Here is a 72,089-nt window from a genome sequence, read left to right as displayed (position 1 = left end):
CAAATTGTTATAAGTTTCAAATGTAATAGACTGAAAAGTAAATATGTATGCATGTGATTATCAATGGGCAAGAAGAAATAAAACACGTGAATTGAAATATATGGATGAATATGTTGTTGGGGTTTATCAATTTCATCCTATCCACTCTCTTGTATTTAGGAATTCATCAATCTTTTCATCAATGTTAATGTCACTTTCTAAATTACTTAAAACCCGATGTCTCGACTAAGAAAGCCTAATCATAATCACTAGTTTACAATGTCTCGTCTCCCTAGCAATTAATCATGCATTATAGTGAACAAAAGCTTAAAGGCAACCAACTATCATACTCCTATGTCTAGGTTTGTTATATACTGATGAGAGAGATTCCCCAGATCTAGATTTCCCCGTATGTGTCCATATCGACAAAACCAATAATCATGACATCGAATGAGTTAAACAATGCATGCTTTGAGCAAAGAGGAAAAACCCTAACTATTAATGAAAGAAAACATGTATCATAAAAATGATCTTGAAGAACAAATTCCATACAAGAGAGTTTCTAAGGATTTACATTGATTCCCCAACAACAAAATAAGTTTAGTTCACCATATTCATGGTGAAACTAGATGAAATACAATGGAAAAGTGAAGGATAGAATCCTAGAAAGTTGAGAAAGGAGCCTTAGCATCCAAAATCTTCCTCCAAGGGGTGAAAGAGTGTGTTTTTGCTTCGTTCCAGCCAAAGATACAAACCCTAGACGTCCTAAAGCTTATATACTATTCTAAAAAATACAGAAAAGTAGGCCCAAGCCTAGAAAAGTGCCGCTCAGCGGTAAATACTGCTCAACGGTAGTAGCGCGTGTCAATTCTTCCCCTCAGCGCCATTTTTCCCCTCAGCGGTGCCAACGAGTATTGAAAAGTGCCGCTCAGCGGTAATTGGCGCTGAGCGGTACTTGCTGATTCTCTTCTTTGCACTTTGTGTGTCCTTTTCTGTCTCTATCTCTTTCCTACTTCACTTCTTTCATCAAATTCATCTTTAAACCTGCAAAAATAAGGAAATCAAGCATAAAACCTGTCCAACTTTGTTATTTCCAACAATTCAACAAAATCATGAGTTCAAGCTAATATCTAAGTCATAAAGGTTGTAATTGAAGTCAATTTCAAGTATAAAAATAACAGTTTTTCAACTGTTATCACAACCCCAAACTTAGAACTTTGCTTGTCCTTAAGCAAATAAGATGTAACTTAATCTTCTACCAATCCATTCAATGGTTCACCACATTCAAAAACCCTTCTTTTAAGACAAGTAAATACTCAATTTAGCTCATCATCAATACTTCAATCAAGATGTGCACATGCTTTTAGTGTTCACTCAATCACATAATATCCAACAAATGTTATTATCATGAATGATCAATCAACTAAGAAAAGATGTTCTAATGTGTTCATGGAATCTATCCTCACTAGATAAAGTGTTTCACTCAAACACACAAGTGTATAAGAGGTCACTCATTCACTCCACTATGACAATGTCACATGAATCAACTTTGCCTTTCATTTAACCATAATCAAAAACACTTACAAGCAAACATCATCACAAGGACTTTTCAATGGCTTATAATGTGGCTGGGCTAACAATAACAATTGGTTTTTCTGGATCACAAAACCCTTGAGTTAAGAGAATCATCTAACCACAACCATTCTTGATTAATCCCAACTTTCTTTTGCATTGAGCTTTTCTTTTTCTTCTTTTCTTTCCTTTTTCTTTTTCTCTTCACATGCTTAACTTTTAGCTCAATGCTTTTTATTTTCCCTTTCTAAACAACCCCAAACTTGAACATTTATCAATACCACAAAATGTTTTCAACTTAACTCAAGGTAAAGCTTTTCAAAAAGGATTTTCAAATCATGTTCAAGGCTAAGGGTTCAAAGAATAGAACACAGTGCTTTCTTTTAGTGGGCTAAATTCATGCATTTGGCTAACAAAAAGGGTTACCAACAAATGAACTTAATCATATGATGCAAACAAGCAAGTAATTCAATCATAGAAAACCTGGGCAAAGTCATTCATGCTTTCAAAGTAATAGCATTCAATCACAACAACTCTGGAGCTCAAAACCTCACATATAAGCTCATTCACATTCCACATATAACATCCTGCTTAGCATCATAATCACAATCACAACATCATGCATTTGTTCACATAGCTTGTGAACCACCTGTATAAGCATATAATGTGCACATTCTCAACATCAATCAAGATCTAAAACATCATCAAGCAATACTCATCATACACTAAGTCATAAGCAAACCATCAAAACAGACAAGTTTCAAATTGAGAACATCAACCCTATTCTAAAAACAGAAGCAAATAAGTTCAATATTACAAAACAAAAGATAGAAAACATCCTGCTCTAGTGCTGATAGCATCCATCGGTAGATGCTATCTTAGCTCCTCATCAGCCTGTGTTGTCATATGTATCTTCCTCCTCTTCATTATCTTCAGCATCCTCAAATGCGTCATCATCATCATCATCATCTTCCTCCATAGCTGAAGCTTCAGCTGCTCCAGCTCTGCTGCCCTGGTTCTGCTCCTCTGGCCAATCTACCACATTATGAAATTCATCCATAGTCCACCTGTGTGTTGGAGGTGTATCATATAGCCCAATAATCATCTCAGCAGTTGCCACCTGTCTTCTGTGGATGTACTGCATCTGTGCACCTATGAGAGACATGTACATGTCTCTCATCTGGAATGGCTCTGCCTCATAAGTCTCTACAGATGCCTGACTCTGTGTTGGTGTTCTTTCTCTATGAGGACGTTGTGGTAGAATTGGCTGAGCTGCCTCCTCTCCTCCACAATACTGCCTATAATAAGCCTCATCAATGGATTTCCTCGGCCTCTCCAATGGTGGAGCAGAAGTATCCACCCCAGCTATCTTGCACAAGTGTGTAATCAAGGAAGGATGCCCTAAAGGTGCCTTGTTGTTCATTGCGTTAGCACACATTTGTATTTCATTGGCAATCACTTGACCAATGTTAATGCTCATATTTCTGAGCACACAGTAGAGGAGAAGTGCCCTGTTAAGAGTGATGTCTGAAACATGCGAACACGGCTGAATGTTGGCATGGGAGAATGCCATCCAATACTTTGCAAGATGAGTCAAATCAGTCCTCCTGATATTCACCACTGCATCATTTCTGTTCCTCTGGAAGTGTCCTCTAGGTACACATAGAACACTCTTCGCATCATTAAAATCAGTGCCTTCCTCCATACAAAGAGCAAACTGACACTGCTCTCCAACCCATTCAGTACCCAAAAAGCTGTTGATAGAGTTAGGATCATACCTAATAGCGTGGCCTCTAACATAGCTTAGGTACTCCTCACCCGGATAATCACCCAACTTTCTTGCGTTGGTGTAAAATTCCTTTACCACTACTATGTTGGCTGGTGCAGGGTATGTAGCTAGCCTTCTCCAATTTCTTCCCATCAGTTGCTCTCCAAATTGAGGAGCAAAGTTAGGTATCATTCCAACTTTCCTCTCCATCAGGAGTCTCCTATCTTGAACAATCTTAAAATGCTTCTCATGTTTGCGAGATAGGAACCTACTAGAATGAGGTTGTTCAGGTTCCTTGTCTTTCCTCTTGGAGGTTGTGGTCTTCAATCTTTTGCCTGAAGAGGATGTCATCCCTACATCAAACACAAATTACAAAACCACAAAACATGTTGTTAATCATTAGTAAACCATAAACAACATCCCAAATCCATGCTAAACCACCGCTGAAGGTCAAAAGAACCCCTCAGCGCAACCAGTGCACCAAGCAGCAAGAAAAAGAAGCCAAAAACCAAGTCTGGCAGAATCATGCCCAGGGGAAATTTCCGCTAAGCGGCGATTCTGCAGATTTTGAAAAATTTCATTTTTACACTTCCTAACACCACCCACTTGCAATTTTCATACTTCCAGACCAAAATCAAGCATTTTAATCGGTTCAATCATCAATTAATTCATCAAATCATACATAGAACTCAAAATCCCTAAAGAATAATGCTTTGAACATCCAAATTCATACCAATTCATGCTTTCAAGAACCCTAGAATGAAAAATGTTTGACTTACTTGGGTGGAGATACTAGATGAGTAGAAAATGCTCTACAAATATGAAGAACTCAGCCCCAACAACAATGCTCTCCAAACCCCAAACTTAGATGAAGAACTAGTAAGAAAGTTAGTGGAAGAAAGATTTTGTAAAGGGGAATGAAGGGAAAGATGTAGAGAACTCTTATAAAAGTGTTTAAAAGTGTGTGAGAAGAAAGAAATCTGAAAATGAACCCAAAATCGCACCTAGGGTGTAAAAATACCCTAATGGGCTCGGGTCCCGCCAAGGGCAACCCGAAAAACCATTCTGCAATAATACCGCTCAGCGGTAATTTCCGCTGAGCGGCACTTGCGTGAAATGCTCTCCTTCTTCCTAGCTTGCCCTAGGTGCCTAACACTCATGCCTCTCACTCACTCCCTGCATTTAAGTTCTCAAAACACTCATGCATTCAGTCCTTAACGTGCAACTAAAGCATAATCAAAACAAACAAACAAAATATAGTAAATCAACTAGGTTGCCTCCCAAGTAGTGCTTGTTTAACGTCACGAGCCTGACCCAAAATCCACCAACACCTATTAGTAGGTGCAATTTTACCTTACCAACACCCACCAGTAGGTGTAACAAACCTGTTAATAAACCTAGTATTCTTCAATAGATAGTTAACCACTTAGCATCTATCAGTAGATGCTAACCCAAAAAGTTTCAATCATAAAAGTAATGTCCAAAGTTTAAAAAATTACATAACCAAAATCAAAATTAATGTTCTGAAATCACTAGGGTGCCTCCGAGTAAGCGCTCTTTTAACGTCATTAGCTTGACCCAGTAAAGGTCACGTTCCATCTTCAATGTTGGTGTCTATCTTTCTATCATCACACCAACTCATCAGCTGCTTCCGGTCCACCTTTTTTATTCTTCTTGAATGTGGAGACTCAATTTCTATCACTCTATCTTCCTTATAGTCTTTTACAACCCATAAACTATTTTTGAATCTCACATGTTTACCAGGTTTGGGTTGTGCTTGCATTGAATCATCATGAACCGTCCTTCCTTTGCTATCTTGATCTTCTTCCCTATCCTGAAACAAGAAACAATTTTTACCTTTGAAGCTTGGCTTTGCATCTTGAGGACTAGTCATGAGTACATCTTGATATGTAGCTTTATAACTAGTCTCTGTCTGTTGTTCCTCTTTGAAGACATCAATAACCACATTTTTTTCTTGGTCTTGAAACACCACTATTCCTTCATCTACATCAATGATGACTTTAGCCGTTTTCATAAATGGTCTTCCAAGAATAATAGGAACCCTTTCATCCTTCATCTCCATCACCACAAAGTCCACCAAGAATTTTAGTGCTCCAACACAAACCATAACATCCTCTGCTATACCATACAGATTCTTTGAAGAGCCATCCGTCATTAACAAATTCATCTTTATAGGCTTGACTTTAAGATCACCCATTTGTTCAAGTAAAGAATAAGGCATTAAATTAACGCTTGACCCTAAATCAAGTAGGGCTTTATTTACCTTTTTCTTTTCTATGACACATGGAATGGTGAAACTTCCTGGATCTTTCTCTTTTGGAGGGAGTAGCTTCTTCTTGACCGCTTTGTAATCATTTGTCTCCTCTTCTCTATGTCTTTTCTTTGTGGAGACTTGTTCCATGGGTTTTGTATAACTTGCAATTTGTTGCAATATCTCCTTCAAAGGTAAATCACCCTCCAATTGTTTGAATATTTCTGTAAAGTGCCCAAACTGTCTCTCTTTCTCTAATCTCTCATAATTTGTTGGAAAAGGAAGAATATCTTCAATTTTTATCTCTTCTCTCTCTTCTTTCTCTTTTCTCTCTACTCTCTTTTCTTTTCCCTCTACTTTCTCTTCTTTTTCTTCTTCTCTCTTTTCTTTCTCTTCTTTTCTCTCTAACTCAACTCTTTCAACATCTACACTCACTAAAACTCTACACTCTTCTTTAGGGTTAACTTCTGTATTAGCCCCAAAACTCTTATCAGGCCTTTCTTCCAACTTCTTAGTTAACTGTCCGATTTACATCTCAAAACTTCTAAGGGTTGCTTGAGTGCTGTTATGATTGGAGATGGTTACCTTCATAAACTGGTTAAGAGTTTCTACCAACTTTGTTTTTCAGTGAGTGTAGATATATGTTGCCATAATGATGGTTGTTGTTGTGGTCTATTAAATTGTCCTGATTGCCCAGCTTGTCCAGACTGTCCTTGACCTTGACCCATGCTTGGGTGAGATTTTCACCCTTGATTGAAATTACCTTGGCGGTATGGAAATTGATTGTTCATGAAATTTACATCTTCTAGGGTCTCCACTGGAAAAGCACATTGACCATTGATATGGTCACCACCACATAGTTCACACATCTGTTGTTGAACTTGGGCAACAGTTTTTAATTCCTTCGGCAATTGAGCAAGTGTCTTTGTTAGATTCTCCAACTATTGAGTTATAATCTTATTCTGAGCAAGCAAGGCATCATTTGACTGCAATTGTAGAACCCCTTTCGGTTGAACAGAGGTTCCTCTTTCACTATGCATTTCATTGTCATTAGCAGCCATGTTCTCTATCAATTCTGTTGCTTCCTCTAGAGTCTTACATTTAATATTACCTCAAGCTGAGGCATCTAACATCAACTTGGTTTGTGAACCAAGACCTCCAAGGAAAATTAGAACTACTGCTGCTTCATCAAAACCGTGCATGAGAGTCTTTCTCAAAAAGCTTTTGTACCTGTCCCATGCCTGACCTAATGTCTCCTCCATGCCTTGTCTGAAAGAAGAGATCTCTTGCTTCCCTTTGTTGACTTTAGATTGTGGGAAGTACTTATTCAAAAACTTTGCAACCACAGCTTCCCATTCTATAAAACTACCTTTTGGAAAAGAATTTAACCATAACTTAGCATTGCCTCCCAATGAGAAAGGAAACAAGCTAAGCTTGATTGCTTCATCTGACACTCCATTTATCTTTAAGGTGTTACAGATTTCATTGAAGGTGGTGAGATGCTCATATGGGCTTTCATGTGATAGCCCATTAAACTGATTAATTTTCACCAACTGTATCAACGCCGGTTTCACCTCCATGTTTGCAGCATTGACCCTCGGCCTTGCTATACTGTTAAAATGTTGAGGGCCAACCACAGTGTGTAATCTGCAAGAGTTTGTCTACCATTATTCTCCTTTGCCATATTTTCAGTGCTATGGTAAGACCTTTGTGGAGAAGGTTGTAAGAGTGTCTCAGGAGAAGGGAATAATTCTCTTGAAGTTCGAACTCTCCTCCTCCTTCTACTTTCGTCTAGGCCTTCAAGAAGAGGTTCAAAAATCTTTTTGCTTCTAGTCCGAATATTACCCTACATACACAAGGAAACAAAACCCTAGAAAAATTTTGTTAGCACAAAAAGATATAAAAGAGAAGAAATAATCAAAAGATATAATTGAAAATATAAAAAGATAGAAAATAAAAACCAAAAAATAAAAACTGAGAATAAAAACAGAAAATAAAAACAGAAAAATAAAAACAGAAAAATAAAAACAAAAAATAAAAACAGAAAATAAAAACAGAAAAAAAAAATTCAAAACAAGTCAAAAGTAATCAAAAATCACACAAATAGACTAGATAAACCACGAGTCCCCAGCAACGACGCCAAAAACTTGATGAACAAATCTTCCATCCCCAAAAGCGGAGTCAAAGACTTGTTAACCCTCGACAAGTGTAACCGAATCGTATCAAGTAATAAACCTGGTAAGACCAAGTATCGTTCTCCCAAAGGACTCACGGCCTAGACAGTTGTGTGATTTTGTTAATTAATTAAGACTTGTGAACAAATTGTTATAAGTTTCAAATGCAATAGACTGAAAAGTAAATATGTATGCATGTGATGATCAATGGGCAAGAAGAAACAAAACACGTGAATTGAAATATATGGATGAATATGTTGTTGGGGTTTATCAATTTCATCCTATCCACTCTCTTGTATTTAGGAATTCATCAATCTTTTCATTAATGTTAATGCCACTTTCTAAATTACTTAAAACCCGATGTCTCGGCGAAGAAAGCCTAATCATAATCACTAGTTTACAATGTCTTGTCTCCCTAGCAATTAATCATGCATTATAGTGAACAGAAGCTTAAAGGCAACCAACTATCATACTCCTATGTCTAAGTTTGTAATATACTGATGGGAGAGATTCCCTAGATCTAGATTTCCCCGTATGTGTCCATATCAACAAAACCAATAATCATGACATCAAATGAGTTAAACAATGCATGCTTTGAGCAAAGAGGAAAAACCCTAACTATTAATGAAAGAAAGCATGTATCATAAAAATGATCTTGAAGAACAAATTCCATACAAGAGAGTTTCTAAGGATTTACATTGATTCCCCAACAACAAAATAAGTTTAGTTCACCATATTCATGGTGAAACTAGATGAAATACAATGGAAAAGTGAAGGATAGAACCCTAGAAACTTGAGAAAGGAGCCTTAGCATCCAAAATCCTCCTTCAAGGGGTGAAAGAGTGTGTTTTTGCTTCGTTCCATCCAAAGATACAAACCCTAAGATGTCCTAAAGCTTATATACTATTCTAAAAAATACAGAAAAGTAGGCCCAAGGCTAGAAAAGTGCCGCTCAGCGGTAAATACCGCTCAACGGTAGTAGTGTGTGTTAATTCTTCCCCTCAGCGCCATTTTTCCCTTCAGCGGTGCCAACGAGTACTGAAAAGTGCCGCTCAGCGGTAATTGGCGCTGAGCGGTACTTGTTGATTCTCTTCTTTTGCACTTTTTGTGTCCTTTTCTATCTCTATCTCTTTCCTGCTTCACTTCTTTCATCAAATTCATCTTTAAACCTGCAAAAACAAGGAAATTAAGCATAAAACCTATCCAACTTTGTTATTTCCAACAATTCAACAAAATCATGAGTTCAAGTTAATTTCTTAGTCATAAAGGTTGTAACTGAAGTCAATTTTAAGTATAAAAAGAACGGTTTTTCAACTGTTATCAGGACCACCTCAATGAGTTTTCTACAAATTGAAAAAAAAAACATTACAACAAAGATATTCTTTTTTTACCTTCCGATTAGTTTATTTTTTTTTCATTTTTCCCAAGAGTTTTCTTTATGCTTCAGCACCAACACACCCTAAATAAACTGGCTTAAGTACTTAAATTCTAAAACACACCACCATCAAATCAAATCCACACACATCCAAATCTAAGCATTAGACAAAACAAGCAAAATAAAAACGAGTGTCAATGACTATTTCCAAATTCAAAGTTTAGCCAAATAATTCATCACGCTGATGTACAATGAAGTACAATGAAGTTAAGCAAAAACTACCCGTTATAACAGTATTGAGGAAGAAGAAAACAATTCACCTTGCTTGGCTGATGTAACAATTTGATTCTTCTAGCCTCTTGAACATCTCCTATTAGTCCATCCACATCCTAGCAATGGGGGACAATAGATATTATATATCACTAACGCATCTTTAGAGATTTTCCATATTTATATACATTGCAAAATGAAGGATTATACAACATGATATGAAGATACTATGTAAATTACAAGCAAAGAACTACAAATAGAGTATTCAAAAAACAAAAACCTTATATTTTCCTTTTTACAGTTCCAGCCTGAGTATTTTTATGCATTGAATTTTTCACACGAATGAAAGTGTGAAAATTTCTATGTCAAGTTTATATAGCTGATGAGGAAATAAAGTTCATAAGAATTCTTCAGCATATACAATTTCTATAGGAAATGTTATCTTCAAGATATGGCCATCGTACCCCTATTTTCTATCCTAAAATTGTAGTATTTGGTAATTTTTTGCCTACACCCAAACATATGATTCTCATGTGTACATTGCATATCATTATAGTGTAAAGTAATGCTTCATTAAGAATTCATTAATGAAAAATTATACACACATATAATTGTGTAATCAAACAACACTTTAATACCTGTGGTTTAGAAGCTTTGGATGTTTTTTCTTGTTCTTCAAGAGCCTCCCCAATTCTGAGCGCCACTAACCTTGCACTTTCTATTTCGGCACAAGCAAAAGACTTCTCTTGATTAACTAACTTCTTAGCATCTTCAAAAGCCTACAAAACCAATTTTCTTCTCAAAACATATTTAAATTAAGGCTTAATTACCTACTTAGTCCCCATATTATGAGGTAATTTTCTGTTTAGTACCCGGTTTTAAAAATGTAGGCATTTGGTACCTATGTTTTGAAATTTGTATCAATTCAATCCTATCCAGTTAACGGCGTTATAATTGATGCGAGAAATTAAGGACGTTAATGAAGATGCATTCAAACATTTGATAGCTATTCCACCCAGGCTATCATTAACGTCCTTAATTTCTCGCATCAATTATAACGCCGTTAACTGGATAGGATTGAATTGATACAAATTTCAAAACATAGGTACCAAATGCCTACATTTTTAAAACTGGGTACTAAACAGAAAATTACCTCCTAACATGGGGACTAAGTAGGTAATTAAGCCTTTAATTAAAGAACTAGAAAATCAAAACTATCAATCTTCGTTTAACACATCCTATCAATCTTTAAGTCAATTGTTCAACAACCTTTTCATTTCAGAGTTTGATTTCTTATTCTTTACCTTCTTATTTTTATCTTTATTTTATCTCTTTAACTTTTACTATTTATTTTTACTTTATTTAAAACAATAATATTTAATTTTTCAAAAATAAAAAACAAATTGATATTATGCGAGTCTCTTGGACTTCAATACTTGGACTTAAAAACCCACTTAACTACTCCTGGACTTAGTACACTTGCCAAAATCCTTACCACAATACAGTTTGAAACAACTTATTTGCAAACAATACACAAACACATGTCAAACAACGAATTCATTATTGGTTTACAATCTGTATAAAAACATACCCAAATGAATTTTGGAATTTGATCAAATCATTAATAGTGAAAATTCATAAATTGTTCAAGTAAATTAAATTATGAATTAGCAGAATGTTTTGGAGGAGATTGTGTAACAAAACATTCAGATATCAAAGAAGACTTATTTGAGAAAGTTTACTAGCTTCTTCACTTCAAACTTCTCTTGGATCAATTCTCCTTCATTTTGAGTCAACTTAACCGCTAAATCTTCCACCTGTGAGGAGTATATTGTTAAGTATGAATGTTTAGCATCATTAACATGAATTGAAGAGCTAAAATAATTTTCCTCATGCATTATGAAGTAGCTTCGAAGAAATATGCGGGGCTTAGAAAAAGGAAATGAAAACACACTTCACAAAAGAGCCTTGATATTATTCATCACGCGGATACGAGATCCAAATATACCCACTAGAACAAATTTAGGAAAGACACACCCAACTATTAAATTAATAAAAAAAACAACGACAAAAAAACAAAAAATGGACATAATCCTTCATGATATTAATTTCAATGGAAAGCAAGTTTGTGTGAGAAAAAGGTAAATAGAAGCGAAAAAAAGAAACTAAAATACAAAATGTTTTCCTCAGACCCTCAAGAGAACTTGATGATTTAATCGATGCAAAATCCTAAAGGAACCAAGGAACCTTAGAACCCTAGAATGGACCGATTGATCAGTGGAAAGGGGGTTTTAAATGGTGGAAAGGGATTATAATCGGTAGAATGTGATTGTAATTGGTGGAAGATGTAGATTGAAGGTGAAATGGTGTTTAAATGAAGTTTCAATCGGTCAAAGATGAGGAAATGAGGAAATGTGGGAGAAACCCTAACCTGAAAGTGAGCAAGATGCTTTGTGATGGTGAAGGATGAGTTCTCGAGCCACTGAAATCTCGAGGAAGACGACACACACAATGAAAAATGATCTCTGTTGTGCGAGAGAGAAAAAGAAGATGTGAATGCTGCTTCGTGAACGAGTGAATGTGAGATAGAAGATGTGAGGAACAACTTCAAACACGAACAAGAGCTTTACCCAATCACCTCAACACTATTGAACGGAGAATAGTGGTAATAGGAATGAATTTTTGCACAGAAGAAAAGTATGGCGAGGAAAACAAATTGAATATGTAAAATAATTTATTAAGAGGTATAAAAAAAGGATTTTTATTGTATTTTATTACAATATTTCCATCATACAACTTTTCATACCTATTTTTATTGTAGTCACTGTAAAAAAGTTTATCATATTTACAAAACTGTCATCGCGCCACTTTCTATACCTACTTAATTTTAACAGGTACAAAATATCGCTATAAAAAGTATATTTTCCACTAGTGAGTATAACACTTAAGCAATTTTGAAAACATTTTCATTTAAAAACACATCACTGCACTCAACAATTAGGTGGTAGCAAAGACATGAGTTTTAATCGATTATACATATAATGTAATCAGTTAAAACTTGTAGTTTGTCATAGTTAAGCATATGTTGATATCTCATGAATCTAACTGATTACATAAACACTCTAATCGATTAATTCATATAGATATGCATTGTGCAAAGAGTTTTATCATTCAACACCATGAATATGCATACTACAGATATAAACTCATGTATAACCACAATAAGTATGCAAAACAAATAGTTCAAGCACAAACAAACATATAAACGCAACTTTGCATATTAAAACATTTTTGTTGTTGCGCAAGTAACTTATTGAAACATTTATGTTGTTATCATTATCAAACACACACAAGGGTTTGGGTTTAGCTTTCACATACCTCCCCCTATAAACAAATAGGATGGTAGAAAAGCATAAACAAAGCATTAGAATTAGGCCAACTTAGGAAAACACTTAGCACTTTAGAAATTAAAAAAACAACTAAGTCAAAACACCTAGACGTTAGGTCAAAGCATCCAAGAGAGTTTAAGCTAAACGTGTAAGCTTACTATACTTAAAGGGTATTCAGTTTAATGCTCGGGAAAATGAAACAATGTTAAAACAATGTCGTTGACATAAACACTCTAAAAGACTAAAACTTAAAACACCAAAGAGAACACAAACAATGCTAAACATTATTGCTCTAAATGAAGTACCTAAAAAACATTAGAAGGGGAGGGGAGGTTGAATAGTGTTAATGCAAAACTTTTTGCAACCCTTCTGATATAACACGTTATCGAGCTCTTAAATCTTCTTTTAGATAATCGTAGGCTCGACTAAATAGGATTTTTCAATAACAACTTTTAGCATGTTATTCAGAATATATATACTGCAGTGTTTTGTTTAGAACTTCCTTTATGAAATAAATCGTTTAGCTTGGAAGATTCTTGTGTTTGGAAATAAAGCGCAACTAAGAGTTTTCATAAGAGGATCATTTAGGTAAGAGAAAAGATAATTACACAAGAGATTTTATACTGGTTCGCTCCAGCTAAGCTATGTCCAGTCTCCTCCGTAGAAGGTTCTACTATAATCTCAACACGATTACAAATGAGTATTAGTACCACTCCTGGTGAAGCTACCTCGTCGAGATTTCCTTTGAGTATTAGCACCTCTCTTGGTAATCAACAACCCGCTTAGATTTCCTTTTAGTATTCGAACCACTCCTGGTACATAACTGTTGATGAATCGGCAAGTGTACCAAATCTCACAAGTAATATAAAATGGTAAGACCAAGTATCGTGTCCCAATGGACTCTTGACACTAGACAATCGTGTGATAACTCGATTAATTAAGACTTAAAGAAAATGAGATCATTGGTTTCAAATGCAAAGACAAAAAATTAAATATGAATGTCGTTTGATCAATAACAAAATAGCATAGTGATGAACAAATGTTGTTTAATATGAGATGAGTATGTTGTTGGAGTTAGATTTCACCAAGTTTCCTCTCATGTATGTAAGAATTCTTCTTTATGCATTAATGTTAACATCATTCACTAAATCACTTAAACCTGATCCCTCAACGAAATAAGCATGTCTTCAATCACTAGTTCATGCAATTCCTAGCATTCATAGTAATTAAATGTGAAGATCAAGAGCTTTAAGACGACCAAGACTCACACCCTCATCCTTGAGAAGTATTACTCTTGGGAGTAATTGAATAAGAACCTGAATTGTAAGGAACCTCCCGACACTCATGCAATTCATACATCATGCTATGAATGAGTTAAATAAAGCATGTAATAAGCACAGATGAATTACTTTAACAATTAATGAAAAAACATATGTTATTAAGAATCAATTCATATACATGAGAGTTCACAAGGTTACATCATCCCCCAACAACAAATAGAGTTTAGTTCACCATAGACATGGTGAAACTAGATGAAGAATGGAAAAGCATGAGATAGAAAAACCCTAAAAGTAGAGGATGGAAGCTCCTACATCCAAATCCGCCTTCAAAGAGTGAAAAAGTGTGTTGTTGGGCTGCTCCAGCCAGAGATATCAAACCTAGGACGTCTGGGTCCTTTAAACAGAGCAAAGATAGAACAGAAACAAAGCCCAGGCCCGTGTCACTGGCGCTCAAGCGCCCCACTTAGGGTGCCCGAGCGGTGAGCGATGGTTCCCTCGTTCAAGCCTTAGAAAAGACGCCTAAGCTTCGTGCTTCTAGCGCTCAAGCGCCCAAAAAGGGGCGACCGAGCGGTGAGCGACACTCTTCTACGCTTAAGCCTCATAGATGACGCCCAAGCTTCGCGCTTATGGCTCTCAAGCGCCCCAAAAGGGGCGCCCGGGCGGTGAGCGACACTCTTCTACGCTTAAGCCTCCAAACGGGGCGCCCAAGCTTCGAGAAATCCTCCCTTTTGGTGCTTTTCCAGGCCTTTCTGAGCTCCATCTCCTTGGCCCTTCATCTTTGTCTTGCATATTATCTCATTTCCTGCGAAAACAAAGGGAATTAGTCATGAAATCATCAAATTCAACCTCAACTCTCTTATTCACACAACTTAACAGAAAAACATGATTCCAAGCAAGTTTCTAAGCAGAAAAAGGTGTATTTAGTATCAAAATTACATCACATATAACGATATTTTCAACTATTATCAATAGCAACCTTGCTAAGATTTCTCAACTCAACGGAGTTCAATTGTGAGTGTTTTAATTCTCTTCAAAATTACAATCAACGATTGCTTACAAGTAGTTCAGACTATATCTACCACTAAGAGGAGTTGAAATACAAAGCAGTGTAAACACTTGCAAGTTTTTCTCTCTTCTCTCTTACAATAGTAAGCAATATGACAATGAAGCTTGAGAGTATTTGATGAGAGGGTCGCACCTCCCAACAAAAGTTGTGCATAAAAGAATGCAGTATAGACTAGGAAGTGACTCCTAGGTCGTCTCTCAAGGACCAAATGCGGTTCAGTTTCAGGTCACACGTAAAGGGGGGGTTTTGTGAAAGTGTTTTTGACAGTAATTGAACTTAAATTAAAATGGAAATTAAACACGGATATAAACACAAATATAAACACAGAATTAAAATGATTGGTCACTTAAAGCTACATTACAACTAAATTAAATGAAAACACTAAAATAAAACATTCAATGTAAAAGTGCATGGACTAAGTGCAATGCAATAAATAAATAAGAAAACTCATCTACTTAAATTAAAACACAATGCGTTAACACTAGAAACCAAATGCAGCGGAAATAAAATAAAAACAATGCTGAATGCAACTTAATATGTAGAATAAAAAAAAACTGGGTATCTTAGTTCAAGCAAGGAGAAGAAGGAAAATCAAGAAACCTCCTGGAACAAACCGTGTGCACCTCTCCATGCCGTGACAGCACTTCTTTCTTTTCTCCCTCGCTACATTGCTTTTCCCAAATAAAAATCCCACACCTCTGCACCGTTTTCATTCAATGATTAACAAAAAAAATAAATAAAACTTTCTAGCCTTGACCGTGTTCCATCACCGTGCACACCCCTTTATCCATAAACCACTGTATCCTATTCTCTAGAAAAAAATGAATAATCCCCCTTTTCCTCCAGCCAGACCGTGACACCTTGTGCTCCTACTACCTACTCCCATCAAATCAATGAGCTCCTTGCTTAAATCAAAAACCATTCTCTTTTCTTCCAAATCCCACTCTCGGTCGTACACACCACACTACCAATGTGCCTTTTCTAAATTGAAATTAAAATTAAAAGGTGTTCCCCCTTCATTCTCCGTGCAGTACCAAAATGAAATATACTTCTCCCATCCCATCATCATCAACCCGTGACAAGCACACTGTGCACCGCTGGCCGAGACACTATTCTCCAATTAATACATGTGTTCTTCTTTCCTGAAACACTATTCTACCTAAAACACGTTCCAAGCTCCCTCCTAAAAAAAAACGCTCAAAAGCCAAGCCTAAAACAAGTGGCTGCTTCTCCTTGCTGCACGTGACATTGATGGATTGAAACATTCAATCAAAAAGTGCATGAACCAAAAATGAAAAAGGGGCAATGAGTAAAAAAAAACAAATTGAGATTAGCATCCAGCTCCTCAATCACCAGCGTAACAATATCTGTTTTAATTTCCTCATCCAAAAAGAAAAAAACAAACGTTCCAAGCCCATGAAAACCTGTATGACTCTCCGTGGCAGCACACTTCGCACCTCCCTCTTAATTGACTCCAAACTTAAAAAAACGTTGCCAAGAGAGAGCCAATTCCGTAAGGGTGGCAGCTGCTCCCCCCTTTAAGGCTGTGTGTCACTTTTTTAGGGTAGGGTCCACACACTAAAATCCTAGGGTGCCAATTCACTAACTTCTAATTTTTGGGTCTAATCTAATTTACCAAAAATTGACCCAAAATATAAGAGTTGATACAAAAATTCTAAACTACTGAATTACAATTTAATTAATTCAAAAATGTCTGTCTGGAGAGTCTTGAATTTATTTGGCATTCTTCCTGATGTCCCAAATTGTATTTCCGAAATTTTCCTGCACTTCAAAAATGCACTTAATCAGCTCAGAAAACCCAAATTAGCACAATTATAAATTTCCGACCAAATTAAGCAAAATTCGGAAAACGGGGAAATAACAAACAATTAAACACAATTCCCTGGTTTATTCAAGTGCAATAAACTAAATATAATTCAAGAAATAACGACTCATCAGTATTTCTTTCTCTTTTTCTCTTCTCTTCACTTTTTTTCAGCTCAGATGTATTATTTTTCTTGAGCTCTTTCTCTTCTTCATTTTAGATGGATATATCGTTGTAAGCTCTTCTTTCTTAAGATATTCTAAGCTATCCTCTTGATTTTCTTCTTAAGAGATCATCTATTTATAAGCTTCATGGATATTTGTCCGTATTATTGAGTTTGTAGTTTATAGTCTTGATACTTGTGCTTTCTCTTTCTTCTTTTCATAATAGTCATTCGGTAAGTCAACTTTGTCAGAACATACATGCTTTTTCCATCCTTTGCTTGAAGTAGGTTGTACGATCTTTTTAGACTTTGCTTTAAGTGAGGAACATTCTGTGAATATCTCCTTTATCTCTAATGTTCACTTTTTTATATTTGATTTGTAGTACTATGGATGTGTGTAGAATATCTTATCTACAAAATTAGAGTAAACTGTGTATGCAACAAATACGTCTTTTCTTATAACTTTTGTTATTTTTGAACGGTGATAATTTAATGTCATTTAATGCTTGCTCAGAACAACAAAGTGCTTTTGATTTCCTACCGTTAGGTAGCATTTTATAGTTAAGTTCTTTTCTTTGAAGATACCAAGTGTAGATATATACTTCATCATAAGATGGGGTATTTGTTAAGCTCATGACATCGTTTAGTTAAGTAAATGCTTCTTTAACTTTTCTCTCTTTTTAGTCAGATAACGTTTATCTTGCTTAAGCTTTCTTATAGATTTTAATAATTAAGTCTTTTAATATATTTTTTCAGAGACATTTCTCGACCTATTTTGTTTTCGAGAGAAGTTGAATACCTATTCCAAAGCATTAAGTATTTAAGTCAATCTCTTTTGGACGCTTTAGGTAGAACATCGTTTAACCATGCGTCTGGGTGTTTTAACCTAGATGTTTTCTATTTCCTAAGCCGTAAGTGTTTTCCTTTGTTTTTCTATGCTTGGGGATTCTGGTTCTAGGTTGTGTTTGTTTAGGATTTAGGCACTAAGTCTTATGTTTTCACCCTATGTTATTTGCTGATTTTTAACCCATTTTAATGTTATTTGATTAAACTTCAAAGCATGAAAGTTTTTGGGCATATAGATGATTTTACCTTTAACATTAAAAAGGGAAAATCACAAAAAACGTTTACATCAATCTAAACGATACCATAAGAATGAAAGATAAACCCTAAAAACTGAAACGGAGAGCTTCCGCATCCAATTCTACCTTCAGAGAGTTGAAAAGGTCTGAATTTGCGTCCCTTCTGTAAAAAAAGATACTCCCTCTAGGACGTCCAAGTCCTTATATACAACTGAATTGGATCATGGGCTAACGTCGCCAACGCTCAGCACCCCCACCTAGGGCGCCCAGGCGAGTTTGCGAGAGAAGTGCGCTCAACGCCCTAGGAAGAGCGTCCAGGCGTGACACGGTTCTCAAGAACTAGTGCTCAGCGTCCCTGAAAGGGCGCTCAAGCATGAATGCGAGACTTCCACGCTGAGGGCCCTAGAAAAGGGCGCCTAAGCGTCCTGCGAGCTTCAAGAGCCTTCTCTTCTGGTGCTCTTTCTGTCCTTTCTGAGTTCCAACTCCTTGATATTTTAATCCTCTTCAAATTCATTCCAATTTCCTCCAAAATCAAAGGAATTTAGTGATCAAATCCTCAAGTATAACGTAAACTCTCTTATTCACACAAATAAGCTAAAAACATGAGTTCAAGCAAGCTTCTAAGCAAGAAAGGGTTAATTTGGTATCAAAATTGCATCACAGATAACGGTATACGCAACCGTTATCAGTGTTAGCAAAAACACGAATTTTAATCGATTATACATATAATGTAATCGGTTAAAACTTGTAGTTTTCCACAGTTTAAGCATTAGGTATCTAATGAACTTAATTGATTACATACCCACTATAATCGATTACTTCATACATATCTATTTTGTGCAAGTAGTCTTAACATATGAAAACATGAGTATGCATACAATAGATGTAAACACATGTGTGACTATAGAAAGTATGCAACCCAAACAGTTTAGGCAATATATGTCTTAAACATAAAGAAACATTTCTGTTGTTGTCATGGAAACATATATTGTCATCATAAAAAACCAAACACATAAGGGATTGAGTTTAACATTCACATTGCTCCACCTATCAACAATCTCCCCCTTTTTTGATGATGCACAACCATGATGTACAACACGTCATCATAAAAAACCAAACACATAAGGCATTAAGTTTAGCATTCACATTACTCCACCTATCAACAATCTCCCCCTTTTTTTGATGATGCACAACCATGATGTACAACACAACCATGATGCACAACACAACCATGATGCACAACTAGAAATTGTTCTACCAGTTATTTTCAGTTTTACTAATTCATAATTTCTTTAATTTCACTAATTTCTCCCCCTTTGGGCATTAGCAACAAAGGTATTATGAATTTGAAACACAATAGCATCCAGAGATACACCAATATGTATTTTTATAGATTAATATAAAAAATTAATGCTTCCCCTATCATTATGCAGTAGCTCTAATTTCTCCCCTATCATTTAGTATCAAAGCTAACAGTAATGATGTTTTAGGTATGTAAGAGATTAAGAACTGTAGAAACAAATTGAAGCATATAGTAGATTTAATGACATGCATCAGAGTAATAAGTAATGCTTGAAGTAAATGGATTTTAGTTTGCAACATTCAGAATACTCAAAATGAATAACAACGGATATGATAAAATGAGTATAAGAATGCATGAAAGCATATGTCATCAGAATGAATGTGACATAATATATGATTTAGTAGAAAAGAAACTCAAACCACATTCTAGAGGATTAATCGATTTCACTGCTTTTGTAGTTGATTAACATCTACAAAGCAACTTGTAGTCCATTTCAGATAATTGCAACTTCATATAAGCATATTATGTTCAGTAACAAACCTGCAAATCAAATTCTTCTCAACTTTGTTGAGTGTTAGTACAGAGATGAAGTACAAATGTGACATGATAGAATCATCAATTAAGTATGAGTGTGTAAAGAAATATATGACAGTGAATTTCTAATTTGCACTCACACAACTCATTCAGCAGATATAATCAATCCGATTCAATCAATTGATTTAACACAGGATGTAATTCAAAATAGATCCATTTCATTCATAATATCAAAATAATAAAGGTTCAAACATATATTCAAATCATAGCAGAGTTTATGTTATCTAGGCCTTATGGCCATTTTACATTCATTTAAGATACTTCAAACATTAAAACAAAACAAAAAATTAGATCATATTCCTAAGCAGTATGTCATCATCACTTTCATCTGCTGCACTTTCTTCTTCATTCTCATCATTCTCCTCATTCTCCCCATTGCCATATTATTATGCATGCAATATGAGGTGTCTTCAGATGATGTGTCTTAAACCATACGATTGACTATAACATCTCTAGTTGATCTTTCTTATGATGTTTTGTACTAGATGGTATATATGAGCACTAAACGCATTGAAATAGAACATTCCTTCAACAAAGTTCACGCTTAACAAATTTTTCAAATATTCAAATCTTTTTTCAACTAAGGGTTTTGTGAAAATATCAACAAGTTGATCTTTAGTATTTACATACTATAAATGAATAATTTCTTTTTAGACATAATCATGAATGAAGTGATGTTTTATTTCAATATGTTTAGCTCTTGAATGTAGAATAAATTTTTTAGATAAGCAGATAACAACATTATTATCACAAAAGATAGGAATGTTATGCTTGTAGATGTTGTAGTCTTCAAGTTGATTCTTGATCCATAGAAGTTGTGAGCAACAACTGGCTACTGATATGTATTCTACTTCGACCATGGAAAAAGCAATTGTTCCGTGCTTCTTGCTTGTCTGAAGTGACAACCTCCACTTGTACTTTTTCTCTCAATCTTATATCCAACATAATCTACATCACAATATCCTTGCAATCTATACATTTCTCTTCCTTCGAAGCAAAGACGAAGGTTAGTTGTTCCAATGAGACAACGAAAGATGCTTTTAAGAATAATTAAATGAGTTTCTCTAGGGTCTGATTGAAATCTAGCACACAAGCAAACATTGAACATAATATCAGGCCTAAGTGTTATAAGATATAGAGGTGAACCTATCATTTGTTGATAGACGATGTTGTCCACTTTTGCAGAGCTCTTGCACTACAAGAAATATGTTTATTACCGAAGGATTAATACCGACGGTCTTTTATCCTTCGGTAAGGCAGTGACAGTACCGAAGGAATACGCCCTTCGGTAAAAGGTTCAATTGAGTGAAATGAGAATTTGGGATTTTGCTATCCCATTCTCCCAAATTCAGTATTGTGAAATCTTCTCCCTCCCAAAACTTCTCGACCCTAATCTCAACGGTGGCCATTTTTTCGCAATTCCCACTTCTTCCCGCTTCTCTCTTCTCCCCTCGCCGCAGCACACCGTCTCCCTCCTCTTCGCTAAACCCCAACACCACCCCTCCCTCCTCTACGCCAAATGCAAACCCTCCGATGACATCGACACCTCCAACAACGTCAACCCATTGGAAGACATTGACTTCAACTCCTCAGAGCCTGCGAAGGGATTTGTCGCCCCTCCCTCCTTCGACGATGGCCCCCTCAAGTCGGAGGACGAGATCGCCGCAGCCTACGAGGAGCTCTACGGCCCTACCTTCAGCGGCGTTTCTGTGCTCGGGAATGACGTCTTCGAAACGGACGCCCTGGTGAAGCAGGACACGGGGTTCGGGTCCAACACGAAGAAGGAGAAGGTCCGCGACGGGTTCGAAGATAGGGTGGTCCAGGTGAGAAGGGTGACGAAAGTTGTTAAGGGAGGGAAGCAGTTGCCGCCGTCGCCGCCGTTCAAAAGTCCGCCTCCAATGCCAGGAGGAACATCGTGAAGGTGCCAATGACTAAGTACTCCACTTTTCCCCACATGTACACACTCAGTTTCTGCTTAGAATGTTATAGTTCTTTTGCTTCCTTGTATCTTCTGGAATTGGAGACTGAGATTAAGATTGAGATTGAGTTTCAGTTTGCTTCTCTTGTATTCATCATGTTTCCCCTTGTTGGTTCATCCCAAGAGCACCAGAAAATTACAAGCAGCCGTTCATGAACCAAAGAATATAAGGTTAGTTGTAGCATTGATTTACTGTTAGATTCCGAATTTTAGTTCATTTTTTACCCTAAAGCTTGTTAGTAGCTAATGACATTATGCATTGGTTTGTCTGATAACTTTTAAATTACTCATCCATTTATAATCCAGCTAGTTAACTTTAAAATGCTTTTATATCACACGAAACAATGACCTCAACCATGTATTGTGCCTTAAGTTCTTGTACTTGGTTCTGGTTTACTTTGAGAATGCTATATCACAGAAAGTGGATGATTATCTTGCTCGAGTCAGAAAATGATTTTAACCATGTACTCATTGTACATTAGTTTTTTTCAAGAGAATTACCACTGGACTAAACTTTACAAGTGATCATTTAGTTTTTCAAGAGAAATAACAAACATACTTCGGAACTAAATTTGTATATTATAGTTTTAACTTTATATATATATATATATATGTATATGTATATATATATATATATATATATATGTATATATATATATATATATATATATATATATATTTCATGATTCTTAATTTTTTTTAGTGAGAAACAATCTCTTTGCTGAACATGTTGCAGACTTCATAACGTTTAAAATAAGTTTTTATTCATATTTCATTTTTAAATGTTATTTATAAGCATTTCTAAAACATAAGTGTTTGTTTCAAAGATACTAAGGAGTAAACCTTTTCATGTGACTTTGCATAGGGCATAGAATATTTTATAGTCTATTAAATGTAGTCTCCAACACTTGAGTGTTATATGATTAGTTGTAGCATTGATTTACTGTTAGATTCCGAATTTTAGTTCATTTTTTACCCTAAAGCTTGTTAGTAGCTAATGAGATTATGCATTGGTGATTACCTCCTAGTTTATTGAAAAAAGACATATGTGGATACTTTGAGGACGAGAAAGGCATTTTATTAAATAACATTTTATGTCTAAAGTATTTCTTTCACTGATGCCATTTTCCTTTTTAACATGATATATATATACTTTTGAATTTCTGTTCGGTAGATGATTGTTGTGCTGCTTGCCACAGTTAGAGCAATCATGTCCATAAAAAATTTCAACAACCTCTTCAACAATAGTCATCAAAGAATAGTAGTTGCACTATATGGCATTATCTGGCTCCAAGTTTTATTTGGTCTTTCTTGACCACAAAGGTAAAACAACTAAATTCCCTTTCATGGAGAATTTGTGTATCTATACACATGATTTTGTTGGTTAGGAAGTTAAAGTAATTAGACCTTTTATGCTCTATGTTTATTAGGATTGTTAGTAGAACAAGTGTTTAAAGCATATAGAGTACTGGTGAATTTGAATTCAAAGATTGTACATTAGTTGGCTTACTGGCTAAATCACTTTTTTGCAAGTATATATTAATTACTTTTGGGGAAATAATTGTGTGTTTTGTTAAAATTCAGTGTAAGGGTGAATTAATTGAGTTCTTTTGATGAAATTTGGAATTTGATTGTTAACATAGTAAACTGTTTCACTATAACTCATTTTACATTTGATTGACTAAGTTCTATGGAAGTTAATAAAATTTCATTTGCTTGGTGTGAATGTATAATTATTGAAAAGATTGCTTTATATATGTGTATATATATATATATATATATATATGTATGTATTTGAATGGAATTATATCATGTTACAACATCTTGTTGGTAGTTTATGGTTAATGATTGAATCTTGATTGTCTAGGGTGTGATTATTTCACATACTTAAGAGTTTGATATGTGGCTCATTACTTTCTACTGTATTTAAGTTGGTATGAATTACTAAGTATAACTTTCGGTCAAAGCAAAGATAGGTATGTTATGTTGATCACGTATAATATCTAAGCTAAGTTAATTGTATGGAATCAAGTTAACATATAATGAAAAGGATAAAGTAAGTGTTATGTTAAGCAAGCATAAGTGATAACAGTTGAAAAACTGTTATTTTCATGCTTAAATTTGATACTAAAAGCAACCTTTAGACTTAGAAACTAGCTTGAAATCATGCCTTTTGTTTATATTTTCAGAAATAAGAGAGCTGGACAGGTTTATGCTTGATTTAAGTGTTTTTGTGCAGGTTTTGAGGTGAATTTGGTGAAAGAAGTGAAGAATAAGAGAGAGGACATTCGAAAAGACAAGAAAGAGTGCAAAAAGGAGAAGTCGAAGGCACCGCTCAGCGGCAAACTACCGCTGAGCGGCACTCAAGAGGTGACGTTGGAACCGCTGAGGGGCAAAATGGCCGCTGAGGGGAAGAAAGAAGACGCGCAATCACCGCTGAGCGGTAAATACCGCTGAGCGGCACTTTTTGGGCTTGGACTTTTATAATCTTTTGTAACTCTAGATTAGTATATAAGGGCTTGCACGTCCTATAGTTAGGTATCTTTGGCAGAAACGAGGCAAACACTCTCTCTTTCACCCCTTTGAAGGAGGATCTTGGATGCTCAGGCTACCTCTTCACCTTTATTGGGTTTATTCTTTCATACTTTCATTGTAATTCATCTAGGTTCACCATGAATATGGTGAACTAAACCTTGTATGTTTGTTGGGGAATCAAAGTAATCTCTTGAAGCTCTCATATATGGATTTGTTGAGTACATCTTTGAATTAAGACATATGCTTTCTTTCATCATTAGTTAGGGTTTTTCCTCTTTGCTCAATGCTTGCATTGTTTAACTCATTCTAATGCATGATTATTGGTTTTGTTGATACGGACACGTACGGGGAAATCTAGATCCGGGGAATTTCTCCCAATATTATACTGACAATATTATATTGGTTGCCTTTAAGCTCCTGCACTCATGAACTAATCATTAGGAATGCTAGGAATTGTATGAACTATTTGATTAGGGAGAAGCCATCTAGAATGGTACATTAGAGAGTGGCATTAACAATGATGATTTGAATGTTGAATTCCTAAAATATATGAGAGTGGATGAGATGAAATTGACCCCCAACAACATATTCATTCATATATTTCCTTGAAAGTGTTTATCTTTTGTCTTTGTCATTGATCAATTCATGCATACATATTTAATTTTCGTCTTTGCATATTAAACTTCAATTATTGTGTTCTTAAGTCTTAGCTAATCAACAAATCACATAACTAAACTAGGCCGTGAGTCCTTTGGGAGAACGATACTTGGTCTTACCAAGTTTATTACTTGAAACGATTCGGTCATACTTGCCGATTGTGAAACAAGTTTGTGACATCATATTTTGGTGCTTACAAATTTGTCCATCAAGTTTTTGGCGCCGTTGCCGGGGACTCGTGGTTTAACTGGTTAATTTGTGTGATTATTGATTATCTTTGACTTTAATTTTGAATTTCTGTTTTTATTTTTTCTGTTTTTATTCTTTTTATTTTTTTAGATTTTATTTTTATCCTTTAGGTTAGATTTTATTTTTATCTTTTTAGATTTTATTTTATTTTCGAATTTTTATTTTATTTTATTTTATTTTTTTATATTTTTCAGTTTGTATTTTATTTGATTTTATTTTATTTTTTTTAGATTAGATTTTATTTTATTTTATTAGATTTTATTTTTTTTTATCTTTTTAGGTTAGATTTTATTTTATTCTTATTCTATCTTTTAGGTTAGGTTAGATTTTATTTTATTTTATCTTTTAGATTAAGATTTTATTTTTTAGATTAGGTTTTATTCTATTTTATTTAATTCTATCTTCTGAATCTTTTATCTTCTTATATCTTTTCAATCTTTATTTTCTTCTATATCTTTTTGTGCTAACAAATCTTTTCTAGGGTTTTGTTTTCTTGTGCATGCAGAAGGCAATTCGAACTAGAAGTAAGAAAACAACAGAACGACTACTTGAAGGGCTAGACGAGAGTAGAAGGAGGAGAAGAATCAGAACGTCCAGAGAACTTTTCCCTTCTCCTGAAACTCTCCTACAATCATCACCACAAGGTTCTGTTCATAGCACAGGGAGTATGGAGAACAATAATAATGCTAGAAGAACTCTTGCAGATTACACTAATCTTGCTGGACCTCAGCACTTCAATAGCATAGCTCGACCTAGAGTCAATGCAGCCAACATGGAGGTCAAACCAGCATTAATTCAACTGGTAAAGAGTAATCAATTTAATGGGTTATCACATGAAAGCCCATATGAGCACCTTACAACATTTAATGAGATCTGTAACACGGTCAAGATTAATGGGGTGCCAGACGAAGCTATCAAACTTAGCTTGTTTCCTTTCTCATTGGGAGGCAATGCTAAGCTTTGGTTGAACTCTTTTCCAGAAGAAAGTTTCACGGAGTGGGAAGCAGTGGTTGCAAAGTTTTTGAATAAATACTTCCCACAATCTAAAGTGACTAAGGGAAAGCAAGAGATATCTTCATTCAAGCAGGGCATGGAAGAATCACTTGGACATGCATGGGATAGGTATAAAAGCTTGTTACGTAAAACTCCCACGCATGGCTTTGAAGATCAAGAAGTAGTCCTAACTTTCCTTGGAGGGCTTGGTTCACAAACCAAGATGATGCTAGATGCCTCAGCTGGAGGCAATATCAAATGGAAGACTCCAGAGGAAGCAACTGAAATCATTGAAAATATGGCTACAAGTGATAATGAGCTGCACAATGAAAGAGGAGCTCCTATGCCACAGAAAGGGGTTCTACAATTACAAACGCATGATGCTCTGCTAGCACAGAATAAAATTCTAACTCAACAGCTAGAGACTCTGACAAAAACTTTGGCTCAATTACCTAAAGAATTGAAGTCTGCTGCCCAGATACAAACCCAGTTGTGCGAACTATGTGGAGGTGATCACATAAATGGCCAGTGTGCTTTTCCAGTGGAGGCCATGGAGGATGTTAACTTCATGGCTAATCAGTTTCCATACCGTCAAGGGAATTATAATCAGGGTTGGAAACCACATCCAAGCATTGGCCAAGGACAAGCTGGGCAGGCTAATCAGTATAATAAGCAGCAACAGCAACCAACCTTGTGGCAACAATTATCTATGCTTGATGACAGATCAACAAGGTTGGAAGAAACTCTTCAGCAATTCATCCAAAAAACTGAATCTTCTCAAAAGAGCACTGAAGCTGCTATAAAGAATTTGGAGATTCAGATGGGTCAGATCACCAAGCAATTGGAAGAAAGACCCAACAGAAACTTTGGGGCTAATACTGAGGTTAACCCCAGAGAAGAGTGCAAAGTGGTCAAGAGTGTAAATGAAGAGATCATTGAGTTGGAAGAAGATGAAACAGAAGAGAGAAGAGAAGAAGAAAGAAAGGACACTTTTCCTTTTCTAACAAATCAGGAGAAACCAATGGATTTCACAGATTTATTCAAAATGGTTGATAATGAAGCTCCTTGGGAACAAATTCTACAGAAAATAGCAGTTTACACCAAATCAGATGAAGGAACCTCGACAAAAAGAAGACGTAGAGAGGATGAGGAAGAAAAGTGTATAACTGTTAAGAAAGAATCATTCCCACCAAAAGCAGCAGATCCAGGCAGTTTTTCTATCCCTTGCATTATAGGGAAGAAAAAGGTAAAGAAAGCTCTCCTTGATTTAGGCTCAAGTGTTAACTTGATGCCTTATTCTCTATTGGAGCAAATTGGCCATGTTGAAATAAAACCTGTAAAGGTTAATCTTGTAATGGCTGATGGATCTTCAAAGGAGCCATGTGGGATTGCAGAAGACATTGTAGTTTGTGTTGGCAAACTTCAGTTCTTGGCAGACTTTGTGGTGATGAAGATGGAAACCGAGAAGATACCTTTTATACTTGGAAGACCGTTTATGAAAACGGCCAAGGCTATCATAGATGTGAATGAAGGTATAGTGGTTCTCCAAGACAGAGAGGAGAGAGTGGTGGTGGATGTCTTCAAAGATGAAACACAAGCAAAGGAGGAAGAAGCCAGTTATAAAGCTGCATTTCGAGATGCACCCATAACTAGAGGTAAAAATAAAAATCTTGAGGTTTCTGATAACCATTGTTTGTATTTTCAGGCACCCAAGGTAGAAGAGATTGGAAAAGGAGAAGAAGTTCCTAGAGACTGGAAAAAATTAAAACTCCAACTTGGCATACCTGTAAGACTCAAGAACAAGTTGTGGGTTATAAAAGGCTTTAAAGAGAAGGAGATGATAGAGATAGAGTCTCCATATTCTAGAGAGTCCAAAACAGTCCAAAGGAAGCAGTTGAAAGGTTGGTGGAAGGACTACATCAATTATAAAGAAGATGGAACATGAGCTTTAACAGGGTCAAGCTAGTGACGTTAAAGAAGCGCTTGCTGGGAGGCAACCCAGTAGATTTACAAACTTTTGATTTAGTTTTATAATTTGTAATTTGTGAACATTATTCTGGACATTATTTTGTTGGATTTAGCATCTACTGAAGGATGCTAGGTGGTTAAGTATCTACTGAAGGATACTAAGTTTGTAACACCTACTGATGGGTGTTGGTGAGAAGATTTTGCACCTACTGATGGGTGCTGGTAAGTTTGAAACACCTACTGATGGGTGTTGGTGGATTTTGGGTCAGGCTCGTGACGTTAAACAAGCGCTACCTGGGAGGCAACCCAGTTGATTGATTGTTTTCTGTTTGTTTATTTTTAGGATTTGCATAAGCATTTTTAACATTGAATTGCAGGGAACCTATGAGGGGTATGCTAGGAAGGCACGTAGGTCAAGAAAAGAAGGAGAAGGGCACATCACGAAAGTGCCGCTGAGCGGCAATTACCGCTGAGCGGTACTATCGCAGATGGGCTTAAGTTCCCCTTAGCGGAACCCGAGCCCATTGGGGTATTTTTAAACCCTAAGCTGCGCGTTTTTACATTCTTTCAAGCTCTTCTCTGCACTAAGACTCCCACATATCTCCTCTTAGGTTTCCCACATCTTTTTACTCTTCCCTCTTTAGAAAATTTCTCTTCCACTCACTTTTACACTAGTGTGCTATCAAAGTTTGGGGTTGGAAGAGAGCATTCTAGTTTGGAAGCATTCTCATATCATCTAGCATCTCCACCCAAGTAAGTAAAATGCATTTTGTTCATTCTAGGGTTCTTGAAATTGACTGTGATTGTCAAAGCATGAATATTTAGGGGTTTTGATTTCTATGCATGATTTGATGATATATTTGATGTTTGAACCGATTAAACTGCTTGATTATGAACTGGAAAACTGAAAATTGCATTTGGGTGGAGTTAGGACAGTTTAAAAACGAGATTTGCAAAAATCTGCAGATCACCGCTGAGCGGCATTTACCGCTGAGCGGCACTCTGCCAGATTTGCTTTTTCTGGTTTGTTGCGTGTTTGAATGTGGCACTGGTGGCGCTGAGGGGAAATTCTGGCCCTCAGCGGTGGTTTAGCTTCAAAAGGAGTTTTGTTTTGTGTTTACTAATGATTAACATCATGTTCTGTGGTTTTGGATTTATGTTTGAATGTAGGAATGGCAACCTCTTCAGGAAAGAGATTGAAAACCATGGCAACCAAGAGAAAGGAAAAGGAACCAGAGCAGCCCCATAATGGCAGGTTCCTCTCTAGGAAACATGAGAAGTACTTTAGGGTGGTTCAGGACAGGAGATTTCTAATGGAGAGAAAGGTTGGAATGATACCTAACTTTGCTCCTCAATTTGGAGAGCAAGTGTTAGGGAATGATTGGGGGAAGCTAGCCACTTATCCATCACCTGCCAACATAGCTGTGGTGAAAGAATTCTACACCAATGCAAAGAAGATTGGTGATTATCCAGCTGAGAATTATTTGGGCTATGTTAGAGGCCATGCTATCAAGTATGATCCTGACTCCATCAATAACTTTCTGGATACTGTGTGGGCTGGTGAGCAATGCCAGTTTGCTCTTAGCATGGAGGAAGGTGCTGACTTTGAGGATGTTGAGAGAGTATTGTGCATACCTGGAGGACACTTCCAAAGGAATAGATCTGGCTCAGTGGTTAATATTAGGAGGACAGATTTGACTCCTCTTGCAAAGTATTGGATGGCATTTTCTCATGCCAACATTCAGCCATGTTCACATGTGTCAGATATTACTCTCAGCAGGGCACTCTTCATCTACTGTGCTATCAGAAACTTGAATGTTAATATTGGGCAGGTGATAGCTGATGAGATTAGTGTGTGTGCTAACACCTCAAACAACAAAGCACCACTGGGACATCCTTCTTTGATCACTCACCTTTGCAAGCTAGCTGGGGTGGACACTTCTGTTCCACCATTTGAGAGGCCAAGAAAAGCTATAGATGAGGCCTATTACAGACAGTACTGTGGAGGTGAGGAGGCAGCCCAGCCAGTGCCACCACGCCAGGCTCGTAGAGAGAGAAGGCCAGCACAGAGCAGGACTTCTGCTGATACTCATGAGGCAGAACCATTCCAGATGAGGGACATGTATATGTCTCTTATAGGTGCTCAGTTGCAGTCCATCCACAGAGGGCAGGTGGCCACGGCTGAGATGATAGTGGGGATGTATGATACCCCTCCAGCACACAGGTGGACTATGGATGAATTCCATAATGTGGTAGCTTGGCCAGAAGAACCATGGCATGGAGGAGCTGAAGCAGCTGAAGCTTCAGCCCGAGACATGGATGAAGATGAAGCTGAGGAGGAGGATGCATTTGATGAAGATGATGATGAAGAGGAAGAGGAAGATACAGAGAGCTCGGACTGATGAGGAGCTGAGATAGCATTTACTGATGAATGCTATCATATGATTATGCTTTTGTGGTTTAAGTTTTCTGAACTTATTTGTTTTTGTTTTTAGATTAGGGTTTGATGTACTCTATTGAACACCTGGTTCCTTATGATGGTTTGCTATTAACTGTGATTGTGTGATAAGTAATGCTTGAGGATGCTTATTGATTGATTGATGTTGAGATGATGTGCACATTAAAATGCTTATACAGGTGATTCACAAGCTTTGTGAACAAATGCATAATATCATGATTGTGATTGTGAAATTAAGCAGGATGTGCATGTCAAATGTGAATGAGCTTATATGTGAGGTTTTGAGCTCCAGAGTTGTTATTGTTGAATGCTGTTACTTTGAAAGCATGAATGACTTTGCCCAGGTTTTCTATGATTGAATCAATTGCTTGTTTTGCATCATATGATCAAAGGCCGTGTTTTTGAAACCCTTTTTATTGGCCAAATTCATAAAGTTAGCCTTCTAAAAGAGAACACGTTGTGTTCTATCCTTTGAACCCTTAGCCTTAAATATACACTGAACACCCTTGATTGAAAATCTTTACCTTGAGTTAAGTAGAAGATCTTGTGTGGTATTGTTAAATGTTCAAGTTTGGGGTTATTGGGGAAACATGAAAAAGGAAAAAGCATTGAGCTAAGAGCTAAAAAGTAAGAATATGCAAAGAAAAGAAAAGAAAAAGAAGCAAAGCTCAATGCAAATGCAAAAGCAAAGGCAAAAGAAAGTTGGGAATGAATAAGAAGATTGTGTTGTTATGATTCTCTTAACTCAAGGATTTTGTGATCCAGAAAAACCAATTTTCTTGTTAGCCCAGCCACATTATAAGCCATTGAAAAGTCCTTGTGATGATGCATGCTTGTGAATGTATTTGATTGTGGTTAAATGAAAGGCAAAGTTGATTCATGTGACATTGTGATAGTGGAGTGAATGAGTGAAACACTTTACCTCTTATACACTTGTGTGTTGAGTGAAACACTTTACCTAGTGAGGAAATATTCCATAAGCACATGAACATCCATGCTTAATTGATTGATCATTCATGAAAAATAGTATTTGTTGGAATTTAAATGACTTTGTGAACACTAAAGCATGTGCACATCTTGATTGAACTCTTGGTCTTAAGTTTGAGTGAAGTTATTACTTATCTTGAAAAGAGGATTTTGAATGAGTGAACCATCATATGAATTGGTTGGAGATGGAGTTACATTTTATTTGCTTGAGGACAAGCAAAGTTCTAAGTTTGGGGTTGTGATAACAGTTGAAAAACTGTTATTTTCATGCTTAAATTTGATACTAAAAGCAACCTTTAGACTTAGAAACTAGCTTGAAATCATGCCTTTTGTTTATATTTTCAGAAATAAGAGAGCTGGACAGGTTTATGCTTGATTTAAGTGTTTTTGTGCAGGTTTTGAGGTGAATTTGATGAAAGAAGTGAAGAATAAGAGAGAGGACATTCGAAAAGACAAGAAAGAGTGCAAAAAGGAGAAGTCGAAGGCACCGCTCAGCGGCAAACTACCGCTGAGCGGCACTCAAGAGGTGACGTTGGAACCGCTGAGGGGCAAAATGGCCGCTGAGGGGAAGAAAGAAGACGCGCAATCACCGCTGAGCGGTAAATACCGCTGAGCGGCACTTTTTGGGCTTGGACTTTTATAATCTTTTGTAACTCTAGATTAGTATATAAGGGCTTGCACGTCCTATAGTTAGGTATCTTTGGCAGAAACGAGGCAAACACTCTCTCTTTCACCCCTTTGAAGGAGGATCTTGGATGCTCAGGCTACCTCTTCACCTTTATTGGGTTTATTCTTTCATACTTTCATTGTAATTCATCTAGGTTCACCATGAATATGGTGAACTAAACCTTGTATGTTTGTTGGGGAATCAAAGTAATCTCTTGAAGCTCTCATATATGGATTTGTTGAGTACATCTTTGAATTAAGACATATGCTTTCTTTCATCATTAGTTAGGGTTTTTCCTCTTTGCTCAATGCTTGCATTGTTTAACTCATTCTAATGCATGATTATTGGTTTTGTTGATACGGACACGTACGGGGAAATCTAGATCCGGGGAATTTCTCCCAATATTATACTGACAATATTATATTGGTTGCCTTTAAGCTCCTGCACTCATGAACTAATCATTAGGAATGCTAGGAATTGTATGAACTATTTGATTAGGGAGAAGCCATCTAGAATGGTACATTAGAGAGTGGCATTAACAATGATGATTTGAATGTTGAATTCCTAAAATATATGAGAGTGGATGAGATGAAATTGACCCCCAACAACATATTCATTCATATATTTCCTTGAAAGTGTTTATCTTTTGTCTTTGTCATTGATCAATTCATGCATACATATTTAATTTTCGTCTTTGCATATTAAACTTCAATTATTGTGTTCTTAAGTCTTAGCTAATCAACAAATCACATAACTAAACTAGGCCGTGAGTCCTTTGGGAGAACGATACTTGGTCTTACCAAGTTTATTACTTGAAACGATTCGGTCATACTTGCCGATTGTGAAACAAGTTTGTGACATCATATTTTGGTGCTTACAAATTTGTCCATCAATAAGTATTATTGATATAAAACGAATGTGCAAAAGCATGAGAAATGGTTTAAATAGGCATGAAAAATTGATATAACATTGAAGTAAATGATTTTTGCACTGCACTTATCTGTTTGCTAAATGAGAGTATGATCTTAATTGCTGAATTGGAGTCAATATATGCAGAAAATCTTATTGTTTTAGTTATAAAACTCTGCAGAAAACCTTGTTGTTTTAATTATAAAACTCTGCAGAAAACCTTCTTGTTTTAGTTATAAAACTTTGCAAAAAACATTTGCTGTCTTAGTTACAAAATTCTGCAGAAAAGCTTTGCTGCATTGCTGTAAATTCTGCATAAAATCTTTGCTGTTTTGGTGTAAAATTCTGCAAAAATACCTTACTATTTTGCTGTATAACCTGCATAAAAATCTGGTTGTTTTGATGGTATATTCTGCATAAAAATCCTTGGCTATTTGACATTTGTTAATCTGATTGAGTAGTTTATAGCTTTTGGAGATATTATTTTATGTCAAGTAGGTATTATTGTTGTTAAAGGTTGTTGTTGGACTATGTATAAATGTTGAGATTGTGACTATGTATAAATGTTTGCTCCAATTTTCGATTCTAGGTTGGCATGTGCAGGTTTATCACTAGTAAAAAAACGGGAAACTAACGCGTTATATACGCTTCGGTTACGCAAAACCCGAAGCGTAAAAGACTATATGTCTCGGTTACAGCTTAACCCGAGGTCGAATGGTAATACTGTCTCGGTTAGAAGCAGACCCGAGGCCTATACATCTGTCCCGAGAATACAACTTTTTTAAAAAACGCTATTGCCTCGGGTTTCGCAGATGACCGCTGCCTATACACTTACTACCTATACTCTTGAACCTTTTCATTTTCACACTCGAACAACTTCTTATTTCTCGGTGCTCTCCCTTCCCCTCTGTGCTCTCCCATTCTTCCCATTGCCGTGCACAGTCCAGACGACCGCCGCTGCCTCCAGACGACCGCCGCTGCCTCCAGACGCCGCTGCCTCCAGACGCCGCTGCCTCCAGACGCCGTTGCCTCCAGACGCCGCTGCAGATCCGCCGCCGCTGCCGCCGCTCCAGATCCGTTGCTCCATATCCGCCGCCGCTCCAGATCTGCCGATGCCGCTGCTGCATCAGCCATTCTTCCCCTCCGCGAGTGACGCTGCCGCTGCTGTTGCTCCAGATCTGCCGCTGCCGCCGCTGCTGCCTCAGCCATTCTTCCCCTCCGCGAGTGACACTGCCGCTGCTGCTGCTCCAGATCTGCCGTTGCTGCCGCTGCCTCAGCCATTCTTCCCCTCCGCGAGTGACGCTGCCGCTACTGCTGCTCCAGATCTACTCTTGTTCTTCTGCTTCTTCTTCATATTTGGTTTTGGATTTTCAGTTTTGGGATTTTCTGGTTTTGGATTTTCTGGTTTTGGGATTTTATTGTTGCTGAAAAACAATTTCACTTGCACCACTCAGCCGTCAAAGCCACTTCTCGGGTTGAAGGTTTACACATGATCAATCAATGGCAATGGGAATTCTCTGTGACATGAAAATTGATTTTTGGATCTGAAGAGCACGGTTCCATTGTGTACTAAAATCTGAGAAAAAAAAAATATACCGCCTCGGTTCTTAGATAACCGAGGCATAATTCTATACTGTTTTATCTCGATGTCTGACTGAGGCATAAAACGTGTCCTTTTTACCTCGTCCATGTATGCATCGGTTGTAGAACCGATGCATATAAAGAAAACTAACCGGTGTCTTTTTGTATTATTGTACTGGTGTATGTTTCCAAATGCAAAGTCTAGTGGTGCATGATAGGACAAGGTTGAGAACGCCCTTAGGTAATTACCGAAGGCTTTTGGCCCTCGGTAATTACCGAAGGCTTTTTGGCCCTCGGTAATTACCGAAGGGCGGAAGCCCTCGGTAAATGTTAGCGACAAGGGATTTACCGAGGGCTCTTTGGCCGTCGATAAGCCGTCTGTAATTACCTTTTACCGACGGTTTTGGGCTGTTTCTAAGGGCTCCTGGCCTTCTGTAATGCCCTTCTTTTTTGTAATGTTGTTTAACCCTAAGCTAGTTGTAAGATGTATTGAAGTCTTTATCTCCTTTGTTTCTTCCAACTTGAATTTCTTAAGCATATCTTTAACATAATATACAGCATCTACTTCGTTTTTTATATTGCATGTTAAAACTATTGAAGTAACTTAAAAAGAAGGAATTATTAAAAAGGAAGGAAGTGTCTATCTATCTTTGCTTTTAGATAAAGGTTTTGCTTCCTTCTTTGAATCCAATGAGGTATGCTCCATCTCCTTTGAAAACTAGATCTCTGTTTCCTTTCCAACAAGTCAGAATCTATGTCTTTGCTTCTTTATTTTTCATTTATAAGGAATTAGGTTTCAGATAACATTTTTTTCTCGTTGTTTATTGACTCATTCAAATATATATGTGATTAATTACAAAACTTAGTTATCAAATAACGATTTTCTTTTTAAATAGAATTCACTTTTGCAGCCATAAAACATAGATTCAAACACCATTGGATCCAAGTTAAAAAAACATGACTACAATAAACAAACCTGATTGTCTTTTGCGACACTAAAAAGTTAGTAAAATCAAGTATATCATTGATTTTAACTTGCAAATGACTTTTTTTTTCCGTATCATCGTGGAAACTAGAAAAAGCGAAATCTCATATATAATATAAAAACACAAAAGAATTAATTTTTTTAGCATTGCATTTATTTTTAAATCTTTATTTTAATTCATTTAAAATACAGTGTTTAGGGTTTAATAAGCGTTTCACACTATTATATTATCACCGTGCAAACAATTATTTTTTAAATATATAGAAACCTTTTATATCTTACCAAAATAAAGAGCTCTCAAACATAAGCCAAAGTTTTGGTAGTGCATTATCTTAAAGATTTAATAATACACTATTCATAATCTCAGATATTTGTATCATCTTCATCATAAAAAATCAAAAGGTTCAATCTCACGGCTGTATGCAGTTTGTATTTTGGCCACTGTCCGCTGAACAACGACCGCAACAAACAACATAATAGACACAAACTTATTTTGTGCAACTCCGAGCCACACTTCTAATTCTGCATTTTTCTGTATCATAGTTTGTCGTATACGGGACTGTGTCTTACTCATCTTAAAGCCTAGTAGCCAATACAGAATACGTCCTTTTACCTGACCTGACGTGATGTCAGACTTTAAAGACTTTTTCTCTCTCTCTCTCTCTTCCCATGTGGCCAACACATCAGTGCGGATGTCGAAACTGCCTCTTAACAAAATCTAATAAAACCAGTGAGTTCCGCTTTGTGCGTGCTGGTCTTGCTGGTCTTCCATGTTTTAATCTAATCTATTCATTCCACACGAAAGCTCGTAACTCAGTCAAACCTGCAAGATACGCCTCTGAAACTAAAGCTCACACTCACTTCCTCACGCGCTTTTCTTTGATGCAAGAAATCATCTTTCTTTTTCCGGTTTAAACTTTGTTCCTCTCTTTCTTTCTCACTCTCTCTCTCTCCAAGTGGAGTTTTCATTTGGATGGGAAAATGTCAAGTTCTCGTGGCATATTAGCAGGTTTAGGGTCTTCTTGGTGAGAAAAAAAAAGTACATTTTCTTCTCTCCTTTTCAGTGTTGTGTTTTTCCAAACATGTGGAGCTCGGTTATGGTGATTTTTCTTCTGCGTAGGTATTCTTGTCTAGAAGTAGCGTTAGTTTTGCAACTTTTGTTAAGTTTAACCAATGACTCAATATCTTAGAGCTTTTTTGGATGTTGGGAGGTAGCTTATTTTCTTGCGTCTTCTTAGCAGCCTAAGTTTGGGAAGGGGAGCAGCAGTTTTTTCTAGCTATAAATAGCTAACTGTCCTTTGAGTGCGCAATCCTTTTTCTTTTTTAATTTTTAATGTACTTATTTGTCTTTCAGATGCTGCTGGGTTGTTTTTCGTTTGTTTCGATTTATTGCACTCATTACTTCTTTGTTTTTCGTTTCAATTTAATGCACTCACTACTTTGCTGGAAATTAAGATTCATGAGTTGTTATTTGATTTGGTAATCGATGAAAAATGTTCACAATGTAAGTATTGATTAGGTTTCTCATGTATCTTCGGTGCATTGTGAAGTATGCGTAAGCCCGTGTGGGCCTTCTCTAGTGAATAATACGAGTCGTGCCATTTCCAATTATTTTGATATTGTGACTGGTATTATTGCTATTGATTACAAAATGATTGTTGGTCTTTTCTTTCTTCTTTTGGTCTGGTGCTACATAATGAATTGCTATGTATTACTGATATGGACTCTGATGATTTACATTCAAATGGAACGTGGTTGGGGATACTAACTTTAGCGTACTCTGTTTATGGTGCTTGCTTTTTGCTCATTGACTGATCACTCTTCCTTATATTAGATTATTGTTTAACATTTTTGTTCTCAAATATTTTCAGGTTGTGCTGATCTACAGTGTTGATTTGAAGGTTTTGATTAACTGAAAAGGTTTGATCTATCTTGGTTCAGCATATATGGCCTCTACTATTGGTAAACCGGGTGATGATTCCATGATTGTTGAAAAGCTCCCGGAGGAGATTAATGAAATGAAAATCAAGGATGAAAAGGTCTTGAAATTTATCTTTTCTGTACGCCTTGTCCCTTTGTATCATCAGGTTCTGATCATCACTTATGCTTCCACCCCTCACAACAAATTCTATGTTTTTGGTAGGAAATGGATACTGCAATGGTGGATGGAAATGGAACTGAAACTGGCCGTATTATTGTGACCACTATTGGTGGTCGACAAGGTCAACCTAAACAGGTAGATTATTTTTATAATACAATTGAATTATATTATCAGTTTGGTTTTCTTGTTAATTGAACTGTACTGCACAAGTGATGTTCATGTATGTATCCTTTACATTAACAAAGAAAAAGCCAAATTTTGTTATAGAGGTCCATGTTTCTTGACTCTTGAAGAATTCACAATGGTTCCATGGATGTGGGTAATGGGTACCGAACTATGTAAATTCATGCTTTTTGCTATTTTTCATTTGTGGTACTTTTGTGTGTTCTATACCTTTTATTCTCATTATGGTAGGATATTTTGGGTGTATGAAAGGAGAAAGAATAATTAGAAAGTAAGTTAGCTGGGTACATGGGGAGTCTGTTAGTTTTGTTAGTGGAAGGGGAAGGGGAGCCTATATATAAGGCTTGGGGAATATTGTACAGAGTTAGTTTTTGAGCATTCTTTGAATAGGCAGGACATTTTATATCCTGTGGAGGAGGGAGTTCTTCCTTGGGAGGTTTTGTACAGTTGACACTTTGATTCATATAGAAGAATATACATCATTCTTTCTTCTTTTCTGTGTTGTGTGTGAGTGGGTATCGTGTAAAGCGATAGTTCTTGATTCAAGAACCTATCACATTATGTGTGATGAGGATTTTTTTTCCCAAGGGGGATACTAAACACTTAAGTACCTTCACCAAGCATTCCATACTATTTGATGTGAAACTTATGCTGCTCAAAATACCTCAGAATATGTGACTTTGTGACACTTCACACAACTCCCTCGCATGTCAGAACCTTCCATAGTAGCCATTCTGTTTTTGAGGTACGAAAAACCAATTGATAAACACCAAGCACTTGAGGAGCCTATCCTCAAAGCTAGCTTTTAAGCGGTGAGAATAAAATATTTTGATACCACTTTTATTTGAGAATGCAGTTGGCCCTAATGTTAAGTCTGCCTGACAGAAGACTCACAAGTTATATCGTATGTAGCACACTAGTAAACAATGAATTGAAGATAGTGGCAAAAACCATGCAATTGTGTTTTGGTTAGTTAAGGGGATATTGGGGATAGTCTGTGCGAGTGAGGGAACCAAACTCCCCGTCTTAAATATGTTAGCCTCTTGATCACTAGGGAAAGTCCTACTGGTCTACAAGGCTCATTGAAACTCAATGTCTTTGTCGTATTGGAGAATGTCTGCTAGGACCAAGTCAGAGCAACAACCTTTTTCGAGATGAGTTTCCTAAGAAGATTCTATGTAGCTCTTGGCTCACCTAATATCATTCTGTTTACTAGTTAATTTTAACCCTTATCTCAATCTCCTTTTTATCATAATGTTACTCTTGTTATTTGTGTTCCGCAGACTATAAGTTACATGGCAGAACGTATTGTTGGACAAGGCTCATTTGGTATTGTGTTTCAGGTGGCATTTAATTGATATGTTACAGGTTAGATTAATTGCTCTAAGATAGCTAATATAAAGTTGATTTCAGCATATTTGTTTTGCAGGCTAAATGTCTTGAAACTGGAGAAACTGTAGCAATCAAGAAAGTTTTGCAGGATAAAAGATACAAGAATCGCGAATTGCAAACAATGCGCCTTCTTGATCATCCCAATGTTGTATCACTAAAACATTGCTTCTTTTCTACCACAGATAAAGATGAACTCTATCTCAATTTGGTACTTGAATATGTACCTGAGACTGTATATCGTGTGGTGAAGCACTATAGCAAGGCAAATCAGCGGATGCCCCTAATATATGTTAAACTTTACACATATCAGGTTCTTTACGTATTACTTTTATGATAACATACTTCTGTTAGTTAAATTCAGATGCTGATCATATAAGAAGTGTGTATGACATTGTAAGCACGGAATTTTGTATCATCAATTACTTATTGTTGATTTAAGTAAAAGTCACAAGATGATAACCTAAATTTGGTCCTTTGTGAATTTTCATGTCAGAGAATAGGCCCTTATTTTCTGCCAATTTTGTGCAGTTCCTTCTATTCTTGTTCACTTGAATACTTGAACTATAGATGTCTGTTACGATCAGAGTACTAAATAGCATGCTAAAAATGATACTACAGTCATTGTGCATTGTGAAATGGTCCAGCATTATTATTGTGGTGGAAATTGGGGCCATTGGTGCACAAGCGTAAGCTCAAGACATAGTTTGGTGGGCAATCTTGATTCAGATATTCATTTTGTTTTACCTTCATAACCAAAACTCAGTTTTACTACCTTGGCAAACTTGTCTTCTGTTTTAACTTTCAATGGAAAAGACTACTGCTACTTGATTTATTGTTGATATATTTTAAATTTTACATTTGAATGACTTGAATGAATAGATTTTAAGATTAGTAGGTTAGTGTTTATATTGGAAGTTTATAACAATATATATATATATATATATATATATATATATATATATATATACACACACACACACACACACACACACACGTGTGTGTGTTCTTAATATCCTTTAAATTTTATGAATTGCTATTGTTATTATTATTTATTGCTTTTTTTTGTTAAAATTAATAATGGTATTTCCAATGGGTATGCTGCTTCTTATTTTAATTAGGATTTAGGAGTGTATGTTGTAATAGTTGCTTACATTTTACATAATAAAATTAATACATTAGGGCTTTTTTGCTTAAGGATGAACTTGACCTCCCCATAGTGTTGTGCCATTAGGGCTTTTTTTAGCCTGTGGTACCATGTTGTGGTTTTACAATGGCTCACTAATTTTTAATTTAGGTTTGATGGTACGTTATAAAATGGAACAAAAAGAAGTGGAAAAATTAGAATATAATTTCTCTGGGCTTGAGTTCTACCCATGGGTTCCTTAGGCATCGGACCTTAGGGCTGATTATACTTTTTTAAATTGGAAAGCATCTCATTTGTGCTAAGTATCAGATTGCTTTATCCTTAATGCGTCTCAAAATCTATGTATGGTCATTGTTGTTAATTAATTGTGATGAATTCCTTTGTTCTTTGATAGATTTGTAGAGCCTTGGCTTATATTCATGGATGTGTTGGAGTGTGCCACAGGGACATTAAGCCACAGAATCTGCTGGTTGGTATCACTTCAGAAAATTTTTATATTTTTAGTTTGGTGATTTGTAATCAATGCCATTTTTTCTTCAGGTAAATCCTCATACACATCAGGTCAAACTTTGTGATTTTGGGAGTGCAAAAGTTCTGGTATGTTCCACTTCTGTCTAATGTCTAGTGAAGGTTATTGGCATATATTATGATTGGTTATTTTATGTTTCATGTTCCATGTTCTTGCATTCGTAAATACTTTTGTCTATTATTTTATTAGGCATTTATACCCAGAGTAATCAATTGGCTGATATTTGGTACACTCCGGTCACTTAGATAAAATGGCGGGGTATAGGTTTTCTGAAACAGTTTTTTATGACATTTCATATCTGATTAGATGGAAATGTTTAGTGTGTACTTAATTTAGGTAATAGCAATTTGAGGCATTTCTAAGGTCATCAAGTCCCACATTGCTTAGTTTTTCACTCTTTCAAAAGAGCTTATATACCAAGACTCTCCATATACTTTCAAAGTAAATCGCTAGGATTTCAATTGGGCTAATTCTGCTGCATTTTTTTCCCTTTAACAACTTCTAAATGAAAGCAGTGGGTTGAGAAGAAAGCTCTCAACATCTATCCATGCTTAATGGGTTTGGAGTTCATTTATTGAATTGCGGATTATTCTGTTAGCTTCTTAAGTAGTATGTATTTGCTTCCCAATTGTTTTGTGCAGGTCAAGGGTGAACCTAACATATCGTATATCTGCTCTCGATACTATCGAGCTCCTGAACTCATATTTGGAGCCACTGAGTATACTACTGCAATTGATATGTGGTCTGTTGGTTGTGTGCTGGCTGAGCTGCTCCTGGGGCAGGTTTGCATAAACAGTACTCATTCATTAATTTTCTTCCTATTCTTGCAATTTTGAAAGGGTCAATATCGTGTTGCTTACAAGTCCTCTTCACTGTTGGCCATCTGTGATTTGTAGCCTCTGTTTCCAGGAGATAGTGGAGTTGATCAACTTGTTGAAATTATCAAGGTAAAATTGTTTGTTTTTAGCTTTTTTGACCTGACCTATGATATGATACCTTAACCATTTTAAAAATATATGGCTATTTGTTCTATAAGCTTCTCTAAATTGCGAATTATTTTTTCATTTTTTAATGTTTTAGGTACTCGGGACTCCCACTCGTGAGGAAATAAAATGCATGAATCCAAATTACACAGAGTTCAAGTTCCCTCAAATCAAGGCTCACCCCTGGCATAAGGTGAATTCCATGACATGCAGACTAACCAATTGCATTAGTAATGTAAATACTGTTTGTATTGACTTGGCAATTTTTTAAAGTAGATATTCCACAAGCGTATGCCCCCAGAAGCAGTAGATCTTGTTTCAAGGCTTCTCCAGTATTCTCCAAATTTACGAAGTACTGCTGTGAGTGTTTGTTTTTCCTAGAAGAATATATATTATGAAAATATTTAAAATTTGTTGACTTATTTGTAGTACATGAGTCATTTCACAATTCAATTGAGATGATCATTAAATAATTTCGTTTACTGTAACTTTTTGCAGTTGGATGCATGTGTTCACCCATTTTTTGATGAACTCCGCGACCATAATACCCGTCTCCCTAATGGGCGCCCTATGCCACCCCTCTTTAATTTCAAACCTCAAGGTAGAATGCTTTCCATATACTCTTATTTCTGGTTTAAGGGCCATAAAACAACTTTTTGATATCATGTCTTTTGAACGATGACATATCAAACAGAGCTGAAGGGAGTGACTTTGGAGCTGCTATGCAAACTTGTTCCAGAACATGCTCGGAAACAGTGTCCATCCCTTAATTTCTAGACAGCTAACATAACCCTTGAATCTGGATTTTACTATTATGTGGATCTTCTTTGATATTTTGTCTTGCTTGTGTTTCATGATTTCTTTATAAATTGAAAAGAAATTGCATTTTTTGTCTTTACAGTCAGATACTTGGCTGACTAATGCATTTTCTTATCATTCCCTGTTGTCTGTGAAGACATTTGCTGTGTATCGTTTGTGATCTTTAGTTATAGCACTTGTGCTATTCATATTCTGACGATATTAGTTGGTTTACATACTAAAAATTATGTGGATTTGAGATCTCAGATACGATGACCTTTAAATAGTGGTTCAGAAAAGGAAGAATGTTTAGTTCTAATGATTTATTCGCTGGAAGGAACACTTCCTTTTTTTTTTCTCTAGATTTTTTAGTACTTCATTTTGTTGTCTTTCATTAATTCTATTTTTCACATATTCTAGATTTAAATTTTCATTAAAAATCATGTGTTCTTGTGGAAGTGAACGTGTCTTGTAAAGTCTTCTTTCAATATCCGATACTCAGTCTTTTAATTCTCCTTCGACCTTTATTGAATGGTAGAATGTTTGGTAAAAGTTTTTTCATGCTCAACTTAGTATTGGTTAGAGATTTTAGTCAAATTTGAATTAATGTAAAAAATGAAATTAAAGTATGATTAAAATAATACTTGTAATCATGGGTCCCTATCTCAAAGGGTCACAGTTATATAGGTTCAGAGGTCCAATGCCCAGTTTATCGGTAGGAAATTGTACTTTTTTTTGTTAAGTTATTTAATGTGAGAATGCATCTAATAAGCATAAGAAGGTATTCGTAGGCTGTATCTGGCTGAGTAAGGAACGTGGTTATCAAAGGATGGACGCAAGTAGTGATCGTTAGATATACTTCTGTACAGTCCTTATTCTCCGGTTTGGTAATTTATATCTCGTAGAGTATCTTATGGTCGTCTTGATAGTTATATTGGGTTCAAGTTATCTGGTATTAGATATTTGGTAAATGGTATCCTTAGTCTTAGATAACTTAGTTAAAGACTATAGTTGATAGAAGACTATAGTTGATACGGTCGAGAGGGCTTTTGTCACACGCCACCTGCATTTATCTGAAAACGAGCTCGCATACTAAGCACTTCCTTTGTTCAAGCTCTTGCCTATTTTCTTTTAAACTATTCTAGATTTTGCGCTGTGGAGAGGTAGAAAGCCATGACGATTGAATGTTGAATAAATGAGGAACGGTGATGTCCCAATTAATTTGCCTTGAGCTCGATTAGTAAAGTTCTAGAATTACTATATGCGTCCTGGTTAGATGTAGATTTGGTGATGCTCAAATATTTTAGGTTTTGAATTGGGTTGTGGATTATTGAAGTTCGTAGCATTAGAAAATCCATTGACGGTTTTTTTCTTCTTCTTCCGAACTGGGGAAGTTGTGCTTGATAAAAACTTATTACAGTGGAAGTTGTGTTCATCGATAAAGTACACAAGAAACATGATACTAGTTGAGAAAAATTAAACCATTGAAATTGTTCTCATTGAGAATGAGTTTGATTTCATTATGACGCAGTCGTGAGGGAAGAACACTATAACTTTTTTTTTTTTTAAGTTTTAAGACGTGTTTGGGTAGATGATTTCATGTATTTCAAATACAATGAAGTTGTGCTTGTCTGACTTTAGAAAATCATGTGCACTTAAGTCGTTCTCTTTCCTAACTACTTCTATACTGAACAATTGCTTCCTTGTTCATAGGCACGTGAGTTCAACTTTTGAATTCATTTCTTCCTTGCTTAATTTTAATGTGTTAGTATTAGACACTAAAAGATTTTATTAGACAAGCTAAATAATATATAAATTTTGATAATAATAAATTTCATAGTGACATAGGAGATTTTAGGGTGAATGATCTTGCTTCAGCTAAGCCAAAGATATTTAGATAATATATTTATACAAGTATAAACCAGGAAAGGGTAGATTGGATCAAGACATTATTAAAATTTAGTAACTGACTCAATTTAGTAGACATTATAAAGAGTGATTATATATTTGTTCATATAATATGTGTTCATGAGTTTCAAGCAAGATACATTAAAAGTACAACACAACAAATAAAATATGAAATTGAAGCAAACAAGACAAAAAAATGAAGATTAGACGAGCTTAGTGAAAAATGTTGACCAAACAAATCAAAGTGAAAAGTTAGAAAAACAACTAAGTCACCAAACAACTAAATCACCATATGGCTATAGTCACCATATTATTAGGTCACAAGACGACCAAGACTAGTAAATGACTAAATGTTTTGAAAACAAATTGTGCTGACTACATGAGTCAAGGCAGACCATTAGATGAGTTAAGTCAAGAAATGAAGTTAACAATCAAATATCTCAACCAGAAAAGTACTCTCATTAGATAACTTAATTGAAGATTGATTAGATGAGTAAAAGTTACCTACATTAGATGAGTATAATGATAATTAGACGGGTCAAGATGAGTAAATTAGTTATGTTAAGAAGTCAACAAATTACTAGGTGACACAAGAATCAAGTTTGATATGATAAATGAAATCATAAATCGAATCTACAAAAATAATGTCAAGATTATCATATTACAATATTTGATTGAAGAAGAAAACATGAAGAATATCTACTCTAATTGAATAATGTGAATATTGATATAATAAGTTAAACTAATAATGAGAAATAAAATACTTTGAAGATCAAAGATTACAAAGGAATATACTGAAGATCAACACTACAACGGTAATATGATTGAAGAATATATTCAAATTAAAGAAATACAAAAAAAAAGAATGAATAGATAATTCGAGGAAGCAAATACAATGAATGACATGTCAAGAACTTTCAATGAAGTATGAAGAAGATATTGAGAATATATTAGATGGATATACATCAGTGGTCAAATTACACATCATACTTATAAATACCAAGATCTAGGTAACAAAAAGAAGAATAATGGATGTGAAAAATAGAGAAATGTTGAAAAAATAAAGAATGAATAAAATTTTTATATACTTAAGAAGATTTAAAGATAATAGATATTGTGTGCTTAGAGTTAAATCCAAATTATTGAGTGGTATTGCTTGTGTAATAAACCATTATAATATGCTTCACATTGTGAAATATTGAAGTACCTAAAAAACACTAGAAGGTGGGGCTGAATAGTGTTAATGAAAAAAAAAAAAATCTTTTCACAATCCTTCTGATATAGCACGTTGTTGAGTGATGTCGAGGCCATACTCAATCACATTAAATGATGCAATTAAATGTAGTATACCTTAGATTTATGAATTAAAATTAACACAGTAGATAATTATACAATTGCAATGCTTCCAATCCCAAATTATACAATAATTATTTGCTCCTCTCACCCGTAATCCAACACGAACCAATCAACTAAGTGAAGATTAATCCGCTTTTCATAACATCGAATTAAGCAAACGCAATACACCTATTTAATCACTTTTGTGCCACACAGATTAAGCAATTGAGGGTCTAATCAACTAATCAGAGATTAAATGTATACAAATCAGACTACTAAGCGTGAACCTAATTTGAAACGCACAAAACAAATTATATGATGCAAGCCAAGAATAGCAGAATCACAATGACAATGAAGTAATCTTAAGGAAACAATGTAATCTCCCTAGTTACCAACCCAGCAAATTCAAGCTTTCACTAAAATGAATTGGGAACAACAAAATGAATTTGAAAACATTACAACAGAGGCAATACAAAATGCAAAAATTGAGCGAGAATAGAAAACAAAATTAGAATCAAACTGGAATACAAAATTGGGAAAACGAAATGGTAAAACAAAATTACTATCAAACTGGAAAACGAAATTGTAGTAGCATAAAGAAGATGTAATGTATTAATAAAAACGAAGGTCTAAAATTAGAATAACAAATATAACTAAGAAAGAAAGGGAAAACGAAAACAAACCCTAAGAACCAACACTATTCACGTCCAATCAGAATATGAAATGGAATAGTATGTGTGACTGCATGGGTTCAAAACTTAAGGCAGCAAGCCTGATTTGAAAATGGGCCTCTAAAAAATTTGGGACTTAGTCCAAATTTTTTTCCAAAACTATAAAATAAGATACAAACGAAAATAAAAAATGTTGAGGTGGACAATGACATGGAAAATGACGTGGCAACCCTCTTGAAGTCCCAAAAATGTAATTCCAAAATTTCCCTAAAAATAATAATGGGAATAATTAAGCTCAGATAATTCAAATTAATTAAAATATGAACTACTGATTAAATTAAGCCCAAATAACAAAACATGAGAAAATAATAAACAATTAAGCACAATTCACTAATTAAATTTGGTACGAAAAACCAAAGCATCAAAGATTGGGTTCAACACTCATATTGCTCCCTCTATCAATAGAACAACATCAAGGGAGGTGGAAATAATCATTGGCAGTTTCTTCTCATCTTCCAAGTAAACATACTTGAGGTTTTCTGGAAGTGGTTTCATCTCTATACTTCCTTGGAGTGGGTGCTTGCAAGTCAGATTTATCTATACTTCCTGCAAAAGGGTTAGTTTCTAACTCTAAAGAATTTACATCCAAAGGTACAACACCCATCTCAAGACACTTATCATCAGAAATAATCTCAAAACCTAGATCAGGTTCATATTAAAAATCAATATAAATATCAATATCAATAACAAATTCAGATTCAGTGCATGCAAGAGAAAATGTACAAAGAGGATAGAAAAGAATGTTTCTTATCATGCAAAGAATAAAAGTCAGTAGCAACACACTCATCAAAGACATCATCAAGAATTTCAGCATGGAAAACAAAATGGTCCTCTACTGGATATCTCATGGCATCAAGAATATTGAAATGCACAACAATGTCACCAAATTCCATGGACAAAGTACCAGTACTATACACATCTGTAAGAAAAGATATGGCTTGTTTCTCTTACCAAGATAGGGGGGGGGGTGAATTGGTATATGTTGACAACACATTGATTGTAACAACACATATATGTTCTCATGACAACAACAAAAATGTGTATTTGTGATTGATACATATGATGATATGTTTTAGTTTGCATACTTCTACGCTCATAATTGTGTTTACTGTATACATACTAAATGTTTTTGTGTGATGAAACCACAAGCACAAAGCAACTTTGTATGAAATAATCGGTTATAGTGATGTTGTAATCAATTAAGTTCATCAGATAGCTTATGTTTTTAAATTGTGACAAAACGATAAGTTTTAACCGATGTAAAATCGATTAAAACTCGTGTCTTTGCATTACTTTTTGAAATGTGCTGTGATGAGTTTTGTGTTGAAAATGTTTTCAAAATGCCTAAGTGTTGCACTTAATCGATTATACATTTTATGTAATCAATTAAGTTTGTTATACTTTGAAAACTGTTTGTTGATAAGTCTTAAGTGGTATGATCGTAGATGGGGCAACAATGAAGAGTTTTCAAAGTGACAACAAGCATAAAAAAGAATAGAATAGGTTTCATTGGCTTGTATTTGCCTCTTTTGTTCTTTTCGTTATTTCTAAGTGAAGAAACATTTATAAATAAACTCTTCTTTTTCTTTTAGTAAAAGCAATGTGGGACTTCACATAACTTGGACTTAAAAGAAGAGTAAATAGATTTTCGTAGCTTGTAGTGCAAGTAGTCTTAGCTAGTTTTCGTTTTTGAACTCTAGGAGTGCTAGGAAGCTTATAAACCCTTTTGGAATGAGAGAATTAAGCAATGTGGGACTAAGAAATACCTAGGGATGCTGCTAGTCAGACCTTGGATCATTCAAGTCCCACATCTCTTGAAACTCTTCACCAAAGTCATTCCAAAAGCTATATAAGCAAACTAGGGGGTCTCCTTTGTACTTACCTTTGAATGAATGAACTTTTATGAGTGAATTGCAATCTTGCTTTTCTTCTTAGAGATAGTGATTTGTCTTTTAGTCAATTTTGAGATCTTATCTTGAGTAAATCAAGTGGCGATCCAACTCCCGGCACTTATCTTGGAATCCTTTTCAAGTGGCGTGTCTACAACACATAAGTTGTCCATCTCTTCTCACTTATTCGTTTTTAATTCAAATCCATTCTTAATTGTCATTAGTTTGTTCCTCTCTAAGCATGTACTTCCCCATCATGTGGTATCTAGAGCCATTGGTTTGATCATCTTAGGAATTGCATGTTAGAGTAGAAAGAAATGCCTTTTAATTCTTATTTTCGCTCAGCCAAGTTCTTAGTTGTAGCTCCAACTTGTTTGCTTCATATCTTGCTCATTTCTCATCCAAATTGAGTGGATTTTTTTTCCTAGTTTCGTCTACATGTTAGGAATAATTTCCAATCATTCATTTCAGATAATTCCATCATTTACTATGCGCATTTAATTGTTTTCGTTCAGTACTCATTTTGCGCGTCCAGCAAAAACGCTGTTTGATCCAATTCGTGCTCATTTCTTATCCGAATTGTGTGAATTATTTTTATAAAAGTTTCGTCCAGATGTCTACTAAAATTTCCAACTCTTACTTTGTTTCAATTCATTCGTTTACTATGTGAAATTATTTGTTTTGCATCCAGTGTTCATTTGAGTGCTTGTTGTTTGGGATTATTTCTAATCTGTTTTGATATGTGCTGGCTGTTTTGTATTTTTGGGGGCTGTATTTGATCTTTTGGACGTCCTACACCTTCAAGAAACTATTAAGGATGATCACAAGCATCAAATCAAATGCATAAGGTGGTCTAATTGCTGTTGTTCAGAGCCACCAACCAGCAACTTCCAACCCAAGCAACTAGCATCATCTTTGGAGGTCTTCAACAAGTAGGCTTCCATTTCCTTTTGTTTGCTTTTCCTAGCTTCTAATTCTTGTCTTAGCTAGATTGTTTGAGTCTTTTCTTGCTTGCTTAACTTTGTATTGAGTCATATGTGTTTCCTCCTTAGAAGTTTTCTAGTAAATAATTCTTGAAATTGCACTTCTTAAGAGTTTCTTTGCATCTTGATTCTTGTATGCTGAATTGAGTTGGATCAACCTAGGAATTAAGTGTGTTGGCTTTGCTTGTATGTTCTACAATAGTAGAGATATTAAATAAACAAATTTCCAGTTTTGTCAAACACACCTAATCATTTCAAAAGCACTTGGCCGAGACTAGGAAACTCCAAAAACTGTATGCACACCATTAAATTTCCAAAACTGTGTGCTTTAATCTTGTTGGTCTGGTCGAGACTCCTTCTTTGTTTTGTGTGTTTGGCAGCTGAATTTTAAGCCTATTTTTATCATCAATTTAAAGAACATATAAGTTTGAAGCTTGCCAAATTAATTGCATTCATTGCTAGATCTTTCTCTTCATGTATGCATAGAATTTTAGTGTGAATTGCTTTTTAGTTGTGTCAATTTTTTGCAGCTGTCTTGTTCACATGTGCCATTGTTTTTGATTCATTTTTCCTTTCTGTTTTGTCTACTTTAAGTTTCTAGCTTGCTGCCCTTTTCTGTGTGCCAATTTTCTTGCTTTCATAGGTTCTTTTTCCATCACTTGTCTAGTAGTTTTCAATTAATTTTCTGGCCTCTTGTAGTGCATGTTTCTTGATTTGATTCCTTGTGTTTGTTGAGGTTGGATTATACATCTTTCCACTTGACTTTGTCCTTGATTTGGTGCTCTAAACATCGGACTAGAGAGACACTTTACTATCTCGAGTGAAGAATGCATTTGAGTGGAGTGATCTTCCTTGTTCACTAAAAAAAAACCGTGAGCATTTGAGCGTTGTTCTTGCTGCTGTTTGGAGTATTTTGAACCAATTTGCTGCTGTTTTGAGAGTGTCTTGGGCTGCTATTTTGCATTATTTTTTTGTTGTTGTTTAACGTGTTTCTTTTGTTAGTGTTGCTGTTGTTTGCTCTTTAAAAATGTCTGCAGGTTCAAGACAATCTTCTTTCAATGGAGGTAGCCATCAAGGAAGTGCTTCTACCAAGTTGGACTTGGTGAAGGCTCTTCAACAAATGCAACATCAACTTGATTCCCTTAGTAGAAGGATGGATAAGGAAGAGAAAGGAAAAGGGAAGCAATCTCATGGTTTTGGTCATACCAAGAAGAAGCAAGAAGATAGAACCGTATACCTTTCCTTGCCAAAGTTGAACTTTCCACCCTTCAAAGGAGAAGAAGACCCTAACATTTGCTTATATTGGATAGCTAATGTAGATAATATTTTTTCTTTGTATAGTTTAGATAATTCTTGGCGTGTAAAGTTTGCTTGTTTAGCTTTAGAGGGATATGCCAAACAATGGCTAAATAGGAAATACTTAACCAAGGCCTCACTCGTGAGTACATGGGAACATTTTAAGGACATTATTATCCAGCGCTTCGTACCTCCTCACCATTTTAGGGAACTCTTGCTTAAGTTCCAGGCTTAAGAAAGGTAGAAAAAGTGTGGAGGAGTATGCTCGCGAGCTCAAGTGCTCATACATCGTACTAACACTAAAGAAAATGATCATGCAAAAATAGTTAGATTTATTAGTGGACTCAATAGAAACATCTAAGATTTTGTGAAATTACATGATGATGAGACTTTAGACGTAGTGGTTCATAGGGCCATGAAAGTCGAGAAGAAACTTTTGCAAAAAGAAGCTTTTCACAACAATTTTCAAACTCTTCAAAAGATGTTTTCTACAAATCTTCATCATCAAAGGATAAAGCCAAGGATGTTTGTACGGAGCCCACTAACAAATCTTGTCCTCATTCTCTTTCTAACCATTCCTCTTCCCAACCTACATCCCCTTGTAGACCAAGTCACATTAAATGTTTTAAATGCTTAAGACATGGTCATATAACATCTACCTGCCCCAATAAAAAGGCAACATGCATTGAGGGTGAAGCCATTGTCAGTAATGAGTCTACCTCTTTGTTACCTTCACCAACTTATACCTCTTTTTCCTCATCAAGTGATTCAAAAGAGAAGATCATGCTTAATTGTTTAAATGAGGACCTACAAGATAGAAAAAAAAGGAGAAAATAAAAGAAGAAAATGAGAGGAAAGAAAGCAATGAGAGCGTAAAAGAAGAATATGAGAGAAAAGAAAGAGAAGAGAGCAAAGATAGAAAAAGAAAAACTTGTGAGAGGAAAGGAGCAGACACAAGTTTTAGACAAAGTGTTACTGAAGGCACCTTCCCCTCCCATCATTCAAATGGATCCAAGCCATGACAGGGGAGTTTTTCCATCCTTCCACTTTTCTCCAATTATTAAGCTTTCTTCTTTTCCTAAAAACTTTGGTGAAAATATTCCACCTTTCTCATCTCTTATTACCACTTCTTCACACACCATTTCCAACCCACGTCTTGAGTTAATGTATTCTTTTTTACACTTAACTCAAGACAAAAATAAAAGTTTTTCTAAAGAAGGATTTTTAGTTTTCCCTAAGAAAATAAATCCAATTTCAAAGACCCATTCTATCAATATTTCTTTTATATATACATTGATTGGTCAACATAAATTCATTCACAAAATGTTAGATGATTTTTTTGCAAGTTGACATTTGATCCAGGAGGAGTTCCTTTGGTTTATACACAAAATAAGTCACTAATATCTCTTTGTTGCAGGTTTTTCAAGATTCGAGGTCGAATCCTCTCCAACCTGGGGGGATGATATGATCATAGATGGGGCAACAATGAAGAGTTTTCAAAGTGACAACAAGCATAAAAAATAATAGAATAAGTTTCATTGGCTTGTATTTGCCTCTTTTGTTCTTTTCGTTATTTCTAAGTGAAGAAACGTTTATAAACTCTTCTTTTTCTTTTAGTACAAGCAATGTGGGACTTCACATAGCTTGGACTTAAAAGAAAAGAAGAGTAAATAGATTTCCGTAGCTTGTAGTGCAAGTAGTCTTAGCTAGTTTTCGTTTTTGAACTCTAGGAGTGTTAGGAAGCTTATAAACCCTTTTGGAATGAGAGAATTAAGCAATGTGGTACTAAGAAACACCTAGGGATGCTGCTGGTCAGACCTTGGAGCATTCAAGTCCCACATCTCTTGAAACTCTTCACCAAAGTCATTCCAAAAGCTATATAAGCAACGTAGGGGTCTCCTTTGTACTTACCTTTGAATGAATGAACTTTTAAGAGTGAATTGCAATCTTGCTTTTCTTCTTAGAGATAGTGATCTGTCTCTTAGTCAATTTTGAGATCTTATCTTTGCAAATCAAGTGGCGATCCAACTCCCGGCACTTATGTTAGAATCCTTCTCAAGTGGCGTGTCTACAACACATAAGTTTTCCATCTCTTCTCTCTTATTCGTTTTTATTTCAATTCCATTCTTAATTGTCATTAGTTTACTCCTCTCTAAGCATGTACTTCCCCATCATTAATTGTCTCAACGGTCATATTTTTATATGTTTTGACTTACATGATATATTTAACCGATTACATTTTGTGCTTAATTTGTTAAATCTGCTTGAATGTTTTTCAGATGTAACTCTGTTACTAATGTAACCGATTACATTAATATAGTAATCAATTAGATTGCGTCTGTTATGAGAAAATTATAAATTGACGCATTGCACACTACTCTATAGACTTTTGATCATTCTAAACTTTCATATATGATATTTTGTGAATTGAGTAAAGAGTTATAGGTGTGTTGAGACGCTCCAAGAAACAAGATACAAAGAAGTTGATTATCTTGAAGGTTTCTTCAAGAACAGATTTGGCTTTTCACTATTGATTAACTTCTGCACTATTGAGGTGTACTCTTGACTGATCAGATTCCGTTTTTAGCAATCTTGGATTGTGTTGTTCCCTGTGCGTGCGGTCAGGAAGAAGAGTGAGGAGTTATATGTATTTTGAGAGGTGTCTCAAAGGGTGACTGTAGAAGAGGATTGTTCTTGTTGCAGGGTTTTGTTGTTGGCTATATTAGATTAGTGAGTTAGAGAGGTGGTTACACTTGAGACGTGGTCTCTATAAAGCCTTGTTGTAAAAAGTCATATCTTTATAGTGCAATTGGCTTTCAATCTTAGGTTGATTGAAAGGACACTTGATGTAGGCATTAAGGCCGAACTAGTATAAACCTTGTGTTTGTATTTCTTTCCTTATCTCTTTTACTCTCATTGCATGTGCTTTATTGCTTGGATTTCAAGATAGATTAATGATCATTCTTAGTTTGCGAAAAGATTGAAAAAGTAATATTTTTTATTGATCACCAATTCACCCCTCTTGGTAAGAGAAACCAGCCGTATCTTTTCTTACAGTATACAATAAAAATAGTTTCTAGTTTAATCTTTTTAGGAATTATAGATCATCTTTAAATGCGCACAATAGAAATATCAAAATAATGTAGTAGAGAGATTAAGGATAGAGAACAAACACATTCTTTTTATTCTGGTTCGGCCTCAATGCCTACATCCAGTCTCTTTCAATCAACCTTAGTTTGAAAGACTTTCCACTATAAAGATTTTGAGTTTTTACAAAAAGGCTTTACATAGACCACACTATCAGAATGTAAAACTTCTCTCTAACTCACACCAATCTAATATAGCATACGAAACACTTTGTAGAAGAACAATCCTCTTCACTGCAGTAACCCTTTGAGACCCTTCTCAAAGTACCAAGAACACCAAGTTCTTCTTCCTGGCAACACACACAGGAAACAACAATCTTCTCTTGATATCAAAACAAAATCTGATCAGAATAGAAAACATCTGAGTAGTGCATAATTTGATCAGCTAGTGAACGCTTCAACTTTTTTCTTCAAGAATCCTTCAAGAGTGTATCTTTCTATGAATCTTGATTCTTGGAGCAATTTCGCGCACATGTAAAATCTCTCTAAACTTCTTTGATATCATATATGAAAGTTCTCAAATGATCAAAGTGTCAAAAGTTCTAAATACAACACGCAACATGTTATTATATAGAATGTCTCATATCAGACGCACTTTAATTGATTACAAAAATAATGTAATCGATTATGCTTTAACAAAGTTTATACTAGGATTACATTGAAACAAATTTAATTGAATGCAAAAATAATGTAATCGATTGCATCTTAACAGTAAGTCAAAACATTTAAAAATATGACCGTTATGACAGTTATGACTTAACTTAACTAAAAACAGTTTTCAAAGAATACCAGACTTAATTGATTACATAATCAGTGTAATCGGTTAAGTCCTACATTTAGACAATTTTGAAAACTTTTTCTTCTCAAAACTCATCACTGCACATTTTCAAAAAGGTGTTTGCAAGGAGACGCACTACAAGAAAAATCACAATTACATACAGCCAAAATTTGTATGTAATGTCCAAAATCCGTATATAAAATGATGTTACATACAAACAAAAATTTGTATGTAAAAAGGGTGTAGTTGCGTTACATACGAATATATCCGTATGTAATTACATACGGATATATTCGTATGTAATTACATACGAATTTTTTCGTATATAATTACATACAGAAAAATTCGTATGTTATTATATACGAAAAACTCCGTATGTAATTACATACGAAAAAATCCATATATAATTACACACGGTAAAATCTGTATGTAATTTGTGATTTTATAAAAAAAAAAAATTGGTGATTCCACATCTGCACTCAATAATTAAAAGTTTTATATAACTGATAAAAGTCAAACACAATATCCAAATTTTCAATAGTAAGAATTGATTATCTTTTATAAATAGAATTCAAAGAAACAAATACAACTCTTTTTCTTTAACAAACTCATAAACAATTACATTAATAAATCTATTATAATAACCACAATTTTAATATATACTATAATAAACAAACTTATCAATCTAAGTTGGTACTATGTCAAAATCACTTACAATGATAAATACCATACAAGACACTAGTAGATTTATTAGTTTAGCTATGACTGCAAAAGTATCACTTACTTCTCTTTTGTTTCTAGAGACTCCATGTACTATGAATATCTTGTCATACTCATCTTCTAGGTTTGTTTGCTTGTCATGAAGGAAAAAACCTTGGTATTCTTCAGAAAAGGCATTGTTCTTCATTATGTTAAGCTGGTTGTATGTTGCTCATTCTCCAACTCTTGTCATAGTGTTTGACACCAAATAACATGTTTTCATCACAAAAATATTTGAGGTAAAGATTTGCATCCATCATAATATAATGATGACAGTTCATTATGAACTTACAAGATAACTAACAAGCCTAAAACCAATCCAATATCATTTATGAATAATGATTATAAACGTGATCTAAAATTCCATTGACAAATAATGATTATAAACTAAAATTATTGATTTTATAGTTCAACTTACCTTGGTATGTTGCGGCCTTGACCCATATCAGCTTGCAGAAGACCACTCTGTCACCATTTGCTGGTTCACATGCCTGTAGTAAAAAAAAATTAAAATTAATATTTTTAATTTTTATTTTTAATTTAATAAAAAATAAAGAGTTTACGAGTTACCCACTGTATCTCACTTTTAAAAGTCCACCGGATTGATTGGACTGGACTAAAACACCAATATAATATTTGAAAGTTGACAATCGAACGTAATAGTAATCCTGACTCACTTTTAATATTTAAGCAACTCTAGTTCCTTTTATTCTTATTCTTAGTGGTAGATTTTTTTATCTAAAAAAGTAAAATTTATAATTATAATAAAGTATTTAGGATATTCTTAGCGTTTTATGATATGTACAATATTGTAGGTAGACAATAATTTCAAAATCCATGCTTGCCATAGTATAAAAATATCCTTATCTTGTATGTGATAATATTTTATGGGTTTAATAGGATACATTATAAAGGAATCCTAAATTTGAAATAGCTTCTAGTTTAGAAATGAGGTAGTGCTCATTTTTATCTTGTCTCTTCATTAACGTGAGATGTTATGATTTACTTGGATTTACTTTTAGAAAAGAAAATTAAAATGATTAAATGCTACTGTTAAAGGTTATGGGTTATGAGATCTGGTGGGGACACCATTTTATTTGATTAGTTTCAAGATACATAGATTGCCTTTTTTACTGTTTGAATTCAACATGTATTTTTCCTTTGGAATTCTATATTTATAATCCAACACTCTGACAATTTAACTCTAACTCTGGCAATTATAACCTATATAGTTAAAAAGGTGGATTTTAAGATCGAGAGGACAGGCAATTGTCAATTGGTTAAAAGGTAGCTTTTAAGATTCGTGGAATTATTCTACGCATCTATTATGTTTGAGTTAAGATGTTAGAGGAGATTAATTATTAGGGATTTATAATGGAAAATTTTATCACCAAATGCTTTGATTAGATTTCTTTTGATATTCTCAGCCAGGACACGAGTTCCAAGCAAGGAATTACCTCACTATTTTTTGGGAACAGATTGGCATTTATAAGCACTGAAAGTTGAGTTGAACATATATGGGACCATCTTCAATTTCTGCAGATAATTAGAAACATCATTTTGTCCTTATATATTAAAGTGACAAGCTTAAAATATACTTCACATATAACCTTAAAATAAAATAGATGAAAATATAAAAGAAAGAACTTATATAAGGCACACTATTCTTTAAGAATTATGTTAGAAATAAGGTGGTTTGTTTCACAACACCAAGAGAGGATAAATTGGTGATTTATAAAAACGTGCATTTTTCAAGTCTTTTTGAAAAATTAGAATGATCTATAAACTTTCTTGTGTTGTAAGTAAATGCGCATGCAATAAAAGTAAAGAAATACTCAAGATTTTTATAGATTGAAGAGTATTTCACTATAATGATTAGAGTATTACAACCAATATTTTATAGAGCTCTCTCAAATGTAAACACCTTTCAAACTCTCAATCAAATATATTTAAAAATATGACCGTTAAATCAGTTATGACAAGCATGAAATCTGTTTTCAAAAGATAACAAACTTAATTGATTACATAAAATGTGCAATCGATTAAGCTTAACACTTAAACACATTTTCAAAACTTTTCTCCTTCAAAAATTCATCACAACACTTTTGAAAATGATATGTGCAAAGACACGAGTTTTAATCAATTCAACAACTAATGTAATCGATTAAAACTTGTTGTTTTGCCAAAGTTTAAAGCATAAGCTGTCTGATGAACTTAAATGATTATGATAACATTGCAATCGATTAATTCATGTAGATATGCTTTTGTGCTTGTGATCCACATCCACACAGTAACACAATATGCATACAAACATATAAACATTTCATGATTAGTAGTATGTAGAATCATCAGTATGTTCACATATGTATCAATCACAGTAACATATACACATATGTATCAATTAAGCAAACATATTTCATGTTGTGTCATCATACCATCCATGTGTTGTTATTGTCAATGTGTTATCATCATCAAAGAAAAAATCATCAGGGAGTGGGTTCAACACTCACATTCCTACCGCTATCAACAATCTCCCTCGTTTTTGATGATGCACAACCATGATCAATAAATAAACCATGATGTACAATGCAAAATCAGAAATTGTTTCAAACAATTTCACCCAGATACATACACACAATTATATGTCATTCATAATCAATTATCTCTCCCCCTTTGGGCATTAGCAAAAAAAGATTTCTATTATAATGTATAATTGAAACATAGAGATAATGATATAATTAGAGAAACATCAACAAGTATTGTTTTTAAGATGCTCCACCTGTCAACTATATATGATTCACATGATTTTAATTCTTCCCCTTTATACATGTGAACAAATTATGAATCAGAGTATTTAGCTCCCCCTATCAGTATGCATTAATTCATATTCAATATTGGAGTAGCATGATAGAGATAGATCAGAGCATGTATCATTCAGAAACAATTTCAAGTAATATATTAGGGAATATAACAGATATCAGAGTAATCATAGACAAGTGTAATCATTCATAACCTCAGTTAGATTCACAACGAATTATAAACAATGAGATCTATGATGAATGAACACATATTAGATCGTAAAAGATGATTCACAGTAAATGATTTGGTAGTTAAGAAACTTCAAACCAAATTTTGCGAAAAGTAATCGATTTTATTTCTCCCTTAATCGATTCAATTCTGCAGAGTATTGAAAATACATTTCAATTCAGTAGTTAATCAACAAACCTGCACAAGCTTTTCTTCTCAACTAGGTTGAGTGTTAGTCCAGATACAGTGTGAATTGTTGGAGAATCGGCAAGTATACCGAATCGCACAAGTAATATAAAATGGTAAGACCAAATATCGTATCCCAGAAGACTCTCGCCCAAGCTTCCAGGCCTTTCTAAGCTCTATCTCCTTAGCACCTCATCCCTACTTTCCATATTATCTTATTTTCAATCAAAACAAGGAGAATTAGTCATAAAACCATCAAATTCAACCTCAACTCTCTTATTCACACAACTTAACAGAAAAACATGATTCCAAGCAAGTTTCTAAGCAGAAAAGGGTGCATTTAATATCAAAATAACATTACAAATAACAGTATTTTCAACCGTTATCATTAATGAAACAAAATATTATCACTGATCAAGTGTTAATATGTGATAACAGTTGAAAAACTGTTATTTTCATGCTTGAAATTGATACTAAAAGCAACCTTTAACACTTAGAAACTAGCTTGAAATCATGCTTTTATTCATATTTTCATAAATAAGAGAGCTGGACAGGTTTATGCTTGATTTCAGTGTTTTTGTGCAGGTTTTAAGGTGAATTTGGTGAAAGAAGTGAAGAAGGAGAGAGATGAAATCAGAAAAGACATCAAAAAGTGCAAAAGGAGAAGCCGCAACTGCCGCTCAGCGGCAGTTTACCGCTGAGCGGCACTCAGAAGCTCACGGGGGATCCGCTGAGGGCAAAATGGCCGCTGAGGGGAAGAAACCAACTCACGCACTTACCGCTGAGCGGTACTTTACCGCTGAGCGGCACACTTATGGGCTTGGGCCTAAATTTTCTGTAATTTTAGAATAGTATATAAGCTTTAGGACGTCTTAGGGTTTGTATCTTTGGCAGAAACGAAGCAAACACTCTCTCTTCCACCCCTTTGAAGTCATCTTGGATGCTCAGGCTACCTCTTCACCTTTCTAGGGTTTTATCTTTCATTCTTTCATTATTATTCATCTAGTTTCACCATGAATATGGTGAACTAAACCTTGTATTGTTGTTGGGGAATCAATGTAGTCTTGTGAAACTCTCATATATGGAATTTGTTTTTACATCTTATATTTAAGACCTATGCTTTATTTCATCATTATTAGTTAGGGTTTTTCCTCTTTGCTCAATGTTTGCTTTGTTTAACTCATTCAATGCATGATTATTGATTTTGTCGATACGGGAACGTACGGGGAAGTCTAGATCCGGGGAATTTCTCCCAATAGTATATTGGTTGCCGTTAAGCTCCTGCACTAAAAGAACTAATTATTAGGAATGCTAGGAATCGTATGAACTCGTAATTAGGGATAGGCCTTCTTGCAAGGTAATTTAGAGAGTGACATTAACAATGATGAAAAGAATGTTGAATTCCTAAAGTATATGAGAGTGGATAAGATGAAATTGATAACCCCAACAACATACTCATCCATATATTCCATTGAAGTGTTTGTATTTTGTTTTAGCCATTGATCACATTCATGCATACATGTTTATTTTCTGTTTTGCATATTAAACTTCACTTATTTCGTTCTTAAGTCTTAAATAATCAACAAATCACATAACTAAACTAGGCCATGAGTCCTTTGGGAGAACGATACTTGGTCTTACCGAGTTTATTACTTGATACGATTCGGTCACACTTGCCGATTGTTCAACAAGATTGTTCAATCATAGAAAACCTGGGCAAAATCATTCATGCTTTCAAAGTAATAGCATTCAATCAATAAAAACTCTAGAGCTCAAAACCTCACAAATAGGCTCATTCACATTCAATAAAAACTCCTTGTTTTAATAATTTTACTGCATCTATCCCTGTAGTCCAAAAATTAAAGCAATAAGCAACTCAATCGGAGTTCGGTAGAGAGAGTAATGAGTAAAATGGTCATCAAAGGTCAAAGTTGAGCATACCAGAGCGTGATTAAATTTTCAATTTTATTAATTTTACTGCAGCTAGCCCTACTATCCAAAAATTACGAGTTTGGTGTCCAAAGAAAGATGTGTGAGTCTAGTTTCCAGCAAAGCAATAATAAACTCAATTGGAGTTTGGTAGAGAGAGTAATGAACAAAACAATCAACAAAGGTCAAAGTTGAGAATACTAGAGCATGATTAAATTTCCGATTTTTATAAATTTACTGCATCTATCCCTGTAGTAAAAAAATTAAAGCAATAAGCAACTCAATTAGAGTTCGGTAGAGAGAGTAATGAGTAAAATGGTCATCAAAGGTCAAAGCTGAGCATACCAGAGCGTGATTAAATTTTCAATTTTATTAATTTTACTGCAGCTAGCCCTGCTATCCAAAAATTACGAGTTTGGTGTCCAAAGAAAGATGTGTGAGTCTAGTTTCCAGCAAAGCAATAATACACTCAATTGGAGTTTGGTAGAGAGAGTAATGAACAAAACAATCAACAAAGGTCAAAGTTGAGAATACTAGAGCATGATTAAATTTCTGATTTTAATAATTTTACTGCAGCTAGCCTTGTTGTCCAAAAATTTTGAGTTTGGTGTCCAAAGAAATATTTTTTAGTCTAGTTTCCAATAAAAAAGAAATCAACTCATTTGGAGTTATGTACAAAGATTTATGAGTAAAATAACAAGCAAAAATGAGTGTGGACAACATTCAATTTTACTCGTTGGGAGCACTTATCTACACTCTTTAACCAAGAGTGTGGGTAAGAGGGTATCGAGAATTCTCTTCCATTGTTGGAAGAGGAAAGAAGGCAGTGTGTTTAGAGAAAAAGGGGTGTATCGAAATTCGGTGTTTTTGGGAATTTAGTAAAAAGTAGGGATGGACTAGAAATGTTGTTATAGTTGATGGAAGTGTGAAATTAGTAATTTCAGAGGGGTACGACAATAGGATAAATAATTAAATTAAGTTATTTAATTATTTGTTAGTCAATGAATTTAGTTGACTTTATATATGATGGTGATGGTTGTGATGGTAAAATTGTGAGAGCAAGCGTTATGTCATTTCCTTAGAATTTTTGTCGAATCGATGGTGTTCGTATTGCGATACGATAATGTGTTGAGTCTCTATGGAGACTGAGATTCGAGTGTCACCCTTTCCTCGTGCGCGGGGACTAGAAAGGGTTGGATGTCTCGCCCAATGACTTCGGCTCGTGTGAGTATAGTGCTCGGTGGGTGCACCTAACCAAAGTTTTTACTCGTAATTCCTTGAGGAGTCGGGGAGATAGGTCTGAAGTTGCGATGGAAGACGGCTCGAATCGCCCTGTTTTGCGAAACAGGTTTGGTACGACAAAATTTAAGAAAACAACAGAAGCTTGATTAAATGATTGAGTCGTGAGTTTAATACTATGATGTATTGTAATATTGTGACTTTGATAGTCTGAGTGGTGATATCCGGGTTATTAATATTGTGACTTTGATAATCTGAGTGGTGATGATCTAAGTTATGTGTTGAATATTGCGTTGTAATGTAAGGTTGTGACTAAGAAAATCTAAGTTGTGATATTTTGATATTGAAATTATATGCTATGTTAGGTTCTTCGTTACTCACCCTGAAATGTTGTGGTTGTGGTTTCCACCTACGATGATCGTACTTGTACGAGAGTAGATGGCGTTGCAGATGAGGCAGAGATGAAGTAGCACGACGAGAGTTATGGGAAATACTATGGGGGACTTATCATGTTTAAAAGTAATTTTATGTCTTTGAATAATGAATTTGATATTTGTAAGGTTTTAACCTTATGTTGTAAGATACTTAGACTTATGATGGTTTAGTTCCGCGATGTTAAAAAAAAATTGGCGTAAAATTTCGGATTTGTTATTTTCTAGTGTTACAACTTGTATTATCACATTTTAAAGGAATATGATCTAGAAGTATATCATAGTCTTCTAGTTGGCTCTTGATTCAAAGAGACTGAGCACAACAACTTCTATGGTGGACAGTGCCACACAAGCCTGTTTCTTTGAATACCAAGAAACTAGAGAGCAACCTAGAAGATGACATGTGCCACTAGTGATTTTCCTGTCTAGTTTGCAACCACCAAAGTCTGAATCACTGTAACCTTCTAGAAAAATGTTTATCCACTAGGATACCATAGTCCAAGACTTTTGGTTCCCTTTTTAGATATTTCAAAATCCTTTTTAGAGCAGTAAGATGTGATTCCTTTGGTTTTGATTGGAATCTAGCACAAAGACAAACACTACGCATAATGTTTGGTCTACTAGTAGTAAGATATAACATGATCCGGTCATACCTCTATAGAGCTTTTGATCTACGAAATTTCCTTTCTCGTCTAGATCAAGATAAGAGTTTGTTGCATCAATGTGGCAGCTTCTTTGCATTCCAGCATCTTATATTTCTTCAGTAGATCTGTGCAGTACGTGGATTGGTGTATAAAGATGCCACTATCATCTTGCTTCACTTGTAGTCCCAAAAAGTAGGTTAGTTCCCCATCATGGACATTTCAAATTCATCCTGCATAATCTTTGAAAATTCCTAGCATAATAAAGGGTTAATGGAACAAAAAATTATATCATCTACATATATTTGCACAAACAGTTTATCCTTTCCAAATTTTTTAATAAAGAGGGTTGAATGAACTTTACCCCTTATGAATCCTTTCTTGATTATAAGAATTCACTCAACTGTTCATACCATGACCTAGGTGCCTTCTTTAGTCCATATAAAGCTTTTTTTAATTTGAACACATGGTCAGGAAAGTCAAAATCCTAAAAGTCAGGAGGCTGTTCAACGAATACCTCTTCCTTTATGTAACCATTTAGGAAAATACTCTTTACATCCATTTGATACAGTTTGAATCTTATTATTGAAGCAATAGTAAAGAATAATTCTTATGGCTTCTAGTCTGGCCACATGGGCATAGGTTTCATCATAATCGATTCTTTCTTCTTGCTTATAACCCTTTGCAACTAATCTGGCCTTGTGCTTAACGATCTTTCCAGAATCATCCATTTTATTTCGGAACACCCATTTTGTACCTATTACCTATTGAGTTTTTACCATAGGAACAAGTTCCCAAACATTGTTTCTCTTGAACTGATTTAACTCTTCTTGCATTGCCATCATCTAGTTTTTGTTAGCAATAGCAGCATCAATACTTTTGGGCTCAACCTGTGACACATATGCAACATTCATGCAGAATTGGTTGAGTTTACTTCTAGTAGAAACTCCTCTTGTGATATCCCCAATGATGTTGCTAGTAGATACATTTCTTGGTGTTTTCCATTCTTTAATCGATTCAGTTCTGGGAGGATCATCAATAGCCTCTGAAATTTCATTCTCTTGAATTTCTTCATTTTCCTTTTCTTCACCTGGAGAATCACCTGCATCTATATATATACTTTCTAGGATGCATTGTTTTAGTTAAAGTATCAACGTATTCAAAAAATGCAACATGTACAGATTCCTCAACACACATAGTTCTTTTATTATATACTCTATAAGCTTTACTAGAAAGAGAATATCCAATAAAGATAGCCTCATCGGCTTTTGAATCAAATTTTCCTAAACTCTCTTTACCGTTGTTGAGTACGAAACACTTAATCAAGTGTGTGATGTTTGGCTTTCTTCCTTTGAACAACTTGTAAGGAGTAAGTTTCAGCATGGGTCTAATGATAGTCTTGTTGAGTACATAGCACGTGGTGCTAACTGCATCTGCCCAAAAATACTTTGGAAAATCTCGTTCATTCAACATTGTTCTTGCAAGTTCTTCCAATACCCTGTTCTTCCTCTCAACAACTCCATTTTGCTGAGGTGTTCTGGGTGTAGAGAAGTTGTTAGAAATCCCCATTTCTACACAATAGTCATCACACAATTCATTTTGAAACTCCCTACCATGATCACTTTCAATAGACTTGATTTTGGGCTTTTTTTCATTCTGAATCATAACAACAAACTTCTTGAACATCCTGAAAGTTTCATTTTTGGCAAAAATAAAGAAAGTCCAAGTATAACGAGAGTAATCATCAACAATCACCAATCCATACAGATTTCCTCCAAGAATTCTAACTCTTGAAGGGCCAAACAAGTCCATATGCAAAAGTTCAAGAGGTCTAGTGGTAGACACCTCTCTTTTTGTTTTTAAACGATGTCCTTGTTTGCTTTCCTTTTTGACAAGCGTCACGAAGTCTATTAGAGGTATATCTTATGTTTGGGAGACCTACAACAAGATTCTTAGACACTAGTTGATTTAGTTTTCCCATATTAATATGAGCTAATGTTTGGTGCCACAACCAAGCGTACAACATAAACTAGTGTCTAAGCATACAAGATGTGACACAAGTAAGCATACAACATATTTAAATGATGTTTTTCTAAAGTCAATCATGTATATATTGTTGTATCTCTTCCCTACTAATAATAGTCCATCTGTGAATCCATTACTAATGAGACAATAATTTGGTTCAAATGTTATTTTCAGTCCTTTGTCACACAATTGACTAATGCTTAGCAAATTATGTTTTAAACCTTCAACTAGTAGTACATTATCAATTTCATATGCAAAAGGTGTTTGGATTTTACCAATACCAGATGATTTTACCCTTGTTATCACCGTAAGTGACATGACCAGTTGTTCTGTGAGAGAGGCTTGTAAATCTAGTTGGATCTCTTATAATGTTTCTTGAGCATCCGCTATCCAAATACCACAAAGATTCCTTTGCTTCTTTTTCCAGACAGGTTCTAGTTGTTTCTGACTTGGCCATCATAATGAGATCAACGCCTTGTAAATCTTTGTCTTTGTTCTTCTTTTGATCATCACTGGAATATGTCTTCTTTATATTTAAGAATCTGGTAAATCTTTTTGCCAACAAATCTACTTTCTTTACATTAGATTTCGAACTTTTGATACCAACTTTCCTTCCTTGAGATGATTTCTGGACTAATCATGTTTCGAACGGCTCATGAAACTCATTAGTGACAGGGATGCATTTATCATTGCAAGTAACATGCACACAATTATATTCAAATTTACTTTTCCTCAGTATTGGAGAAATATAAGCCATTACAGGATCAAATAATCGATTATACAAAACGGTAATCGATTTGTTTGTCAGATAACTTTTGAAAACCAGTTCTTGTGACAATTGTTAGAAATAAGGAGGCTTGTTTCTCAACACCAAGAAGGGGGGGGGGGGGGGGGGTTGAATTGGTGATTTATAAAAATGTGCACTTTTCAAATCTTTTTGAGAAATTAGAATGATCTTTAAACTTTCTTGTGTCGTAAGTAAATGCACATGCAATGAAAGTAAAGAGACAAGGAAAGAAAATCAAAGTCAACAATTTTATCCTAGTTCGGCCTCAATGCCTTCATTTAGTCACTCTCCCAATCAACCTTAGATTGTAGAGTATTTCACTATAATGATCAAAGCATTACAACCAAGGTTTTACAAAGCTCTCTCAAATGTAAACACCTCTCAAACTCTCAATCATATATAGAAACAGAATAAACTTGCACACACAGAACCGCTTGTCCTTGTTGCAGAAATCCTTTGAGAATCCCTTCTCAATGTCCAAGAGCTTCTCACTCTTCTTCCTGATGCGCACGTCTAGGAAAACAACAAATCAAATATTGCAGAAACTGCTTCTGATCAAACCACATACACCTGCAGTAGTGCTAATGTGATCAACCAATGTAGTCAATGAAAATGCCTCTCAAGAATGCCTCAAGATTCTTCAAATTCCTCACGTTCTTCATTCTTCCAGCGTATGTACAGCTTGAAAAATCTTTTCTCACCGAGAATATCAGATATGACAATTCACAATTGATCAAATTTTTTTGTATTGCAAGCAATGCGTCAATATATAGTTCTTATCATTTCATACGCAAAACAATGGATTACGTTACTTATGTAATCGGCTACATTAAAATAGATGTAACAATATTACAACAAACTCAACTCTTAAAGTGAATGCTCATTTAATGTAATCGATTTGCAATTAATGCTGCTAAAACATATTTAAAAATATGATTGTTAAATCAGTTATGACAAGCATGAAATCTGTTTTCAAAAGATAACAGACTTAATTGATTACATAAAATGTGTAATCGATTAAGCTTAACACTTAAACACATTTTCAAAACTTTTCTCCTTCAAAAATTCATCACAACACTTTTGAAAATTATATGTGCAAAGACACAAGTTTTAATCGACTCAACAACTAATGTAATCGATTCAAACTTGCTTTTCTGCCATAGTTTAAAAGATAAGTTGTCTGATGAACTTAATTGATTACAATAACATTGCAATCGATTAATTCATGCAAATATGCTTTTGTGCTTGTGATCCACATCCACGCAGTAACACAATATGCATACAAACATATAAACATTTCATGATGAGTAGTATGCAGAAACATCAGTATGTTCACATATGTAGCAATCACAGTAAGCATGTACATGTACACATATGTAATAATTAATGCAAAAATATTTCTTGTTGTGTGATCACAACATCCATGTGTTGTTACTGTTAATGTGTTGTCATCATCTAGAACAAAATCATCAGGGAATGGGTTCAACACTCACATTGCTCCCCCTATCAACAAATTATGATTTGATACTAAATGTTATATAAGTGTAAAATTTACTCACATTATTTCGATTAGCTTCTTGGATCATTTCTTCAAAGCATACATTCTCAATAAAAAATTCTTCACAGGCTTTTTGAAGCTCATCTTGAGTGATGTATCTGCTTCCACTTCTATCAAATATTGAAAAAGCTGCAACTAAATGATCTTCTTTATGAACTTTGTTTGAAGCAATGTTGCAACTATGAATTCTCTATAGTGAATTGTGCCACTATTATCAACATCTTCCTGTAATTAGAAACAATATTGGCAGATGGATTATAACAATGTGCTACTAAAAATGATTGTTATTCATTGTTTTACTTTTCCCTACTTGCATAAGAATGTTTCACTAAGTCATACTCAGAGCTTTCCCGTGTAAGATTAATTATAATGAATGGAAGGAGAAAAATTAATGATAATTTAAGCGAACTTACAAACATATGAAATCCTGTAGGATTACTTCTATAATTCTACTTAATAATGAGTCCTAATTCCTAAATCGATAAGTGATTCATTACTATTTATCAGATCCTACCTCTGTGCATTGGGATCCAACCTTCAAAATCAAAACAAGAGATGAAGTTAATTATAAAAGTCATCTGGGCACATTGCCTTAGGATGCGCAGTTGGCCAGTCATCAAAAGGGTTTCCATGTCCACCTGCAAACAAATTCAGTGTTAGTTCATTAAACCAAGAAAAACACATTAAGCTTCTTTATCATAAGTAGAGAGATAATTTCAGTATTATCCCAACAAGTTTTATAAAGAAGTATAACAATTCTACAAAAAGTGTTTTATGAAGAATATATGGCGAAACAGGTTAATGAAAAATTCATTACTCTAAGAGAAGTGAAATCAGAATGTGAAGAGTAATGGAAAGTATTCAACATTTTGCATGACTCCTTGTACTTAGATCGTACCAATGAGAGCAATGAGGTAGGGACATTCAACGAAGACCACAAGACAAAACTCAAAGAAATACACTTTTGTTCCTAAAGATGCAAATCCTATTTTTACAAGGGCAACAAAAGTAGAAACCCACCTCATAAGGAAGTAAGGCTCGAGTATGATTGATGACAAGTTTATGAAGACCGAAAAATGGCGCCACAAACTTGTTTAACAATCGGCAAGTGTGACCGAATCGTATCAAGTAATAAAACAAGGTAAGACCAAGTATCGTTTTCCCAAAGGACTCACGACCTAGTTAGCTATATGATTTGTTGATTATTTAAGACTTGTTAACAATTGATTGTACGTTTTAAATGCAAAAGACAGTAATTAAACATGTATGCATGAATTTGATCAATGGAAAAGAGGAAAACAAACACTTTAATGAATTAAATGGATGAGTATGTTGTTGGGGTTATCAATTTCATCTTGTTCACTCTCATATACTTTAGGAATTCATCATTCTTTTCATCAATTGCTAATGCCACTCTCTAAATCACCTTGCAAGAAGGCCTATCCTTAATTATGAGTTCATACAATTCCTAGCATTCCTAGTAATTAGTTTTGAAGTGCAGGAGTTTAAAGGCAACCAATATGCTATTGGGAGAAATTCTCCGGATCTAGATTTCCCCGTACGTTCCCATATCGACAAAATCAATAATCATGGCAATGAATGAGTTAAACAAAGCAAGGATTAAGCAAAGAGGAAAATCCCTAACTAAAGATGAAAGAAAGCATGTATCTTAATATAAGATGTTAAAACACAAATTCCATATATGAGAGTATCACAAGACTACATTGATTCCCCAACAACAATACAAGGTTTAGTTCACCATATTCATGGTGAAACTAGATGAACAATAATGAATGAATGAAAGAGATAGAAAAACCCTAGAAAGAGAAGAGGAGAGCTGTCACCATCTCCCAATCTACCCCCAAGGGGTGAAAAGTGTGTTTCTGCTTCCTCCCAGCCAAAGATACAAACCCTAAGACATCTAGGTCTTTAAATAGGACATAAAAATAAGGTTTAATGTCTTCGTAAGTCCCTATTTTCGTCCAGAATCTCAGTTAAGTCCCTTTCTTTTTCGGCGTCTCAATTGAGTCCTTATTTTGTGAAAATTGCAACAATTAGACCCTTACCGTTAAATTGGGTCTAACAGCATTAGTGTTAGGTTGATGTGGCATACTGACGTTGGTTTTTAAATGACGTGGACTTCTTTAGTGTATTTTGACGTGTCTATTTTATTGTATTTTAAAAAAAAAAATCAGAAATTGAACTGGGAGTTCAACTTGTTTGAATTAGGGTTTGAGAAAATTTCGTTCTCCTTCTTTGTAGGTTCATACAAATTGAAAATCAATTTCAGAAATTGGAGATTGATGGCACTACCCAGCACTACCGCTGCATTTTGATGGCAACCTGCTGCCAATTTCTTCCAAATTCAGCGGGGCCAATACATCGTCAATAACAGCCCGAGCTAAAAACAGAGCAAGCTCATTTGAAGCGTCCAGTATATCCAGTGCTGTATCTTCCGCAGTTTCCAGAAGCATGACAAAACCATTAACTATATCCTCAGTTGAGAATATCTCTATGTGAAGTGCGGATAGAAGTACAGATGCCATTTCCTTTTCTCTGTTCTTTCGGTCCATAGCCAGAGTAATTAACTCCTTTTTGTACTTCCTCACCTCCTCGTCTTCAACTTGTATTTCACCATCTTCAGTTGCAGGTTTGGTAAGTGAAGCATCAAGCCACCCTTCAGATATTGCCTTGGGGACAAATGACTGAAACAGTGCCTTAGCTGATGGAATATCAAGAGCAAGATCATCTAGGGATTCTGCTAAACGAGAAAAACCCTTCACCATTTGGCTGGAACTAACAAGTCCTTCTTCTGCTGCTTCTTTTAATAATTTTAACATTAGAGGTTCTGCTGAACGAATCTCCATGGCAAGTACCAAAGCCCTCTTAACAACCTCATGATGGAAGAATGAAACCCCCAACTCACGTATACACCTACAGGCTTCCAAACAAGTTGAATTCCCAGTTCAATTTCTGAATTTGTTTTTTTTAAAATACAATAAAATAGACACGTCAAAATACACTAAATAAGTCCACGTCATTTAAAAACCAACGTCAGTATGCCACATCAACCTAACACTAACGCTGTTAGACCCAATTTAACGGTAAGGGTCTAATTGTTGCAATTTTCACAAAATAAGGCCTCAATTGATACGTCGAAAAAGAAAGGGACTTAAGTGAGATTCTGGACGAAAATAGGGACCTACGAAGACATTAAACCTAAAAATAATAGAAAACGGGTCCAGGCTGATGGAATCGTACTTCGTAGTCCTCTTTTTGTATTTTTACTTTTTATAGTTTAGCTCTTAAGGAGCATGGGTTACTATAAATACCCAGCTCCTCTATTGTATTGTCACTTTTGAGATTAATGAGAATTAAATTTTCTGAAATCAGAAATTATTCTCTCTTGAAAGACAGGCTAGAGAGTCCAAAGACTCCCTCTAGCCACCTTCCAAGCACACTCTCATTCTTCCATTTTTCCATTTTCACGGTGCTTTCTCTCACCTCCTCGCTACCATTCTTTGCTGCCACCTCACGTCGCTCCAAGCGGCCTACATCTTCAACAGCCACGCGTCACCTTCCTTCCCATATCATTTGGTTTCTCCATCTCGCGCATCAGAAACCACATTCTTCAAACATAACGCCTCCAGCCACATCTCAGAACATCTCATTCTCGCTCTCGAGAATTCCTTGTCCCTAACCACAGATCCACACTTCATACGCGTCTCCGAAGGTATCTTCTCTTCATTCACCACACTTTCTCATCTTCTTCTAGGGTTTTCACTCACTTTCTTTGATTTCCATCGATCGTTCTCCATTTTTCTACCGTTTAATCCACTTTCCTCTGAGTAATCTAGCTTTCCTACCATTTAATCTTGAGTTTGAACCGATTCATCGGTTCATTTTGAGCTTTCCCCCTTTTCTAGGGTTTCCTTCGTGTTTCTAGGGTTATCTCCCGATTAAACCTTAGATCTTAGGTTTTCCAGTGTCCGGTCGTTTTTCTCTTCAATCTCGAGTTTCTTATTCCATTCCGCTGCGTCTTCATTCGTCGGAGAAGCTTCGAAGATCCGGATCGCCTTCTGCTGCCTCCGTCGGTCCGAACTCCTCAGGGTTCGTCCATCAAGTGGTATCTAGAGCTTTGGTCGTCCACGCGTCAAAGGTAAGTATCGTGTTTCTGTTTCCTTCGTTGTTTGAGTTTTGTTTTCTTGACTCGGTCTTGTCCGAGTCATGTT

General features: G+C 35.2%; 1 protein-coding gene and 1 pseudogene across 1 annotated transcript; both read left to right on the top strand.

Annotated features, from left to right (window-relative positions):
* The first annotated feature begins 20,421 nt into the window (after window positions 1–20,421).
* LOC124832426 (small ribosomal subunit protein uS5c pseudogene) lies at window positions 20,422–22,246 on the top strand (annotated as a pseudogene).
* Window positions 22,247–36,828: 14,582 nt separating this feature from the next.
* LOC124835754 (shaggy-related protein kinase epsilon) lies at window positions 36,829–43,528 on the top strand. The gene is made up of 13 exons (XM_047310743.2): window positions 36,829–37,199; window positions 37,951–38,118; window positions 38,223–38,315; window positions 39,647–39,706; window positions 39,793–40,065; window positions 41,294–41,368; window positions 41,440–41,496; window positions 42,070–42,210; window positions 42,325–42,375; window positions 42,509–42,604; window positions 42,688–42,771; window positions 42,910–43,012; window positions 43,106–43,528. The coding sequence occupies exons 2-13, from the start codon at window positions 38,026–38,028 to the stop codon at window positions 43,186–43,188; spliced, it is 1,209 nt and encodes a 402-aa protein (XP_047166699.1). The 5' UTR covers window positions 36,829–37,199; window positions 37,951–38,025; the 3' UTR covers window positions 43,189–43,528.
* Window positions 43,529–72,089: the final 28,561 nt, after the last annotated feature.

Source organism: Vigna umbellata, chromosome 5 (assembly GCF_029865625.1).
Source record: "Vigna umbellata cultivar VRB3 chromosome 5, Vumbellata_1.0, whole genome shotgun sequence".
NCBI lineage: Eukaryota > Viridiplantae > Streptophyta > Magnoliopsida > Fabales > Fabaceae > Vigna > Vigna umbellata.
This window is presented reverse-complemented; position numbering and strand designations above follow the sequence as displayed.

What these genes read in the sequence shown, in the direction of transcription:
- LOC124835754 (XM_047310743.2), top strand. Translation starts at nt 38,026, where the DNA reads ATGGCCTCTACTATTGGTAAACCGGGTGATGATTCCATGATTGTTGAA. An exon ending in CTGAGCTGCTCCTGGGGCAG is followed by an intron (nt 42,211 to 42,324) that starts GTTTGCATAAAC and finishes TGTGATTTGTAG; the next exon opens with CCTCTGTTTCCAGGAGATAG. An exon ending in AGGCTCACCCCTGGCATAAG is followed by an intron (nt 42,605 to 42,687) that starts GTGAATTCCATG and finishes TTTTTAAAGTAG; the next exon opens with ATATTCCACAAGCGTATGCC.